The sequence below is a fragment of the Nuphar pumila genome, chromosome 11 (assembly GCF_984573655.1).
Source record: "Nuphar pumila chromosome 11, dmNupPumi1.hap1.1, whole genome shotgun sequence".
Lineage (NCBI taxonomy): Eukaryota > Viridiplantae > Streptophyta > Magnoliopsida > Nymphaeales > Nymphaeaceae > Nuphar > Nuphar pumila.
Window position 1 is genome coordinate 33,240,462 of NC_143259.1, and position 72,089 is coordinate 33,312,550.

General features: G+C 37.7%; 1 protein-coding gene across 1 annotated transcript; it reads right to left on the reverse strand.

Annotated features, from left to right (window-relative positions):
- Positions 1 to 32,402: 32,402 nt before the first annotated feature.
- Positions 32,403 to 48,684, reverse strand: LOC149822233 (spermidine synthase-like). Its single transcript, XM_089980799.1, has 9 exons — positions 48,509 to 48,684; positions 35,907 to 35,983; positions 35,681 to 35,803; positions 35,027 to 35,131; positions 34,271 to 34,343; positions 33,780 to 33,851; positions 33,217 to 33,412; positions 32,998 to 33,130; positions 32,403 to 32,762 (listed from the first exon to the last, which is right to left on the reverse strand). Exons 1-9 carry the CDS (start codon positions 48,612 to 48,614, stop codon positions 32,697 to 32,699), a joined length of 951 nt encoding a protein of 316 aa, XP_089836925.1. The 5' UTR covers positions 48,615 to 48,684; the 3' UTR covers positions 32,403 to 32,696.
- Between the last annotated feature and the right edge of the window lie 23,405 nt (positions 48,685 to 72,089).

Sequence of the window (72,089 nt, forward strand, 5' to 3'; positions counted from 1 at the left end):
CATTGAAATCATGCATATTTATTGTTCAACATTAGTTCATGCATTCTTACTTGTTATGGTTCATGTGAGATATTGTTATTGCATGATAATTGCTTTTAAAATGCATGAATGGTAATTGAATTTTGAGATTGTTGTAGTTATGTTCCTCTGAAAACTTGCATGAATTTGATTTATGTTTTATCTTGCCTATTTGGATTTTTAGAGGAATTCGTATAAAAAATCTTTGATTCTTACCCAGTACTCCCTATATTTTTCACAGGATTTGAAGCTTAGTGATGAGGATGACTATCATAGGGAGCCTACGAGACTACGTGACTTCTATTATTCTGTGACAGTGTGGCTCTTTGATTTTATACTTTAATTTAATTATGTTCTCAGACTTTGATTATTGATTAATAAAGTTAGTTATTTTGTTTGGATGGTTCAATGTAGAGACCCTTGTAGTTTGGAAGTTGTTAAGTATGTGATGCCCTAGATCCTTGGGTTTCGGTTTCTGCAATTGTTAAAAAAAAACATTCACTTTTGAACGGGGATGAGTTGGGGTCGTTACAGCTTCAACACTACCAGTTGATCTTTGGCATCGTCGTCTCGCCCATTGTGGGCAACCTTTTTAGCAATCTTTAGTTAGTGTTGGTCTAGTGTCTGGCTCATTTTGTAATAAAGAGTTGATGAGAAAGTCTTTGTCTTAGTTGTCAAGTGTATAAAAGTCATCAACTCCATTTTCAAGTTATCAATAAAAGGGCTTCTTTTCCTTTCGAAATCATTTACTCTAATGTTTGGGGTCCAACTCTCGTTTCCTCTTATTCATCAACTAAGTATTATGTGAAATTCATAGATGGTTATAGTCGATATATGTGGATCTTTTGCAAGAAGCAAAAATTTAAAGTGTTTGGCTTGTTTTGTCATTTTCATGCCTCTGTGAAAAACTAATTTAAGCGAAATATCATTTGTCTTCACAGTGATGGTGATGGTATACCAAAAATCATGCCCTCATACACCCGAATAGAATGGTATAGCTGAAAGGAAGAATCGACATATAGTTGAGAGTGTTATGACCATGATTCACGTGAGCAATGCTTGTTTAGGGTTATGGACTGAAGCTTTCAATATAGTTGTCCATATCATAAATAGGATGCCAATGAAAATTTTGAATAACATGACACCATATTCAGTTCTTTTTTAGTGAGATCCTTGTTTCCAAGATTTGAAAGTATAGGGCTAGCAAACAGATGATTCTCAGTGTAATAAATTTCTCCCAAAGGCATCGATATGCAGATTTGTTGGGAATGATGATGTATACAGGGGGTAGTGCTATTGGAACCCTGCAAAATGATGCATGACTATGTCCAGACATGTCATTTTTTATGAAAACAAATTTGTTTTTATAGAAAAGGCTCTGATATAGATAAACCTCCTCTATCTTCCATATATAATTATGATCTGCAAGATTGAATGAATTTTTCTAAACAACAGTACACTTCATGTGCAAATCTGCCAAAAGAAAGTGCAGTTGATTCTGCATCCCAGCATGCTCCCTCCAATGATAAACATAATATTGCAACGTCAAACTCTCTTTCTGCAACTCCATCTGATCTGAATGCTAAACGATATGGATAGGTTTATCATAGAAGGGCACAACAAATGGCAGACACTTTTATTTAACCAAAAACCATACAACATGCCCTTGTTGACGTTGAATTAAATGTTGACATGGGGCCAGTAAAATCCAGAGGCTGAAATGCGTAGATCTACATGAGAGTGCCATCCCATTGATAGGTGGGTGAGTTATGATGCTTTTAGTGTTGATTATCAGGTATATTTTCATACAATGACAAAGATCCGAGAACCTAATCACTACTTAGAGGCAGTAAAAAATTATCGTTGGATCGAGGCAATGAATGAAGAAATGTGTGCAATCCATGCAGAATAAACATGAGGGATAGTTGATAGACCCATTGGCAAGAACATGTTTGGCTGTAAATGGGTGTATAACGTGAAGTAGAAAGCTGATGGAAGTATAAAAAGATACAAAACTTGGCTTGTGGCAAAATGATACACATAGGAATATGGTCTGGACTATCATAAAACCTTTAGCCCCGTGATTAAAATGAGAACCATACGATTGGTGGTTTGCCTTGCTGTGATATATAACTGGAGAATGCATCAGATGGATATAAAGAAGACTTTCCTTCATGGTGAACTTAAAGAAGAGGTTTCATATGGAGCAACCTCCAGGATTTGCAGAAGGCGATCCAATGAGAAAAGTATGCCTCCTACAATGATTACTTTATGGACTGAAATAGGCCTCAAGAGCTTAGTTCCAAAGGTTTTCATATGAAATTCAAAGGTATGGATTCCAAAGAAACCAAGTAGACTATTCTCTCTTTATTTGCATTGGAAAGTATGGAATTACTATACTGCTGATATATATGGATGATATTGTGATCACTGGAAGTTCTGATCAGCATGTGGCAGAGTTAAAGGAATACTTACAAAGAAGCTTTCATATAAAGGATTTGGAGGACCTAAAGTACTTTCTAGGAGTAGAGATTGATCGGAGTACAGACCGGATATTCCTATCACTGCAAAAATGTGCCATAGATTTGCTTACCAAGACTAGAATGAAGGGTTGTAAACCAATCTCCACGCCTGTACCTGTTAATGAAAAGTTGAAAATTGATGAGGGGCAGCCTATTCAAGAAGTGAAGTCCTATAGAAGCATAGTGGAAAAGCTACAATATCTGAGTTTCACTCATCCAGATATAGCCTATGCAGTCAACCAAGTATCACAATTTATGCATGATCTGAGAGGACATATGAAGGCTTTGAAGCATATTCTGAGATATATTAAAGGCAACTCAGTGATGGTTGGCAATATCACCCAGACAAATGTGATCCTCTAATTGTTTTTGGCTTCACGGATGCCAATTGGGCAGGAGATCTGGATATAAGGAGGTATGTGTCAAGATATGGTGTCTTCTTGGGAAGTAATCTAATATCTTAGAGTAACAAGAAGCAACACACTATAGCCAGATAAAGTGTGGAAGCATAATATCATTTTGTGGCATCTCTCTTAAAGGAAATTACTTGGATTCATCATAGTCTCACTATTTTAAATCAGAAAGTTGGATGATCTGTTATATATTGTGACAATCAAACTACATGTACAACTTGAGAGACGCTAGAAGAAAGTTATTGTATACAGATTTTGGATCGGGTCTGGGCAGATCTGATCCATACTATAAAATATGTCATGTAAGCTTGTAAGTTGTAATATTATTAAGGGTATTTCAGTAAAATACCAAACCCTAACCTGTAACATAAAATCAAGTGAATAGATAGCAACAATACACGAAAAAATTAACATGAACTGTTGCTCCTTGTTTCAACTTTTGTCTTCTTTCTCCTCTTATCACATTTTCTTGCCGGTATTCAGCAGGGATTGAAATCTAACACAAACCTTCATCTAACCACCCTTCCCTCTCTTGCAACCGACTTCCTCTCAAATTTTCCCATTTCCCTCCAAAATCTCTTTCATTTATATTAAAAAATCCCTAAAAAAGTAGAGATACCTAGATTTTGGTTTCATGTTTTTGGCTCCATTTATGTACTTTCTGAACAAAGGTTTGTTCTGCCATGAGATTTGACCCTAAACCCAAAATTTCAACATCCAAGCAAATTGCATCTATGCTTTATAGAAAATTTATTCACCAACTACATGACCAATAGTCGTTTATGCCTTGTTAGTATCCATGAGGATGTGGTCATGATTTGTCTCTTTTGTTTTACAGTGCTACTATGATGGTGAACTAAGCAAAACGAATATAAACAAGAGATAATATAATCCATTATAGACCTAGAAACATGAACTGAAGGCTCAAAAGACTTTATCACTCCTCTGTCACCAAACACTGAGACTAAGATTCACCACAACTCTACACTTAGAGATAGTTGGTCTTCACTCTTAAAAGGGTCATTCTTGGCTAGAATGAGGGATCCACTTACTTTTATGTAGTATGAGGGATTCAATTATTTTTACATTGTTTTATACAATGAAATAAAGATTTCCACATTGAGAGTTCTAGGAAGTGATTTGAGCAAAGAATAAGCATGAAGCATAAAAGGTGAGCACCCTCCACTACACATCATAAAACAACTTAAATTCTCAATGGTTAGCAGACAATCTCTAGCAACCTTAAAAATGACAAAAGGTGCAAAAAAACAAAGCAACACTCGATCAACAGACCAAGAAAATTTCAAATAGACTAAAAATTCCGATCTCCAAATGCAATCTTCTTTATTCCATTATCAAGTAAAAAGTTTCTCAATGCACAAAAACATAAGTTTCCAATTAGCTCTTTTATCTCTCAAACTGTGATTTGAGTTAAAGCACCAAGCTATCATTCAATTTCAATAATTGATTATCTCAAGAGCAGAGTGGCATGAACATGCACATTTCATAATACGAAGTAGCTAAACCTCAACATACGTAACTCCTATGTAGTTTAAGTTATGCACAAAGGATTCAAGTCATATATGCATTGTTTCACCATATGAATCAATATGCAAAACAAGCATTTCATGCATAATGTGTTTCACACATAGTGTATATATATATATATATAACATTCACACAAATCATGATTCGTTCATGAGAGCATGGGACGTATCAGTCCGCGCATAACGGTTTTTGCATAATCCTATCATGAACATGATTCTATCGCTCATGTTTCCGTGCATGATTACACAATTATTATTTCATACTAGCATTCAATATGGTCATGTCCAACACATCAATTTATGCAATATTCATTCACACAAATGCATGCTTAAATATGTACCTACAACAACCACTCCATATTCTGCTATCTAAAATCATGATGAACATGATCTCTGAACTACGACAAGAAAATCACTTCTATTCCCATACATTCAAATCATGCTCAGCATGATCTCCGAAATACAATAACAACAATTTTTAGAGCTTTTGGCATTTTCGACCTCATACCAAGTGTTCAGTACATCGTTGCTTGAGCGGTCTTTGTAGATTTCGAAACTCCTCGATCTTTTGGGTTTTGATTTGTTGTTCTTCACATTATTAAAGTAAGTTTCCTTAACTGAACTTGTAGAGAGCAAGTTTAGGCACTAATTTTGTAAGCATTATATTATTATACTAAATACTTCACTGAATTGCAAATACAAGTTATGCGCACACACCGCACGTAGTTGTGGATATCTAGGAGTGCTATAATTGCCTATATATTTAATTGATTTGAGTGCAGGATATACTAAAAATTTGATACTTACGCTAAGTATCAAAACAGTTATAAGCCAATGTGCATTGAATGAAATGCAATGTGAAATGCAAATCAGGTAAATGCATGTGGTAAGTACGTGGTGCAAATGCATCACCCAACAAATTTATTTTTATTATATGCAACACAACTCTCTTCTTGAACAAAATTAAGAGATTTCAATGAGCCAACTTGCTTAGTCTCGTCGATACGAAGAAAATGGTGTATTCATATTTTTTTGCAAAAAATATCGATGAAACCTTAAAAATAAGCGGGACACACAAAAATATCCGATGGGTCCCACAAAAATATCTCACCAAAAATATCTTGTGGGCCCCACATAAATATCTCATGGAATGATGGTGGCCCCCACAGGGACATAGAAGTTTTTATATTACTTTATCACCAAGTTTGGATCTTAGATCAAATGGGCATCTGGATCGAATCCAGACGCTATGCGATCCATGACCCAAAATGTTGCCTATAAATAAGAGGTGACTCCCTCTTAGAAAATCTCTCCCCCTCTCTCTCCTCTTTCTCTCTCTCTTCTTGCTCTCTCTAACCTCTCTCCTCTCTCCTCTCTCCCCTCTCTCCTCTTTCTTGGTTCTAGCCTAGACCAAGCCCACTTGCAGTGAGCTTGGACTTGCCTAGCCTAGGCTAAGCCCAGTTTAGTCAAGACCACTTGACCTACTAGGCTAGATTTTCTCTCTCCTCCCTTGTCTTGGTCTTAGCCTAGGTCAAACCCACTTGACCTAGACTTAGCCTACTTGAGGTAAGCTTGGACCCACCTGACCTAGACCGAACCTAGTTGGGACATAACCCCTTAGCCCTGATTGCTTAACCTCCTCTACCATTCTCTTGACTAGGTCCAACCCATCTAACCTAGCCCACCTGAGGTAGGTTCGAAACCAGTTGGACCTAAACTAGGTCCAATCCAGTTTTGGTCTAAACATCGTGGTATCTTCACACTGTTGAGTTATACAGGAGACACTCTTGGTTGTAATTGTACCAGACATAAAGAACGTGTCAATGTAAACACCCCAAATTTTTCAAAATCTTTTAAATATTCCCTTTTTGCCCCTGATATCATTTTCTGAGCAATTGAATCACTTTTAAATCTAAATTCCAGTTCATTTCTCAAGTTTTACTGAAATTAAATTCATTTTATATGTTTAAATTGATTTCGGATCTGGATCCATTGTCCAGATCCAAATCTGAGTCTCATTGTCCAACTTTTAAATTAAAATTACAGAAAATACCAAAAATAGTTTTTTATAGCTCGGACAGTCCCTCCGACATCCGTTTGGATCCATCACATTGTATTTCTCGATTCGAGTTTCAAAACTCGAAACATTTTCTCAAAACGTGGGTCCAAACCCATTCTTCTGAAGAATTTTCCCCAAAATGGCCTGAAATTCTCGGAAAAACATTTTTTGTAAATATTTCTCAGAAAAAATACAAAAATTTAGTGTTTAATCTTTGTTTTCTCGTAAAATCTTAGATCTTTATTCCAAATATACAAAAAAATGAAAAAAAATCTCATTTCCTTTTCACTCATCCTCCAATCATTCTTTTTCAAATTCAAAACCTTATTTTCCCAACTCTAAATTACTTCAAAAGACTTAGAATTCTTCTGATCTATCTAAGTTAGATTCAACCATTTCTTCACTCCATTATCAAGATCATCTCAAAAACACTTGAGAATTTTTCAAAACATCTTTCAGAAAGAGCATACATCCTTGCATTGCACAAGCATGATTCTTTGTGCATTTAGATCTTTAGGATAAATTTTTAGATGATATTTAGGCAAAGCAAAAGGCATAAATTCGATCCTTGGTTCGATTACCCCTGGTAAAGGCACCAGGAACGGTCGAACCTCGTACCGACGAGCGAATCCCGTCTCTCTATTTTTCCCACAAATTTTCAAAACGGAGGCGAGTTAAATTTTTAAATATTTTCAAACTAAGGTCAAGTGAAACTCCGCAAAAGAGTTCCTCTTCTCTCTTCTTTCTTTTCTTTTCTCTTCTCTCTTTCTTTTCTTTCTTTTATTTTTCTCAGTTCAAAAAGAAGGAATATAGAGGTCAGAAAAGGAAAAGAGAAGGAAGAGAGAGAAACCACAAGAGAGAAAAAAATTTGCGATGATCACAGTCAACCATGACCTAGGAGTGCTTCAACTACCTTGTTGAAGCACTGTCGCCTAGCTTTGGTAGGTTTGTGCACCAAATAGTGTGAAAGTTCTACTTTTTCTAGATATACATGTATTTGAGATTGTTGTTGTGTCGAACGGTGCCAAGGCTCCTACTTTCTGTAATATATATGTATTTGCTTATGCATTTAAGATTGTCGTCATGCCAAACGGTACCAAGGCTTCTGCTTTCCACAATATATATGTATTTGCTTATGCATTTGATATTGTCATTGCATCGAACGGTGCCAAAGCTTCTGCTTTCTATAATATATATGTATTTGCTTATGCATTTGAGATTGCTATTGTGTCGAATGGTGCCAAGGCTCTTTCTTTCTGCAGTATATATGTATTTGCTTATGCATTTGAGATTGTCATCACACTAAATAGTGCCAAGGCTCTTGCTTTCTGCAATATATATGTATTTTTTTTCTGCAAGTTATTTAGTTTGGTTTCACCCGTCGGGCGTTACATATGCTTTTACATTGCCATTATGCTATATTGTGTACAGGCTCCTGCTTTTACTACATATAATTGTGCATAAGTAAGCATACAAATGGAGATCCACTCTATATCACCAAATGTGATTCCAAATACCCATCCTCGTTCAAGACATTGCTTGGAAAAAAAAACTATTGGAAAGGTTTTGTTATGTCCATCCACCTCATAGAATTTGTCATATCTCTGCCTAGACATATCTGAATCTGGCGTTTCTGGGTTCGTTGGAAAGGCGTGCATGTCACACAACTTTCTCATGTTGGCCACCTCTGTCGAAACAGAGTGCTTAGGCCTCGAATCATAGCTTATTTGAGTCTTGTTCGGACTCACCTGCTTACTTAGCTTCTGTGCATAGAGATCCATTTGGATCTCGGATCATGGATTGGATCCAGTGTCGATTCTACCATCATTTAGAGTAATAACTATAGTCTTGTGTACCAAACCCCTTCAGTGATTGCTCTGTATATATGAGCACTTTGCCTGTAAGGCGAATTCCAATTTTAGGTATGTATAGGCATGTTTCACTATTATACAGTGACTTTCGCTTCAAAGGTTCAAGTTATCCCAAGATCATATACAAACCAAACCCAATACAGAGATATTCCCTACACACTACTGCATGCTTATGCCACCAAAAAAGTTTTTCAAACCTTGGCCTCTTTTGGGCCTCAAGTGTTTTATTTTATGCATATCATTATTTTATGGAAGAATATCTCATCGCATGCTTATCATTGCATGCTTCATTATTGGGCTAAGCCATTATCATTGCATGCTTATCATACACAAGTACATTCATACTCTTACGAGTGCCTACATAGGTCGTTTCACAAAATAACATATGTGAAGTCCTCATGTGCACGCAAAGTAGTGCATGTGAGTGTGCAAACAATATGATAAAAACATATGAATCACGTACGTGAAATGAGACATGTAGCAAAACATATGTGAAATTAGGGTTTGCACATAAAACTATGCATGTGAATAAACTATTATTTTCATGCATAGCAAAACTATAAGAAATTAGGATTGCACATAAAATGATGAATGTGAATAAACTATTATTTTTATGTGCAACAAAACCATGTGACATTAGGGTTTGTACATAAAATGACATAAATATTGTTTTCACGTAATACGATGCATGCGAACTAAATATAACATGATGCATGTGAAATAATATTAGTTTATGCATAACAAAAAACACGTGAGATTATCAAAATATGAGCTAATCGTACATGAGTACATGTGCAACAAGAATATGTTTTTAACATCGAAATTATGAGTGTTTGGTATAGGAACCTACCTCAGAAAGCATATTAAATCAAAGAGACAAAATTCCCAAAAATATCTTCAAAAAAATTCATCCAAAATAATACAAGAAGTGTGATGTGGTGAGTGAGTGAGATCGATCTGTGGAGTTAATGATCGAAGCGAACCTGAGGCAGAGTTGACTCATGCAAATCGGGTCGGCACGAGAAAAAAATGGGTCAGCTAGGAAACTGGGTCAAGGAAACTGAGCCACTTGGAGGACTAGGTCTCTAGGGAGAACCAAGCCTCTAGGTGAACCGAGTAAGGCAGCCGAGTTTCAAGGAGAACCAAAGAATCGGGTCTCTAAGGGACCAAGCTAAGGGGCTGGATCCAACCAGGATAAGTGGTTGGACCAAACCAGGCTAAGAGGGAGGTGAAGCACCAAAAATGGTGATGAGAAGGGGGAGCTTAAGGGAGAGAGGAGAGGAGGAAAGAAGAGGGTTGGAATGAGGCTAAGGGGAGGGAAGGAGGACCAAAGGGCTTGCTAAGTGGTTGCATTGGCAAGCCCCATGCAAACCATGAGCTAAAAAGAGGGTGTGGGCATGGATCTAGGTCTTAGGATGAGACCCAGATCTGATCCACAAAAAGAATCCAACCAAACCAAATTCTAGTTTGGTTGGATTCCAATTCCAAGTTGGGATTTAAGTTTCATATTACCTTTTTTAACTAGGTTCCTATAAAGTTTTAATATTTTTTTTAACATCAAAAGCAATGTTGTTTACAAAAAATATTTTATAAGAGTATATCCTAATATATAGTTGACTAAGCCTGGTCAATGAGGGCATGGACAATCATGACCCTAAGGTTGCTACAGACCTTGAAATCTACTAAAAATTACCATTTTACTCCTTGAACTTGTTGAGTGAGTTTTGAACTTGCATGAACTTCAATTTTACCGAAATCACTTTCGTTTTCTTTGAAATTTTGATGTGGATGCAACTGTGTACTCAAACAATATAAAAATACTAAAAATTCATTAGTTATTACATCAGGCCTTCTGCAACTAATCCCAGAACTTGGATATGAACCTTGGATCTTTGTCTGATATGATTGATAGTAGCACACCATGAAACCACACTATCTCCTTTACGTACAAATCAGTCAGGCTCTCTAAGGACTAGCTGAACATGATAGGAAAAAAAATAGCTAACTTGGTGAATCGATCCCTATTACCCAAATTGTGTCCTTACCTCTACAAGTCCTGGGTAAGCGAACCACAAAATATCGTGATTCATTTCCACTTTTATTTAGAAATCTCAATTTGCTACACTAACCTGCCAAGTCTTTGTATTCTATCTTGATCTGCTGGCAGGTCAAGCATTTAGACACGTACTCGGCCACTTCTCTCTTTACACCCATCCACCAGTAACCGAAAAGTTAAATAAGTACAGGTAAAGACTCAACTTTCACTATAGAGGTATAAATTTAACTAAAGTTGTTTGAAATATTTACCTCATTTGCATATCCTTGTATATCTTGGAACTACCAGGGTGGATGGTGTACCTGCTCCTGTGGGCCTCGTTCAAAAGCTCCTATTGAATCTATGGGTCATTGGGCACTCATAGCTTGAATAATTTGTTTTGGTTGTATTTTCCTAACTGAATATCCTTTTGAGGTAATTTTTGATATGTTGAAAAATTAATATGTTCTACTTTAATTTATATTTTGGGTATAAAACCAAATTCGATCGTTTATGTAGTCAAAATCGTACTTAAAATAAGGCTTAATTGAAAATAGGTTTTTCAACACTTTGGTATCAAGATGACATGATGTTTATCATGTTTGAAAAACTAAGACTCCCTAGTTTAATTCAACTTTTAGATAAAAAATTTGAGAATTTTATTTTATAGGCTAAAATACAATAGAACTGAATAGTGCATCATAAAAGACTCAGGGCAACTAGCTTTTGACATGACTTTTGGTAAAGAACAACCTGGTCAAAATTGCGGTATCCTTTTGGTGTCTAGTATGTAAAAAGAAGTAGACACACTAATTTTTAAGAAAGAAAGTTTGACTCTAAGATCAAATCCATTTTCAAAATTCTTTTTTGATGAAAACAAAGATGAAAATGCAAATATGTAGCTTAAGGCGTGTGCATAGCTTCATGCAAGGGTCTCTCTAAGGTGCTCTTTCATGTGAGCAACGATGTCTCTGTCAGACGATATTAAACCAAAAAACTAAGTTAGCATCTTGTTTCACGTGAGGATCACCCTTGAACTCTATAGATGAGCGAGATATCCATCAAGCCTGATCTACAAGAGACGAAACACGAACCTTGTCGAGTAAGATTGCTGACAAATTTTGAACATCGACTCATTGTTGGAAAAGATATGACATGGAAGGCAATCTAAAAAGGCACTTTTGACAGGAACTGGGAGAGTCGACCTGATCCGCTCACGCGGTTTGGTGAGAGAAGTGAAAGGAGTAGGGTTAGTTTGGAGAGAGGACAATGAGCTTGTGGGTCACTTTTTTTTGCTTGGATTTTTCTTTTTGTACCTTTTGTCACGTTTATGCGTGCGGAATGCCAAACTTTTACTGTTGGACCAGGTGCAATCAGATTGCACGGAACGCTTGTGCCGCTGCACCTGACCACCATCACTTTGCGGTTGGGTCCCACAGCTGACAGGCCGTGTCAAAAAAATTACCGGTGGTGGTCAGGTGCAGCGGCACAAGCATTTTGTGCAATGTGACTGTACCTGATCCATCCTTGTGAGTACTAGATAGGTACGGGCCCCACTTAACCACTTGTGCAAGTGGGGTAACACATTGTCATTTTTAACAAGATGTCCAAACTGTAGTCAGAAACCAACCGTAGTCATGTCAATGTTGATTTAACCAAGCCAAAACAAAGGAACGTCATTTTACTACAGTAGAAACCATCAAGCCAGTTCAACTGCATTGAATTGCTGAAAATGGGCCTGTGCAATTTAATGTCTTGACAGTCAGACCTATAACTCAAGGAAGAATTTGTGATGTTTTTTGCTTTGCAATAAATATGCCAATTGAATAATAATATATGTATTGAGGGATTCGAATATGTGGTGGTCAGGTCGACCAAATGTACTATCCACAAAAAAACCTGCATTTCTTTTTATATATTTCGAGATTTTTGGTGAGTCAGACATTTACGATTTAAATTGTTTGTTCATGGGAAAGTAGTGCGTGTAGTTTTTTTCAAGAGCTTTAAAAATTAAAAAAAACAATATGTCACAAAGACACTGGTACGACCCGATACGGGACTCGAGTCTCACAAGTGCATTGAAAATTTTGTTGATTTTTTAATCAATAAAAGATTGTTTTTTAATACCCCCAGGGGCTAGCGTAGTCCTACTCTCCTAGCCAGTGTGTTTTAGGTTCTCGAGGACGGCAACCAAGTCTTCGTAGCCTGAGTTGTAGTTTCTTGTATAAAAGTATGAAAAAAATATGTTTTTTATATTTTAATATATAAAATGAAATTTTTATTAAGATATTATTAATAAGTTTTGAAAAACTATTACAAATATTAAAAAAAAGTATATACGTTGAGCAGGTCCACCTCATGCCCAAAAGGGTTTGGCATAGTGGGATGGGACCTAAGCCACTAGGCAGGTCAGTGGTCTAGGTTCACATCTGATAGGTGTCACCCCCTTGTGCAAGCCGAAGCGTGTCGGGCGGGGGGTAAGCTCATAGAATTTTAGGCAGTCAGGACAGCGATCGTAAATACAGCAAGCAAAGCCAACGCAGCTGGGTCTGATCCTGAAAGTTTGTGTAAATATTAAAAAAAAAAAGAAAGTCCACCTCGTGTTACCATGATATTCCCTGTAAATCGCCTGTCAAGTACATCGTTATACCAAAACTTTGTTCAAAAAATCGCTTGCTATTCCTAACAAACGTACCATGGTACACACATATAAACGAGGACAATTTTTTACATTTCATATAGCCCACAAGCCTCCGCTCCATTTAGATAGACAGTTAAGTTGACCTGACCAAATATACCCTCTTATATGGTGGCAACAAGGGCTGGGAAACAAACCAAGCAGCTCATGGCTTGGCTCGGTTCGGCTTGTCCCAAGTTCTCTGGTTTTCTGTTCGTTTGGATGGCGAGACGAGCTGGAGCTCATTCGTTATAGGTAGCCGAGTCTAGCACAAGTTCATCTCAGCTTAGCTCGTATAGGCTTAGTTTTGATCATGTATAGAATTTATGTATTATGCATATTTAGAAAAAACATGATATCTCAATTGGTTGGCTGGTCGTACTTGCATCTATCAGATTAGGGGTTCTATTCTCACTATGGAACCTTTAATAAAAGGTTGTCCTTTTAATTTAGGAAAGCCAGCTTGGGTTCAGCTCATTAATTTGGCTCAGTCTCATTCGAGCTGAGCTCGGGTCGGCTAGCATGAGTCATATGAGCTAAGCCCAAACAGTACATGGCTATAAACCCGTGGAGCCCGAACAGCCCCTGATAGGTTTGTTTGGTTCCTTTACCCGCCCTAGTGGCAATCATGTTTAGTTTTGTAAGGGTGAGTAGCTCTTGGGCTCAGCTCATTTACACTCAAAGACTGTTCAAACATGCATGGCTTGTCTAACTCAGGCAAGATGAGCAGAGATCAATGCCTTTCAAAAGAAAAAAAGATGAGCAGAGATCAACCTTGTATGAACCTAATCAAGAGAACCGAAACCGAGCTAGGTCATTAAAATAAATAAATTATATATATATTGCATAATAAGAATGGATTGCATGGCCTCAAGGTTACAGGCATAGTCTAAGCAATTGAACTATCTTGTTATTTTTCATACGAGTTATGCATATATTAATTATATAGAAAAATGATCGTATTGTACAATAAAAAAATATGTTTTCTTATAAACTTTACAATTTGCCAAAATTCGCTTGATGACCAAAACCGCAAATAGCTAACTTCATTAGAACCTTTTTATCCTTTGCATGCACGAAACTTATGAAGTTTGCCAGGTATATTGCTCTCCTTGTCTGGTATCACAAACTCTCACTTAAAAGTAGGCCGCATGTTTTTTTTTTTACGGACATCACGAAGTTTACATAATAATACTTATGAACATCCTTTAAACTCAAATCTCGAAACTTAGCAAATAACTAAGTTCGCATATATATCTTTCCAAATATGTGAAGTTCCACCCAAATATATAAATTTTCTCCCAAAAGATCTATAAATACATATCGATTTGCGTAAATTTTTGTCATGCGAACATGCATAACTTCACATGCTTTGCTGAATCATATGTAAAGTTGTTTTTGTTCAATTTGTTTATCATTTTTCCTTGCGGTGAGTCCCATGAGTTTTTTTGCTGCATTCCAATGAGGTTGCAGTATCATCCTTCTTATCGACTTTCTTCGTTATGATGAAAGTTGAGTTTCATACAAACAAGTTAGACTTTTATAAGATTCAAAAATCAATTGTCTATAATTTTAAAAAATATTCAATGCTTAAAATTTTATTTCTCTCAAAAAACATTATTCAAGTGTGATTTTCTAGCAAATTGATCATGCAGAACGCATTTGTAGGGTTAAATTTTTTAAAAACAACTTAAAAAGCCCTATCCAAGCTCGGTAGTCACAAAAAGCATCGACCACCTACCCATATACCACACATATATATATATATATATATATATATATATATATATATATATATATATATATATATATATATTGTTATTATATTTTATTTCAAACTTTTTTTTTGTAGATATAAGCATTTAATAGCCCTATGTATGTTTGTTTTTTGTTGTTGTTGTAGATGTTTTTTGTATGTTTTGTTGTAATTTATTTGATATTGTTTAAGGTCTGTTATGTTTATGGATTTTTTTATTATATATATATATATATATATATATATATATATATATATATTTGTTTGTGTTGTAGTTGATTTATGTTTGTTTGTTTGTCCTTTAGTTAATATTTGATATTTTTGTGTTAGTATATTGGGGTTAGGGTTTACTGTGCGCAACCATTGAATAGGGGTTAGGGGGTTATCGTGAGTAGTCAGTTTTCAAAGTGGTTGTTGTAGGTAGTTATCTTAATTAAATGTATAAAGTATATATAAATGGTCTTTTCTTACATGCTATTTTTATTAGCTGAATTATATGTTGTGTGGTTGGTTTAGGCAGTTAATGATGGAATCTGAAATGATTAGAGTACACTACCATAGCGTTGATTTCCCTACTTAGATATCTATAATCTTCTCTAAAAATAATAGCTATAAGAAATTTATGGATTTGATGTCTCATAAAATTGGATATGTGAAAGAGTTAATGATTATTCAATACAATTTTTCTCTGAACCTAAATAGCCAACATATATGAATGGATGTGTTGGACGATGATGATATGAAATTGATGTTATTTCATGGTGACTTTTACTTACTTACTCGCAGAGCTAAAAAAGAAATGAAGAATATGCATCTATTTGAGGCACCATCTATCGAGCCCAATCTCATGGCGATCATCCAACTACCCCAAACAATAAACAATATTGATGTCCCAAATATTTAACTCAGGCATGCACAAGGCATGTAGTTGCTCAAACTCATTAAGGATATAGATGTTCAATGTGCAAGCAATAAAGAATGGACAATTTATGTTGTACATGATTAAAAGATCACTGCGGAAGATGTAGAACCACGTGAGCAAACTAGTGCTAGTGATCTTCATTGCAGTAATTTGAATGACATCCAGCCTTTTCAGACAGATGACTAAGCTAGGTACAAGTTGTTAGACTTTTAAATTTATGCTTATAATTTATGATAGATGTGAAGTTTTTATGGTTAATCTTGAATGTTGGAAATGTAATGGATGGTCAACAATTGCAGTTGATCAGTTAGTAGTTGCAATTGCTTGCAAGAAAGTCCAATGATGTGGATCTTGGTCTATGGATTCACACAATATATCTATGAAGTCAGAGTTATATAAAAACAATAGACTGTCAACAATTGTAGTCGATCAGTTAGTAGTTGCAATTGCTTGCAAAAAAGTCTAGCGATGTGGATCTCGTTTATGGATTCACACAAGACGTGCGAAGTCAGAGACCAATCATGTGGTATGGGTGTGATAGAAAAGCAACGGATGGTCAGCAGGTTCATATGGATGAGCAAACTTTTTTTCTTGAATGAATGGAATGAATGCAATGTATGAGTGGTTCAATTTTGAATAAATGATTGTATGAGCAGGTTCATTCTTTTAAATGAATAAAATGTATGAGCAGGTTTAGTTTGAATGAATGAATATAATGTATGAAAATTATGTAAATTATGAGTTTAAATTTTGGATGTTCTTTAAATGTTCTTTGATATATAAATTATGTTTTGTAAGTGAAGGATATTTCTTAAATAGTTAACGGAGATTTGTATGTGTAAATGTTATCAACTTGAATTATGTAATTGTAAATAGATAAAATTGTAAATAAGTAAATTATGTAAATGTTGTAAATAAGTGAATTGTGTAATTGTAAACTGGTGAATTGTGTAAATGTTGTAAACTGAGCAGGTAAGATTGTAAACTTGTGAGGATAAGGAAGTCCATATAAAATATTGGTGAATAATAATAAATATTTGTAAGGATGAGAAAGTCTGCATAAAATATAAGTGAACAATGATAAATATTTGAAAGGATGAGGAAGTTCGCATAAAATATAAGTAAACAATGACAAATATTTGTGAGGATGAGAAAGTTCACATAAAATATAGTCAAATAATGGCCAATATTTACAAAGATAGGAAGTTTGTGCGGTATATGCAAACTTAGTCCAATATTTACACAAAATATGCACAAACTTCGTGAGGTATATACGAACTTCATCCAGTATTTGCAAAGTTACATGGTTTAGTTTAACTTCACATATATTTTCACAAAATTCGCATATATAGAACGAAGTTTGCACAAATGTATCTGCAAACTTGTTGTAAACGTGTCGAAACTTTCTAAATATTGCACAGAAGATTCACAAATTTACTAAAGATATAAATGTGAACCTCTCCACAATTTTGTGAAAGACCTTACAAGCATTCATTGTGTTGTTTCGATAGTAAAAAAGTGATGGTTCACATTTTATGTTTTGTTTTTGCCTTTAAAAAATGATGGTAGAGAAGATTTTGGAATAGCAAGAGGTGGATGCCACAACTGAGGTGGAGAAGATTTTGGAGAAGAAAGGAGGTGGAGATGTTGAGGTAGTGAATGATGTTGTTGGTCCTCAGCAAAAGGAGTAGGCTCCAGTTGTGGAGAGTGTCTAGAGAAGGCATTTTCACCTTAATAATTTGTTCGAGAGAAGAGAGGGTCTGCGGACAAAAACAAAAATATAATTGCCATTAAAAAGTCAAATATCATACCTAAAATGCTATATGGAGCTATGTCTAACTGGAAATGAACCCTTGAAGGAACAAGTGCATGCTCTAGGGTCAGATTGCAGGATTTGTAGGCTCAAAAGTCGAATTGCAGAAGAGGTGGTTTCACCTCAATCATTTGCTCAAGAAAAGAGAGGGTCTGTGGACAAAAACAATACCCAACTGACATTAAAAAGCCAAAGATTGAACCCTCTAATGTTGAGCTATGTACTGTGAATGTTTGTAACATATTCATTTTTTAATAAATAAAATAAAGATATGTATGAGCATGTTCATTTTTGAATGACTAGAATGAATACATATCTATGAGCAGGTCTATTTTTTAATGAATTAAATGAATATATATATATATAACCATATTTAATTTGAATAAATAGAATGAAGTTGTATGAATAGGTTATTTTCATGCGAATCACGTAAGTTTCAAGAGGTTTCTATTTCAGAATGTTCGCTACATATATGCGACTTTAGTCCATTATTTGCAAAGTTACATGGTTCAACTTAACTTCGCATATATTTTTATGCGAACTTCATGAGGTATATGTGGATTAAGTAGGATATTTGTGACGTTACGAGGTTCTGTTTAACAAGAAGTTCACACATTTTTTATACAAATTTCATATTATATATGTGAACTTAGTTAGGTATTTGTGAAGTTTTGAGGTTTGGGTTTGAAAAGATGCTCGCAAATATTATTATACGAACTTTGTGATATCCACAAAAAAGATGTGCAAACCTCTTTTTAAGTGGGAGTTTGAGATACCTGACGAGCAAAGTGATATATCATGCAAACTTCATGAGTTTCTTACATGTAAAGGGTAAAAAGGTCCTAACAAAGTTGACTATTTACAGTTTTGGTCATCGGGGTTTTTTACAAAAAATACGTCATTTTTACATTACAATAGTCATTTTTTATTAATTATATCATTTTAAATGAGATCTTGGAAGCAAAACTGAACCAAATATCAATTGTTCATAATTTGTCTTGCTTATGCGACATGAGTTGCTTGTAGCTTGGCTTTCCGAGCTCACTTGATGAGCCAGAATGTGCTTCATGTGAGCTGAACCGTGAATAGCTTAGTTAATTTACCAGCCTTACAAAACCAAGAATTAATCCGTTGAAGAATTGTACACCTGTCGCTGTTAGTTGCAGCGGTTTAGCTCCAATCAATATGTTGAAGGTGCAGTCACTATATATGGTTGAACTTTAGTGCTAAGGAAGCCTCTCTACCTAACTTGACCTTTAAGCTGAAACGACACCAAAAACTTGATGAACGATAATTTTGTGATACAACAAAGTCCATACTTGTTCTGTAAGTATCCAATAAGATCAACCTTCTAGAATTAACTAGGGTTAGCAAAAGTTTTACTTGCATGTGAGAAACCCATTTCAGAAACGTGAAACCCAACATTTTAGAAACATATGGGAAACATGTTTCCCATGGAGCGAGAAACTTGTTTTCCATCACATGAAAAACTTGTTTACTTTGTATGAGAAACATAATTCGTACGTGTTTTTTTATGTATTTCACTTAAATAAGTGATGTTTTGTCTACAAAAAAAAGTTGGCACTTGAGACGGGTGTCATTTAAAAAATTTAATTACTTGTTTTAAAAATATTATGTTTTGACGTATTTTTAATGTTAAGAAATATGTAATATGACAGTTGACATGGGAAAATCTTATAATTAAATGAAATTTTAATATTTTTACATTATTTCATGAATCTATTCTATCTAAAACTTAGAATTCTAAGTTGTGATTAACTACTTTATATTTGACATTTGTTATTTGATTAAAAGTAACTGTGTTGTACACTTATTTATAAAAATGTATGAACAATATGTCTAATTGTTTTATAATTCTAATCAATGTATTTCACACACTTTTAAATTAATAAATGTTGGTAAACAAGTTTGTCTAAAACTATAATATTTTTTATATGTTTTTTGCTTCACATGTCTAAAAAGTCTTGTTTTTGCTTGCCAAGACATTCCGCTTTTCGTTTCCCTTCCTTGCGACTTTGGAGCTAACCAATACTCTTAAAACACACACACACACACACACACACACACACACACACACACACACATATATATATATATATATATATATATATATATATATATATATATGGCATTTGTTATTTGATTAAAAGTGATTGTGTTGTACACTCATTTATAAAAATGTATAAACAATATGTAGAATTGTTTTATAATTTTAATCAATGTATTTCACACACTTTTAAATTAATAAATGCTGGTAAACAAGTTTGTCTAAAGCTATAATATTTTTTATATGTTTTCTGTTTCACATGTCTAAAAAGTCTTGTTTTTGCTTGCCAAGGAATCCCTCTTTCAGTTTCCCTTCCTTGCGACTTTGGAGCTAACAAATACTCTTAAAACACACACACACACACACACACACACACACACATATATATATATATATATATATATGTGTGTGTGTGTGTGTGTGTGTGTGTGTGTGCGCGCGCGCGCGCTGCCCTCATGGGTAAGGAACCCTCAAATAAAAATTGTTAACTTTTTTATTCGAAAAATGATTGTATTGTATGACAAATATGATGTATTTTTCCAAATGCCCTAAAATTTTTTAAATCTGCCAATTGTCTAAAACCGTAAATAAAAAGCTTTTTAAGATCTTTTTACCCTTCTCACAAGCGAACCTCATGAAGTTTGCGATATATCATTCTACCCATCGGTTAAGGTAAAATCTCACTTAAATGTATATTCGCACATATTTTTTGTAGTCTTCAAGAAGGGCATAAAAAATTATGTTATTTATGCAGTCTTTTCTATTAATCGTAAAATCACAAATACCTTAGTAAAATCGTATATTTTATACTTAAGTCAAGGAAAACCATGTGAACCTTCTTTCTCTTTTCTTTAACCGTCACTTAAATGTATGTTCACACCTATATTTTTACAGTTTTTATAAAGTCCGCAAAAATAAGTTTTGTAAACCTCCTTGTGATCATAACTTCACAAATACCTTATTAAGATCACATATTTATACCAAAATCATTGGATACAGTGTAAACCTTATTTCTATAACCCTCACTCAAATTTATATTTGCACCTTGTTTTTTGTGGTTCTCAGAAAATGCACAAATATAATTTATGTAAACCTCTTTTAATCGTAACTTCATAAATAACGGAGTAAAATTGCATATTTTTTGTGAACAATGATAATGACAATTATATGCAATTTTAACAAATATATGTGAATTTTAACAATGATGAATGGTGATTATACAAAACTCTGCAAAAAAAATGAGAATAATGATGATTATATGTGATTTTAATATAATTATGCTAATTTTTTATGTTTTGCGCGTCCTTTTTAAACATACAAAATTTGCAGAACATTAAACCTGAAATATTTAAAGAACAATGACAAAACTCGTAATTTGCATCCTTAAAGTTTGACAAATTTAAACTCATTAAACATGAAAAATTTAATCAACTATAAGTTTAGGCCTAGTTAAACATGAAATATTTAAAGAACAAATTTAAACTCATAATTTACATCCTTAAAGTTTGACAATTCATAAGTTACAATATTAATCAACACATAATCCCCAAAATTTCTCATAGTTTTGGATCATCCGTCTTTGTAGCCTCCGTATTCGCAACATCCGTCTCTACAGCCTCTGTCTCCGCAGCATCCATCTTCACAGCCTCCACCCTTTTTGGTCTTTGTTGTTTTCTGTTGTGATATTTTTGGTTTTTTGCCTCCCTGTCAGTAGCCTTCCTTATTTTTCCTATAGAATGAGATCATGTGATTTCTATAGTTTATGGCATCATTCTAAAAAAAGGAAAATTAACAAACAACTAATATAACTTACCTTTCATAAATATCACAAACAAAGACATACAAACATGTACCTAGGTGAAGGTCAATTTCTCATTTCTGCCCAAGTATTGTATGTACAAAATAACAAATATAGCACAGCCATACCTGCAATAATTATATTTTAAGTCAACATGTACACAACATTAATTGAATTAACAAACATATAAGCAAAATAATTATTTTTTTTCTTATTAAGAATATCATCCACAAGTGAGACTATCCACTTGGAGTAACAGTTGTAGCCAATTCACATTGTAAAAAAATCAACCAGTAACAAAACATTAAACTTATCGAATATGAGAGAGCAATAAGATCATATTTAAATAAGTAATCTTAGCTTACTATACTACAGACGTTCTTGAGCAATTTATGCTACGAATTGAATTGTACGTCTGGAACTCCTTTGCCTTTAGGTCCATTTCCCAAAGAACCTAGTGTTTGTTGCACCAATTGATAGGAAATAAGATCTACAACATAAATCGAGTTTAATACACAACATTGTCTAACAGATACCTTGTCGGCTTCAAACCAAAGATAATACATGTCGTCAACATCCAAACATCCACAAGGCCCCCCTTGCTACCCTTTAGTTGTGAGCATTTGTTGTGATCAATCAATGTTTACAAGTTAGTTTTTTTTAGTCGGTAGTTAAACAACAGAAACATCAGTTTTCAAACTCATAAATAAATAAGTGATAAGGTAAACGATCCTTGATAGATTTTCTTTTTTATGTCTCAGTTGTGAGATTCTTCGAGTATTTCTATGAATCTTGCAAAATGCTACATATGTGGTACATTTATGTTATATTCATTTGAGTATATATATAAACATAACAAAAGAATAAACAAACAAATGACGAATCCTAACACTTATGTCACTTGCCGTCAAAGTATCATCATAAAATTCTACTTTTCAAGATGTTTCATCTTTCTGTTTTCCTTCTTAGCAACTTTGGAGCTAACCAATCATCTTAATATATATATAGAGAGAGTGATTGGTAGCTGCTCACACGTTAGGTGTGAAATGAATGTGCTAAATGGGTTTTTTAGCCTTTTTTATTTTATTTTTAAATTCTTATTGTACATATGTGATCTATGTAATTGAGTTTATAGGGATCAACTCTTGAAGCATTCGATTTCGACATATGGGTGGGTTTTTATAAGGTTCAAAAAAATAACAGTCCAAAATCTTTATAAAATTTTTAGGCTCCAAATATCATTTTTTTCATCGAAAACACATGATCAAGGTGTGGATTTTTCATAAATCGACTATTCCCGACACATTTATGGGTTAGAACTGAAAAAAAAATACTAAAAGGGTAAAAAAACCCATTTAGCACGTATCATTTCGCACCTAATGTGTGAGCAGCTACCAATTTCTCTCTCTCTCTCTCTCTCTCTCTCTCTCTCTCTCTCTCTCTCTATATATATATATATATATATATATATATATATATATATATATATATATATATATATATATATATATATATATATATAGGGGTGGCAATTTCTGACACGACCCGCCAACCCGCCTCTTAGGCGGGTTCGGGTTGGGCTTAAGCCAACCCATTTAATAAACGGGTCGACCCGCGTAACCCATTTATTAAACAGGTCGGGTTCGGGTTGGGGGTATGCCAACCCGCCAACCCGGCTGACCCGTTTAATAAACGAGTTAGGCGGGTGGGTCAACCCGCCAACCCGACCCGCCAACCCGTCAACCCGTCAACCCGACCCGCCAACCTACCTACCTGCCAACCCGATCCGTCAACCCGCCAACCCGACCCGCGAACCTGAAAACCCGTTTACCCGACCCAACCCATTTATTAAATGGGTTGGCGGGTCGTGTTGGGTTACCCGTTTATTAAACGGGTCGGGTTCGTGTTTGCCACAGCCGACCCGTTTAATAAATGGGTTGGGTTCGGGTTGAGGTATGCTGACACGCCAACCCGCCAACCCGACCCGCCAACCCGCCAACCCGACCCGATTGCCACCCCTATATATATATATATATATACACGGATGTTGCAGAGATATGGGCAATTCTGGAGACTACATGTTGATTAATATTATAATTTATGAATTGTTAAACTTAAAAATGTAAATTATGAGTTTAAATTTGTTCTTTAAATATTTCATATTGGCCAAAACATATAGTTGATTAAATCATGTTTAATGATTTTAAATTTATCAAACTTTAAGGATATAAATTATGAGTTTTTTTATTTTTTAAATATTTTAGGTTTAATGTTCTGCAAATTTTGTATGTTTAAAAAGGACATTTGCAAAATATAAGAAGTTAGCATAATTAGGTTAAAATTGCATATATTTGTCATTGTTTGCAATAATTTTTTACAGAGTTTCACATGAACGCAACTCTTTATTCGCAAAATTGCTTTATGAAAGTCCCAAAATTCTTTATGTTCATAAAACTTTTTTGCAGAGTTCCGTATCCGCACAACTCTTTATTGTGAAACATTTCAGCTAAAATCGCATATGAGAAAAAATGTTTGTTTTGTATTGCGAATATCTCGAATTTCTTTTAAATCACATATATTTACCATTGTTCACAATAATTTTTTACAGAGTTCTGCATGAATGCAACTCTTTGTTCACAAAACTGTTTTGTGAAAGTCTTAAATTTCCTTATGTTCACACAATATTTTTTTAAAGTTTCACATCGTCACAACTCTTTGTTGTGAAATATTTAGGTTAAAATCACATATCTTTTGTTGAGGGGGTAATTGATGTTTGCTTATTATTTATAGCAGATTTCAAAAATTGTAACTCTTAATTATTATTCGCAATAATTATTTATGAAGTTTCCTAAAATCGCAAATCCATCATTTTTTGTTATAATTCATCTGTTATAATTCAAAAGACATTTTATAATTTAGTGGACATTTTTTGTTATAATTCAGCAAACATTTCTTGTTATAATTCAATAGATATTTATAATTTAGCAGACATTTTACAATTCATCTCCAGTTATAATTCAACATACATTTCCTATTATAATTCAACAAACATTTACATTCAAATTTAAAACTATATAATCTACTTGTAATGTTTAAAACTACATATATTTATTCTCAACATACATTTAAACTGTTATAGGTATTCAAAGTTAAACTGTGAAATAGAAATTCAATTATAATTGCATTTATAGATATTTACAAAACATTGTTTACTTAATTACAATGATTTATAATTAAAAAACATCGTTCAGTTTATAATTACATTGATTTACAATAAACCAGTGTTACATTCAAATGTTTACAATTACATTGATTTACAATAAATCATTGTTACATTCAAATGTTTATAATTATATTGATTTATAATGAATCGATGTTATATATATAATCAAAGATAGAAGTCACTGTTGTGGATGTGTCAGACACGCTCATAGGTCCTCGATGACCTGATCTTTGTTAACAATAAGGTCAACTTGAGTCTATATAATAGACTCCTTTATTTGAAGCAGCTATTTCAGCATGCAGATTTTAGCTAGTGCAAGAGCCAATTGGTTATCCACTGCACTTGTAGTCCTTACGTGCTTCAGACTTCTCACCCTAAGTCCCTCCACCTTAATGATTCTCTTTGAGAAGGGAGTGCTTGCAAATTGGAGGTTAGCATAAGCTACATCCTCGTCATTGCCGGCAAGTACCATGGAGGACAAGCCGATGTGATTTTACTGTGCTATTTGTGAAGTTAAGTTTAAATGAAATTCGCATAAGTTATATTTGCATGCTTTGTGAGGACTGCAAAAAATACAGTGTAAAGAGAAAGGAGGTTTGCACAATCTCCAATGACTTTGGTATAAAAAGGTATTTGCAAAGTTACAATCATAAGGAGGTTTGCAAAACTTAATTTAGTAGGCTTCGTGAAGAGCCCTTAAAAATAGGTGCGAACATACATTTAAGTGGAGGTTAAAGAAAAGAGAAAGGATGTTTGCATGGTTTTTTGCAACTTTGATATAAAATATATGATTTTACTAAGGCATTTATGATTTTATGATTAACAGACACTACAAAAAAGCAGTAGATTAGCGACGACCACATTCCGTTGCTACGCCTGTTAGCGACGGATTAGCGACGACGAGGCGACGGTATGCTTACGTTGCGAATTTTTCGACGCTAACTGAGGACAGAATAAATCTGTCGCCAGGTCCGTCGCTAAGTGCGACGGACTAACGAGCGTTGTATTCCGTCGCCAATCCTCCGGTACTAAACGACGACCATGGCTTGGCGACGGATTTACGTCCGTCGCTAGGCCATCGCTAGATTTATATGAATAGCGACGGATGGTTCCGTCGCTAATCCGTCGCAAACACGAAAAAAAATTAAAAAAAAATTTATTTAAAAATTAAATACCGAGAACGATACAATTTATATTTCTTGTACAATTTATATTTCCTGTAAATAAAAAACAAACCACACAAAAAATTCCATATAAAAAGAATCTACAACAATTAATCGTTCCACCTTAAAATTAACAAGTTTAATTATTTACAATTCAACAATTACAATTAGGAAACATAAAAAAATAGAACTTCTTCAACACAGTTCTCTAATCATCGCCAAGATTTTGTGCCTCTTCTTGTTCATTGCCTTTATCTGTCCCTTCAGCTTCGCTACGTTGATTATCGCTAGCAGCCTACACAAGAAAAGAACAGTCAGTATTGATAAACAAAATATAATGAAATAAATTACACACTATGTGTGATTCTATCATGTGCTCATGTGTGTTCTAAGGCAATAAAAAAACTCTATATGTGATTCTATCATGCTCATATATGCTCTAAGGCAGGCAAAAAGTTATATATGTGATTCTATCATGCTCATATGTGTGCTAAGGCAGTCAAAAAATTGAATATGTGATTATAGCATGTTCATATGTGTTCTAAGGCAGCTAGAAAAACTCTATATGTGATTCTACCATGCTCAGATGTGCTTTAAGGCAGGCAAAAAGCTATATATGTGATTTGATCATGCTCGTATGTGTGCTAAGGCAGTCAAAAAATTAAATATGTGATTATGGCATGCTCATATGTGCTCTAAGGCAGGCAAAGCAAAAAAAATTATATGTGATTCTATCATAAATGATATATGTTCTAAGGCAGTAAAAAAACTCTATATGTGATTCTATTATGCTCATATGTGTGCTAAGGCAGTCAAAAAACTGAATATGTGATTATAACATGCTCATATGTGTTCTTAGGCAGTCAAAAAACTGAATATGTGATTATAGCATGCTCATATGTGTTCTAAGGCAGTAAAAAAAACTTTATGTGATTCTATCATGCTCATATGTGTTCTTAGGCAGTCAAAAAACTGAATATGTGATTATAGCATGCTCATATGTGCTCAAAGGCTGGCAAAAAAATTTATATGTGCTTATAGCATGTTCATATGTGCTCTAAGGCAATAAAAAAACTCTATATGTTATTATAGCATGCTCATATGTGCTCTAAGGCCATAAAAAAACTCTATATGTGATTCTATCATGCTCATATGTGCTCTAAGGAAGGCAAAAAGTTATATATGTGATTCTATCATGCTCATATGTGTGCTAAGGCAGTCAAAAAACTGAATATGTGATTATAACATGCTCATATGTGTTCTTAGTCAGTCAAAAAACTGAATATGTGATTATAGCATGCTCATATATGTTCTAAGGCAGTAAAAAAAACTTTATATGTGATTCTATCATGCTCATATGTGTTCTTAGGCAGTCAAAAAATTGAATATGTGATTATAGCATGCTCATATGTGCTCTAAGGCAGGCAAAAAAATTTATATGCGCTTATAGCATGCTCATATGTGCTCTAAGGCAATAAAAAAACTCTATATGTTATTATAGCATGCTCATATGTGCTCCAAGGCAATAAAAAAACTCTATATGTGCTTCTATCATGCTCATATGTGCTCTAAGGCAAGCAAAAAGTTATATATGTGATTCTATCATGCTCATATGTGTGCTAAGCTAGTCAAAAAACTGAATATGTGATTATACCTGAGAGGGACCTGCAATCGAAGATCCCCTGTTCAACACAAGATTGTTGATCTCATCTCGGAGAAAGGGGGCGACAGTGTCATGGAAGTAGTCATCCAATGTGTCCTTAATGATCTGGCGTACATCATCACCAGAAAGAATAGGCTGCTGCTTGGAGCTTATGTCGGCGAAACTAGCCTTTATGCCGTAACTGGAAGAAGCAATAACTGGTGAAGTGTTCAGATTACTCCCAAACCCGAACACGCGGCCTTTTTTAGGTTCACTTGCTGCAGTCACCCATGCTGCAGGATCAAATGATGGATGCTGAGTAGCATCATCGCCATATCGATCTACCATCTGTTGCTCATATGCCTCCTACAAAATAATGTTTAAAGTATGCATTAATATTTAATGATAGCATTATGATAACTTGTATATTGTAATGATTATTAATAGAATAAATACATATCGTCATTGTTCTCGCCTTCTCTGATACGAAGACTCCTGTGGTCTTCCGTTTATGTGTTTCAACAAACACATCCTTTTATGGTACACTGCCTCCTTTTTCTGCTTCCTGCGAAGTTAAATGATAAAAGATTTAGTACACAAGTTTGCAACAATACTTATAAATTTAATATTATATATTGATGAGTTACCATTTTCTTCAGGTGGCTCCCAAATGTCTTAGATCCACCTGTGTGTAGATGGGCTTCGGGCATCTTCGATCGATTTTGTGAAGCCTTTGCAGAGCGATTTTCAAATGCATCTCCCGCCCACATATCGCACATTTCATCCCAGTAATCTCTCCTGATAGTAATAGGGCCATGGCCCTTTCACAGTAGTGGATCATCTACTATGCCAGATGCTTTTTTTGCTGCAGTCTTCATAGTGTGCAGCGTGTCTGCAAATCGATTGGCAGTCACCTTCTGCCACACCTTCCTTGCATCATTTTCTTCTATCGTAGTTGCGAAGCGATTCGAAGCCTACAAATATTTTCAGAAAGTTAGTAGACATTACTTAAATAAATTAAATATGAAACACATTAACTATGAGGAACAACTGTATATCGTGAATGAGGACCACAATCTGTCTAACACCTCCTTTGGGTACTCTTTCCATTGAGCAACCGGTCCTGGTAGATGTTGAAGAAGTGAATTCCTAATCTCCCGTACTACTTCTTGTGGCTCAAACCTCGTGCTGCACATGAATTGTTACACAGTAAATATCAATATAAAATATTTATAAGATATGCAATAATTGAAAATAAAATACTTACGGTCGATTATCGATATACACTATTCGAATGAGTCTTATTGTGCCAGACTGAGAAGACCCTGCTTCCTGTGTTGGCTCCTGACTTGTGTGATCAACTGGTGTAGGTGGGTCGTCTATAGGCGAAACATCATCTGTAAAAAAATACGTTAGAAGTTCTCAGAAGGCGCATTTGAACTAATCAAGCATCAAATTAGTTAATCAATATACCTATTACATGAGCCCGTGAAGATGAAGGTTGGGCTTGGCTACTACTGGATGAGCGACCACTGTAACCTCCACGAACCATATTCTAACAAATAACATATGTCATACAATACATTCAAATAATTCACATCAAGTATTACAATACATTCAAGTCATTCGCATCAAGTATTACAATAATTCAAATCATTCATATCAGGTACTGCAATGCATTCAAGTCATTCACATCAAGCATTGCAATGCATTCAAATCATTCACATCAAGTATTACAATGCATTCAAATAATTCAAATTTATTTACAATCAGAATGCTACGATGAAGAACATATCAAATTTATCATGCAATATATGATGTCATACAATAACAAGAATTTTGATGCATGTATTGATAACTTAATATTTTCATGTGCAAACTATCAATGACACGATACAATCATTTGAAGCATGCTTTCATTATATAAGTTCACATGGAAGTCATAATAAAATTGAAAGTAACTACATGCAAGCATGGATACAATTACATCAAACATTGCAATCATTCATATCAAACAAATGACAAACATGTACCTGCAGCAAACACACTTCAATATCTCACTAACTACTACCATGCCTAGCATGGACTCCGTACTCCAAAAATAAGAACACTTCAATATTCATACATTAAAATCATGCTCAGCATGATCTCTGAACTCCAACAAAGCAACCCTAAATATTAACAACTAAGTGAGTGTGTGAACAATAAAGTATTACATCTAATAAATTAAATAACATGTAATACGCTTGCATCACTTACTCACCATGGGTATTTACCCGATTTGCATGGTTTTTGTCTCTTACTTACCACAAGTGGCTGAGCACGAGCTGGTTCCGTTGAAAAATCTGCACAAAAAAAATGTTGTTTTAAAATAAAGTCACCACGAAAAAAAATTGAAGCAAAATAAAAACATATTGCATAGGGCTTGAGAAGCCTAGGACCTAATGACCTACCGAAACCGCAGGGGGTCGACCCCCTGTAGGAACACAGGGGGTCGACCCTCTGCTGGAACATAGGGGTTAACCCCCTGCCAGAAACCCCAGGGGGTCGACCCGCTGCCGGAAACCGTTTTCGGCAGCGGGTCGACCCCCTACAGGACACGACAGGGGGTCCACCCTCTGCCGAGGTCGACCCCCTACCGTACACGGCAGGTGGTCGACCCCCTGTCGGACATGGCAGAAAGTCGACCCGCTGCCGGAAACGAAAGGGGGTCAACCCTCTGCCGGGGTCGACCCCCTACCAGACACGGCAAGGGGTCGACCCCCTGCCAGACATGATAAGGAGTTGACCCCCTGTCGGGGTTGACCCCTGGTCGGACACGACAAGGGGTTGACCCCCGGCCGGACACGGCAAGGGGTCGACCCCCGGCCGGACACGGCAAGGGGTCGACCCCCGGCCGGACACGACAAGGGGTCGACCCCCTGCCGGAACTGCAGGGGGTTGACCCGTTGCCGGGGTCGACCCCCTGCCGGAACCGTAGGGGGTCGACCCCTTGCTGGGGTCGACCCCCTGACGGGGTCGAGCGCCTGTCGGGGTTGACCCCCTGCCGGACAAGATAAGGGGTTGACCCCCTACCGGGGTTGACCCCCGGCCGGACACGGCAGGGGGTCGACCCCCTGCCGGGGTCGAGCGCCTGGCGGAGTCGACCCCCTGCCGAAAAATGCAGGGGGTCGACCCCAATCCATTTAACGGTGGGGCCCGGAAATACCTGCGCTTCCTCCAAGCGGCGGCGGCGGAAGGTTGACGAAGATCGACTTCCAGCGAACGGTGGGGGCCGGCAGAGAGGTCGACGGGAAGGAAGAGGGCGGCAGGAGGGAGAGGGCGGCGGGAGCAGCGAAAGAAGAAAGAAAAAAGAGGGCTGAGATTAGGGGTTATGCGACATTTAGCGACGGATTACTTCCGTCGCTAAGCCATCGTAATTCAAAACACGAAAAAGGCGACAGAAAATATTTCGTCGCCCAGGCCGTCACGAAATAACGACGGAATATAATCTGTCGCAATTCCGCCGCTAAATGCCGTATTTATTACGACAAAATATTCTCTCGCAAAATCCGTCGCTGCTTAGCGACGGATTTTGCGAGGGAAAATAATCTCTCGCTATTTTCGTAAAATTCTTTAATTATAGCGACGGATGCATTTCTCTCGTTAATCCGTCGCTAAGTCGCGACGGAATAATGTCGTCGCTAAATTCCATCGCTAATCAACTGTTTTTTTGTAGTGAGAAAACTACATAAATAACATAATTTTTTGCATGCTTCTCAAGGAACTTTTAAGTGGGGGTTTGTGATATTTGACAAGTAGAGTGATATATCGCGTGAACTTCGTGAGTTTCACATATGTGAAGGGTAAAAAAGTCCTAACAAAATTGGCTATTTGCAGTTTTCTTCATCGGACTAATTTTGCCAAATTGTTGAGGTTTTTAAGAAAATGTCTTATTTTTTTTTACCGTGCAGGTCATTTTCCGTATAGAGAAGCTGCGGTCAGTGAAACTATAGACGTTGTGTGACAGCTTGGCCTTTTACATTACATGCTTTTGCAAAAAAATGCGTCATTGCAAATTGTGCTGAACTGCCAAAGTACACGCCATGAGATACAAGTGGGCGTTTGGGTTCTCTTGAGATCTTTTTGGCCACTTTGCACCAGGTTTTACTTTTCCAAACTATGGACGGACCTTCATGCGGGAATACTAAATCTTTTTGAGGAAGATGATATGCATAACGTAGGTGTTTCGTATCGATTGAACTCGGTAACATGTACTTAAATCGATCTTCACCTACTAAGGTAGTAAATTTTTCCATGTCAATCATAACCCAAAACCTATATCAATCAATCAATTCTGGTTGCGACACGATACTGGGGTGACCGCATGATATCCTGATAAAAAACCATGATATCGACTAATCCAACTACTAGAAGAATGAATCATGGCTCTGAGGGAGCACACTAGGATGATTTTGCCGCAATACACAATTTGCAGGAAGGGATTTAGTGGGATGTCTAAAGAACTCCTTGGAATCAGATCCATCCAAGCGCCAGGGAAGGAGAACTTGAGCTGAAAAAAACATGGTCTACGATCTTTGCAAATGAATTATGCCAGAGAAACCATTTTCCTTGTACGCTAGACCGGAAGTCAAGATTCGATTCTCATGGGTGTCACCCCTCTGCGCAAGCCAATGCGTAGCATAGGCCCTGGGGGCAGGGGTCCGAGCCTAGGAGTTTTACGCTGCCGGCACGATGACCTTAGGTATGGCAGGCTGGGGCAACCAGGTCTTTGTGCCGGGTGCAGTTTCTTCAGGTTATAAATTCAAAAAAACCAATGATATTAAACGAGTGTAGCCAAATAAAGCTGTCTTATCCACAGCTTCAGCACCAAAATTGCCATAATCAAGATAAATAATATAAAGCACCAAAAGATTGCCATAATCAAGATAAATAAATCTTATTGTGTCAATCTTTATTGTTGCATATTTTATGCACTAAAAATTCCAATGGAAATACAGTAACGCTAATACGATGATACACCCGCAATATTCTCATGCCAAAATTCCACGACACTTGTGCAGAGGTCATTCTGTTGGCAGCCAAATTGCCTCACCAATCAAACAAATTGCATCAAACAGGTTTCCATGGAAAGCACCTTTGATTCCTTGCATGAGTCTGTAGAAAGTATTACTTAGCTTTGGAATTGATAATCTTCTTCGCAAAGGATGGCAAGCAGAAAGCAGCCGAATGTATCTGCACTCAGATTTTATCTTATGATGAGAAATACAAAACCAAGTGGCTACGGCATATGTCAAAACAAATTAATGACAGGTGAACTGATCTAAATCTGATCAAGTTAATTGACTAGATTACATTAGGCGCAATCACTGGAAAACTTGTATTAGTTATCCAAGCCATTCAGTTCAACTCCAATAACCTGAGAACCCTGTATTAAAGTAACAAAATAAATTAATGGATAAGGAATCACCTCAGAGTTGTAAAATTTCAAAGGACCTCTTGCATTGCTTTGTTTCCCACTCTCAACATCAATGGGATTCACTGGGTGGATAAAATCAACAGCTGGACCCTCGGTTGAACAGAGCATGAACCCGATAACACCACTGGAGATATAGAACTTATGTAATTCATCAAACAAAAATAGGCCAGATCAAAAGTCTGTCAATTTAGCACATTGCCCAAAGACTACCTTGGATAAGTTGGGACTGTTGTCCATGCATAGTCCACGGATCCTTTGAATATCTGGTGGCAGTTAGAGACGATATCTTCTATTATGTGCATATGCAACCAGATACTTTCTGCCTGTGTGCACACCACTCCTCCTGGACGAAGTGCTCTAGATACCAATTGAAAGAAAGGCTTCTTGAAAAGTTCTTCAGCAGGTCCTATAGAATACAGAAGCATTCGTTAATGCAAGTAGGCAATGCAGTTTCTTTGCATGAGAAAGAAAAGCTGATCTATATCAAAAGGCCAACTGGAGCAATTCAAAACTCCAGCAGCTCAAGCAGACAAATTCCCAGGAGGGCTATCAGGCTCAGTTCACCTCAGTTGGTTTAGATTTGCTTAACCCGTTCTGATGTAAGATGATCTCAATATAGGCCACCTTAACTCATAGCTGCTAGCTGAGTCAAAGGAATCTCAACAGAGCCAGACGAGACGGTGATTCTGGCCAACTCACAAGAATCAACTTGAAGGATCATGTAAGTCCTGACTTGGACTCCTGATATTTGAGCTGATCAAGTGTGTCCGTACCTATTGGATCAGAAGAATCCACTATAACTGCATCATAAAGGCCTTCAGGAACAGCTTCCAGGAAAGCAACCCCTGCGGAAAAAGAACCAACAATAATGAGCAGATTATGCCAAATACTGGTTCAAAGTATGAAACAAATGATTCCAAGAAATGGTTCCTAAGTTTGTCCCAGATCACTAGTTAGCAGTCCAAAAGAATTCTAATAAATGATTATCAAACCTGTCCTTGCAGCCCAGAGGCCGTGCTTGTAGTTCTACATAGCCCCCACAAGCTCAGATAACCCACCATGCTCCTGCAACTTGGCCTATGCCTCCTCTCGTGGCCAAAGTTGCATGAGCTGGCATTCCACCACATCATTAATGCAGACACAAATCCAATAAATACATATTATCAAGTCCCAAGCATAAGATTTTTTGACTTTCTGCTAACACTTAAAGGCTCCAAACTGATAACACGTACAGACTTTAAAAATAAAAGGAAAAAGCTCATACCATCACCAATATGAAGGTTCACACGAGGATCTTCAAATCCTACAGCTAAGTCAGGGAAAAAGCGTTTAGAAACCTGCAAAAGAAAAAAGCACATGATTTTAGAACTATTGGGATCACACAAACATAAAACATGATATGTCCCAGAGAAATGATTTCATGAAGTTTGAGAAATACAAATTAAAAGAAAAAGAATGTTTAGAGCACATCCTTCAGATATCTTTCTGAGCTTAATTTCTCATACACAGATAATGGCCATTCACATTGAACATTACACATCCGTAACACCAGAAAGCAAAGATTCAGTTCAAAGATTCAAATCACTTCTTTTAATTTTAAGGAAACAAAAAAGATAGAGTTGACAAGCTGCTAGTTCCTTAGGAATTCCTATGAGAATCCCTTGAAAGTAGGACTACTGCATTTTAAAAATTTCATGGTTGATAGGCAATCCTTTTGCAGTCATAACATCAAAGAATTCATAAGGAAAAAAAGAAAAGAAAAGAAGCAACTTGTTGGCAGTTACAAAAATCATTTGGAGAAACTCTATCTAGCCGCATAGTGAAAATACATAAGCTCAGAAAGGAAACAAAGGATGGACTCTACTCTTCAACATATAATAATTTGGCATAATCAGTTTGGGTTTCTATTTACTAGCTAACATAAGAAAAAGCTAAAGAGCACTCTTCCACAAAGAACATGGCCATCAAAGATGCAATCAAAATATGCAATTGAACATTTTCAGCAAATAATTTAACTTACTTCCACAACCATTGCATCAATTTCACATATATCAATTTGATCCACAGAAGTATGGCGTGCCACTTCCCTCAGAACACCACCATCACCTCCTCCAATGACCAACACCTGAGAAAAGATTGTTGAGTTAAAGAAAACAAAAAATATTCCAATCTGTTATAATTTCAATTATTCATTGGTCTTTGTGAAAAAAACAGTTAATTTGAAAATTCAAGTAATGTTTCAGGCAATTCAGCAAATATGCCTAACTTAAATGCATGATACATGAAAGATTATCAAATTAGGTCACACAAATTATATTGGACAGTGCAATGTTAAGAACAATTAAATGCAGATGGTAAACTTACCAAATTGGGTCACAAAAATATAAAAAAACAGTGCAATGTTAAGAATAATTAAATGTAAACCAAAAACTATGGTGCAAACTGACTTGATACCATTAAGTAGAAGACATTGTCAGGAAAATGGAAGGAACAAGAAAAGTACTAAGCTTCCTGGGAAAATAGAACTTTCAAGCCAACAAGTTGGACATTGACCATTTGGAATGTTCAGCTATGTCATACTCCTAATGTGACAATAAACTTCAGGGTTTTGGCTTAATGCAGAAAGAATTTTAAAAATATGCAGTGTTATCCATAAGTAAGAGGGAAGAAATACCTTCTTAGGACTTGGAATGGAGCAAAGTGGAAGGTGAGATATCATTTCCTGGTAGGCGCACTCATCCCTCTCTGTAACTTGAATCACACCATCCAAAACAAGGACCTTTCCATATGTCAATGACTGAGAAAGAAAACAATCTTACCCAATTATTGCTGAAGCTATGTAAATGTAAATGGTTAATAAATAACAAAACAAAGTGGGAAAAACTGTGAAGCACAGATACCTTGAACACAATGACATCCTGGTATTCAGACTTCTCCTGGAACAAGATTTCTTCGATTTTTAGGGAGTGTGCTTCTCCTGTACAGTCATATGGCACACCTAAATGAGCACACACAGTTTTTTCATGGCATAAAGGCAACATTACTAGGAGAGTGTTAGCATTCCAGTTGGATCAGATTAACTATATTGAAAAGGTTAGGAGTTAAGAATACTAGAATGTGAATAGTTCACCTCATCCCCAGCAATACAAATATGGCATCATGTGTTCATAAAAAAAAAAAAGAGGGGGGAGGGAAAAGGAAACAACCATCTGATTCTGCAGAGAAAAACTCCAACTGCCACAAGGTATAGAAAGTAAGGCCTCAAGAATAAGAGAGAGAGAGAGAGAGAGAGAGAGAGAGAGAGAGATGTACTCCAACTGAAGCAAGAGACTAGAGATCAAGAGATGGACAGCTCTACTTTACACATTCCTTGACATCCTCATCTATTTAATTTACAACATAATTGTGTCATTTTATGAGTTGTAAAGAAGGCCTTCTGCTGTATTGGAGACTCATTCTTCCACTAGAGTTTTCAGTGTGCTGACTTTGGCAATAGTGCCAACTATGATGATCATGTCGTAATACATGTTTAACATCTACCGACTTCTGAAGAACAAATGTCAATGCTGAGGACAAATTTGATGACCTTGTATACAACCTGGTGTCTCTATCATGAATACAAGAAGTTCCAACCAAAAAGTACCAAATTGAGCTAACTCATATAACCACAAGCCCAGCCAGGTCAGGTCAAACCATAAAGTACATGACTCATTGCAGACGTATTAATTTTGAACTACAGCAAGTTAGCAATCTAATAATGTATGCATATGCTCACTAAGACTAAAAATAAATTTTGCTCACCTCATCTTGAATAAAAAACAAACCCCAGATAAGGGACATGGGAAAGAAAGGCCCTGCAGACCTTGAGATGACTGTCCTCACCTCAAAATATGCACTTACCATCAATAAAACTGACACCAAGATGAAAGTCGTGGGTTTTTAGTTAGACAGCCTGATATTTAGCCAATCAACATAAAGCACAATAATAATGCACCACCGTTCATGCAATCAATTCTTCCTATTTCAAGTGAGAAATCTCAAACAACTAACGACTAAAGCATCAGGTACATAAACAACAGTAATACTCTGCTATATATATCTAAGTCTGGATATTAGTTTGAAAAAAAAATTATGGGCCATAGACTCATCTTATTCCAATGATATCAACATAAAATTAAGTACTGAAGCAGAAGACCTATAACCTTTTAGTTGTATGTAGAGACGTGTCTGTTTGTGTTTGTCCTATTCTAAACAGGCTCCGCTAACCACATTTTTTCCACATATCTAGAAGTTTTATTTCTTTCTCAATAGATGCCAATGTCTCCTTTGAGGTTACAAATAAGCATTACCAACCAACATAACCAACCCCACTCAACTGCACCCCCCTCATTTATTATGTTTCCTGGATCATAGCAGGCTAACTCCAATCTGAAAGAAACCAATCACTCACATGGAGCCATTTGATCTATTCAAGTTCAATAGCTAATTAATAGTAGTAGAATGAAATTATAGTAGTGTCATTCACATGATGTTACCGATTCAATTTTACTACCATATGTCCAGATAACAGATTAGCTTATGGCATTTGATCTTCAAAATCCTTTCATCACCCCATTGACTCAGTTCAAACAAATGGGAACTTGCATTGTCTTTTAAAGAAAAACTTAGTGACATATGCCTCATGCATAGCTGTTCTATCAGATAAATCTTGACAGCCTCATACTCTCAAGTACGAGTCATTTGGGAGAGGCATCTGTTCTATCCCATGGGCTACATATGAATAATAAGAGTTGATAGCAGATACATTGGATGTTAGAATTGCAACTTGACAGAATTCTGCACTTAAAGAAAACCTTACCAACCTCATTTCTTCAATGGCAACCCCCATGAAAAGGACATGTCATGTGCCAAAGTGCATTTTACAGAAACAATTATGAACTCTATATGACATGCGAGTAAAGTAACCATTCATATCCTAATTGGTAATAATGCCATCAATCAAGTTAGCCTACTCAAGATTCAAAATACCTTGCGTCGCCTGATTTAGCTAGAGCGTAGCAGTGGATGAGACATCAGAATTCTGAAGTTTAACAATCTTGGATAAATTTCTAACTATGCCACATGGACAAGGCTGTTTCTCGTGTGCCACAATTATCACCTTTTGCAGCTCTATGTGCAGTTCAATAATGTAGGAGGCAAATAGTGGTTTCATGTAATGCTCCCCCCACCGTGGGGGGGTTACGGAAGGAGGGGGGAACGACGCCCCTTCTTCTCCCACGAATCAGATCGTGGGAGAGGAAGAGGGGTGCCCCCATTTAATACAGAAGGGAGGGGGTAACCGACCCCATGGCTATAAAAGCCATGGAGGGGCTCCTCCCCTTTCCTTACTCGACCATCGAAGGAGTAAAGAGGGAGCGTGAAGAGAGAAAGCGGGAGAAGAGGAGCTCCGTTGGTCGTCGGCCACCAGGTAAGTTTTTCTCTCTCTTTTGATGTTCAGAGCAGAGGTCGCCGACAACCGAGAGGTTGCCGACGAGTTGCAGAGATGCAGGGACAGAGAGAACCCTGTTCCTGTCTGGCTCTATAAAGGGGGGTAGCAGAGGGGGTTTTCCCTCTGCTACTGTCACCCGCCGGTGACAAAAAACGGAGGGGGCAGACCGCCTGCTGCAAGGAGGCAGGAGGTCCGGCCAATGCCCTCGTTGGTTGCAGACGCAGTAAAAAAAATAAGGGGGTTTTCCCCTGCTACCACCATTGGATCGGCAGCCACCGGCGAGCGCCAACGGTGTCGCCCTGCTTACAATAAGCTGCAACAATCCGGCAACAGTAGGAGTTGCCAGAACTATTGCACGCCGAGATGACAGGCTCGGTCTGCATTTTATGCAGGCCGAGTCGGTCATCAGGTTGGACGTGACCCAGACTGAGCGCAGACTGGAGGAACTCAGTTTGGGTGTGTCCAGACCAAGCCAAACGAAAAAAAAAAGAGTGAGGATATGCGTGTTGTAACAGACCGTCTCGGTCTATTCGGATCGAGTCGGGTCCGAATTAGTTAGCAGACCAAGTCGGGTTTATAATTGTGGACCAATTTGGCCCAGACCAAAGGCGGACCCAATATGTGTCAGACCGACTCAGTCTAGACCGAGACAAATCAGACGCGTAGGGTATATAAAGATATGCGTGCGATTGATTGATCGGGTGAGGTGGAAAAATCGAAGTAGCGAAGACTCGATTTTTCCATTACAAATTGGATTCGGGTTTGGATCCCAGTTTGGACCCAAAACTCAAGTCAGACCTTATAAAATGACCCGATTTAGATCCAGACAAACCATTTCAAGTGGGTTTGGATCGAGAATACCGAATCCAATATCCAAATCAGAGTTGAGTTGAGGACTTAAGTGGTCCAATTTTTATTATGGATGTGAGTCTTAAAGTAACATGAGGTAAAGATGACATAGAGGTCATTGTTAATTGTTGAAAAAGTAAAAAGATCATTTTACCCTTGGTATGCCTACAAAGTATACAAGACATAACTAAGTGCCCCGAAGTCAGATTCATGTGATTCTTGAATCCATGGATTCTACTGCTTGAGTAGAATCTATTAGTAGGGGATGTGAGGACAAACTCTGAAAGAATGAAGTCAGAATTTGACAGTTAAGTCTATGAGTGTTTTAGTAATTTTGACAATGATACGAGGTATTTATTGATTTCAGATCAAAGGTTGCGTTAAACTAAGAATTTGAAATTTAAGCATTCCAGGTAAGTGAACATTTGCAAGTTTCCCCTTAGTTAATTAAAACACATGCTAGCTAGTTTAGGCATTCGTTATTATGATTCCAATGCTTCAAGTATGCTAGTTCTGTTATTGTGAATAGACATTGTTTTGCATGCTTAGAAATCTATAAAATTCAAGTGTGATGCTTAAACCTGTTCATGCATATTTTCTAAGTTATGAAATAAATGTAGCATGACATGATTGCATGTATGAGATTGATGTGTTACGTGAAAATTGAGGGTAGAGTTTCAGAGTCTCAGGGTAGGCATTACCTTGAGAAATGTCACGCTTATTATGCCTTGGGAGGGGCATTGTAAGTGTCGTGAATTAATTTATTGTGGGTTACCATCCTTAACAGTTCAGAGATGTGAACATGTGTTAAAGAGTGGTTAGTAGGCATACATTGATGATTGTATAACGCACTGACTTCAAGATGTAGATATTGAAAGAAAGTTGTGTATAGGATGACCACACAGAATACGATGAAGAACTCTATTAGAAGGCATGGTCTGGGGCAATGTTGAGGTGTACCTCTTGAGCAACTTGGGAATACCTCAGATGTTCTTAGGTGACCCTTAGGAGTTAAAACGTTGCCCACTAGACACATGTAGGATGTAGCATGAACCACAAAAACTTGGGGGCAGGTATAGCTCCTTGAGACACCTTGGGGGCAGGTATAGCCACCCTGGCTCTTCGGCTAGCTACCGTTTGAGTCCCTTCGCCCCCGGCTTGCAACCGGCGAGCTGCTACAGCACCTGTGTCCGTAGTCTGGGCCGATTTGGACTACGTTGTTGTGAGTGGTTCATATGTCTGGCCAATATCGTAGACTCTAAGTTGTCTACATGGGTTGCTACGCCCTAGAAGGTTGTATCCGAAATAGCTGAATAGAATAGAAGTGTCTGATAATGATGTTAGAAATGCGGTAAAAATGAGGGGTAAAACTCATAAATAACATGTGTATAAAGTAGCAAACTAAAATAATACTAGGAGCTTATAGCCCACTACAATTGCAACGGTTGTGTCACTTTGTAAATGGAATCTTACTGGGTTGTAGACTCACCCCCCTTCTTTTGGTTGCAACTGTAGGTTCAGGGACTACTGTCGTCACTCACAGGACTTAGTACGACTCTGCCACATCATCCACATCAAAGTATGGTTTGCCTCTACTCTTTTATTCTGTTTATGCATTTGGATGGTTATTGGAAAAAATAGATGTACAGACCTTTAATTATTAAATGAAAAAAAAAATCTGGCATGATTTGGAGTTGCTTTTGAGATTATTAAGTAATTTCCCTCTGGGAACTAACGTCCACGAACCCGGGCTCGAGAGGCCCGAATCAGGTCGTTACAAGTGGTATTAGAGCCAGGTTTCGATAAGAAAGGTTGGATTATGAAAGAAGAATTTGTTTGGATCGAAATAATTTAAAGGTCCTAAAAGAACGATTATTGCAATCATCCAAATGATTATGTGGCAAAAAGAGTCATAGGAAGGTTCACGTAGGTCCTGAATTTATTATTGTCGCTTGTTAGTAGGAATGGACGCTAACAACGATAGTGGCAATGAGAGCGACCGTAGAGGCAGTAGGAGCTTTGGGAGGCACAGGCATCCTGAAGTGATCCAGACGGATCAGATGGTTGTTGTCCTTTCGCTCTTCGTGACGGTCATGTTGGACGTCACTAGGGCAATGGGGAGTATGATACCTCTTGTTCCTTCTCCAGCCCCAGTTTCAGTCACAATCAACAACCAGAAGCTAAGAAACCTCGATACCGAGGAGCGCCTTCCAAGGGCAACAGCAATTGTAGGACTTGCGGCTTCAAGCATAAAGGTCGTTGCGATGAAAAGAATATTAAATGCTACAATTGTAGTCAAATAGGACACATTGCAAGGAAATGTCCCCAGCCAGTACAGAGAGAATGAGCAAAACCCAGGGAGAAACCAGTTGCTCCAGGCCGAGTTTATGCAGCAACTCTGCAGGAAGCCTTAACTAGCCCTGACGTGGTAGAAGGTACACTCCAAATTTTTGGTGTTAGTGCACATGTTCTCTTTGATTCGGGTGCTACACATAGTTTTACCACTCGGTATTATTACCTGTTTCACCTGTACCTCTAGAGATAAAATACCAAGTAGAGACACCAGTAGGAAAGTCGATGTATATAAATGAAGTCATCCAAGGATGTATGGTACAAGTCGAAGAACGTCTATTGTCGGTAGACCTTCTAATATTGGACTTTATGAGAGTGGACGTTATCTTGGGCATAAATTGGTTATCTAACCATCATGAAACGATTAATTGTTGAGGAAAAAGTGTCAGTTTTCAACACCCTGAAACCTCAACTATCACCTTTCAAGGCGTTAGAAAACTTGTGAAACCGGCTATTATTTCATATCTTCAAGTCAATCGGTATCTACAGAAGGGTTGTATTGGATACTTGGCTTATATGAAGACCGAAGTTGACGATAAACTCTCGATCACAGAGGTTGAGATTGCACGGGAATTCGTGGATGTTTTTCCCGAAGAACTTCCAGGACTTCCACCGGATAAGGAAGTCGAATTCCAGATAGATCTAGCTTCAGGTACAACGCCCATTTCCATTCCTCCATATAGGATGGGACCTGCTGAGCTCAAAGAACTCAAGGATCAACTCCAGGAGTTTCTGGATATCGGATTTATCCGACCATCGGTATCGCCTTGGGGCGCACCGATCTTGTTCGTGAAAAAGAAAGATGGGTCATTGCGTATGTGCATCGATTATAGGAAATTAAATGCAGTGACAATAAAGAACAAGTATCCTTTGCCAAGGATAGATGATTTATTTGATCAACTTTTAGGTGCAGCCTGCTTTTCTAAGTTGGATTTATGTTCTGGGTATCATCAACTAAAGATTCGAGAAGAGGATGTTGCCAAGACCGCGTTTCGTTCAAGATATGGTCATTGTGAGTTCCTGGTCATACCCTTTGGGCTGACAAATGCCCCAGCTGCATTCATGGATTTAATGAACAAAGTGTTCAAACCATTCTTGGATAAGTTCGAAGTGGTGTTCGTAGACGACATTCTCATTTATTCGGCCAGTAAGGAACAACACACAGAACATTTGATAATTATTTTGCAAAAACTTATAGATCATAAGGTATATGCTAAGTTCTCTAAGTGTGTGTTATGGCTTGATCATGTATCATTTTTGGGACATATTATCAGTAAAGAAGGAGTGATGGTGGACCCAGCAAAATTCGAAGCGGTAACCAACTGGCCCACACCCAAGAATGCCATAGAAATTCGAAGTTTCTTAGGGTTAGCTGGTTACTACAGATACTTTGTGGAAAGTTTTTTATATTGGCAGCTCCCATGACTAAGCTGACAAAGAAAGAGGTAAGGTTCAAATGGAATGAAAAGTGCGAGAAAAACTTACAAGAGATCAAGAAGCGATTAACCATTGTTCCAGTGTTAGTTTTGCCCTCTGGCATTGGAAGTTTTACCGTTTATAGCGATGCATCAAATAAAGGATTGGGTTGCGTCTTGATGCAACATGACAGGGTTATCACATATGCCTCAAGACAACTAAAGGTGCATGAGATAAATTATCCAACTCATGACCTAAAATTGGTTGCAGTAGTGTTCGCACTCAAAATATGGCGGCATTACTTATATGGAGAACAATTTGAGGTATTCATTGATCATCAAAGTTTAAAATATTTGTTCTCTCAAAAGGAATTGAATATGAAACAGCAGCGATGGTTAGAATTATTAAAAGATTATGATTTTGAGTTGAAGTATCACCCAGAGAAAGCTAATAAAGTAGCTGACGCACTCAGTGAAAAACAAGAATCAGTCACGAGACTATCCATATTAAGTCTGTTGGTGAGCATTGTAGAACAAAAAGCAGAAGTGCAATGTCTTTCGGGTCGACTGATGTTTGTCCAGACGACCTTAGGGTCAGAAATTTGGGACAAAATCAAAGAAAAGCAACTCTTAGATCAAGAGTTAGAAAGAATCAGGTCAACAACAAATGATGGTGAAGATCCAAATTTCAAAGTAGACGATCAAGGTATGTTGAGATTTCGGGATCGGGTATATATTCCTAAGGATGAGGAACTTAGAAAACAATTGCTTGCCGAGGCACATCATTCCAAGTATTCCATTCACCCTGGAAATACAAAGATGTATAGAGATTTGAAGAATAATTTCTAGTGGAATGGAATGAAGAGGGATGTTGTTGAGTATCTAATATGTCAGCAAGTAAAGATTGAACATCAGAGGTCGGGAGGACTATTGCAACCACTACCTATTCCGGTATGGAAGTGGGCAAATATAACGATGGATTTTGTTACAGAATTTCCTAAGACTAGAGAAGGATTGAATGCGATTTGGGTAATTGTTGATAGACTGACCAAGTATGCGCATTTTCTCGCATCCAAGACAATGTGTTCCTTTGAACAGTTAGCTCGTCTTTTCATAAAAGAGATAGTAAGATTGCACGAAGTGCCGGATTCCATTGTTTCTGATAGAGATTCGAAATTTACCTCTAAGTTTTGACAAAGCTTTCAAGAAGCAATGGGAACTCAGTTGAAAATGAGCACAGCTTTCCACCCACCGACGGATGGGCAGTCCAAAAGAACCATCCAGACATTGGAGGATATGTTGCGAGCCTGTACACTGGAGTATCACAACTCATGGTACGAAATTTTGCCGCTAATTAAATTTGCCTATAACAACAGCTTTCAATCCAGTATTGGGATGACTCCCTATGAAGCCTTATATGGGAGACATTGTACGACGCCTCTATGCTGGGACCAAGTTGGTGAAAGAAAAACCTTAGGACCTGAATTGGTTCAACAAATGGAGGAGCAAATCAGATTCGTCCATGAAAGACTCCATGCAGCCCAAAGTCGTCAGAAAGGTTATGCAGATAAGAGGCGACGTGAGTTGGAGTTCGAGTTAGGTGATCACGTCTTCTTAAAGATATCACCGTTTAAAGGAGTAATGTGGTTCGGAAAGAAGGGCAAACTAAGTCCAAGATATATCGGCCCATTCGAGATTTTGAAAAGAATAGGTTCTACAGCCTATCAGTTGACATTACCTCCATCACTTTCCAGGATATATAACGTATTTTATGTATCCATGTTAAGAAAGTACGTGTCAGATCATTCATATATACTGGATACAGTGGAATCGGTGTTAGACATCCAAAAAGATTTAGGCATTCGGGAAGAACCAATTGAAGTAATTAAATTTAAGAAGCACAAGTTCAAAAACAAGGTTATCCCAATGGTCCTAGTGAGATGGAAGCATCACAGTAAGGATGAAGCTACATGGGAGAACGAGGCAGATATGAGCGCACAATTTCTTCAATTATTTTCGAGAAAGATTCGAGAAGAATCTTTTTATAAGGAGGGTGGAATTGTAACGCTCCCCCCCATCGTGGGGGGTTACGAAAGGAGGGGGGAACGATGCCCCTTCCTCTCTCACGAATCAGATCGTGGGAGAGGAAGAGGGGTGCCCCCATTTAATATAGAAGGGAGGGGGTAACCGACCCCATGGCTATAAAAGCCATGGAGGGGCTCCTCCCCTTTTCTTACTCGACCATCAAATGAGTAAAGAGGGAGCGTGAAGAGAGAAAGCGGGAGAAGAGGAGCTCCGCTGGTCGTCGGCCAGCAGGTAAGTTTTTCTCTCTCTTTTGATGTTCAAAGCAAAGGTCGTCGGCAACCGAGAGGTTGCCGACGAGTTGCAGAGATGCAGGGACAGGGAGAACCATGTCCCTGTCTGGCTCTATAAGGGGGGTTAGCAGAGGGGTTTTTCCCTCTGCTATTGTCACCGTCGGTGACGAAAAACAGAGGGGGCGGACCGCCTACTGCGAAGAGGCAGGAGGTCCGGCCAAGGCCCTCGTCGGTTGCAAATACAGTAAAAAAACGAAGGGGATTTTCCCCTGCTACCACCATTGGATCGGCAGCCACCGGCGAGCGCCAACGGTGTCGCCCTGCTTGCAGGAAGCTGCAACAATTCGGTAACAGTAGGAGTTGCCGGAACTATTGCACGCCGAGATGACAGGCTCGGTCTGCATTTTATGCAGGCCGAGTCGGTCATCAGGCTAGACGTGACCCAGACTGAGCGCAGACCGGAGGGACTCAGTTTGGGTGTGTCCAGACCAAGGCAAACGAAAAAAAAAAAAAACGAGTGAGGATATGCATGTTGTGACAGACCGTCTCGATCTATTCGGATAGAGTTGGGTCTGAATTAGTTAGCAGACCGAGTCGGGTTTGTAATGGTGGACCAATTTGGCCCAGACCAAAGGCGGACCCAATATGGGTCAAACCGACTCAGTCTAGACCAAGAAAAATCGGACGCGTAGGGTATATAAAGATATGCGTGTGATTGATTGATCGGGTGCGGTGGAAAAATCGAAGTAGCGAAGACTCGATTTTTCCATTATAAATTAGATTCGGGTTTGGATCCCTGTTTGGACCCAAAACTCAAGTCGGACCTGATAAGACGACCCGATTTAGATCCAAACAAACCATTTCAAGCGGGTTTGGATCAAGAATACCAAATCTAGGATCCAAATCAGAGTTGAGTTGAGGACTTAAGTGGTCAAATTTTTATTATGGATGTAAATCTTAAAGTAATATGAAGTAAAGATGACATAGAGGTCATTGTTAATGGTTGAAAAAGTAAAAAGACCATTTTGCCCTTGGTATGCCTACAAAGTATACAAGGCATAACTAAGTGCCCCGAAGTCAAATTCTTGAATCCGTGGATTTTACTGCTTGAGTAGAAGTTATTAGTAGGAGATGTGAGGACAAACTCTGAAAGAATGAAGTTAGAGTTTGACAACTAAGTTTAAGGGTGTTTTAGTAATTTTGACAATGATACAAGGTATTTATTGATTTCAAATCAAAGGTTGCGTACAACTAAGAATTTGGAATTTAAGCATTCCAGGTAAGTGAACATTTGCAAATTCCTCTTTAGTTAATTAAAACACATGCTAGCTAGTTTAGGCATTCGTTATTATAATTTCAATGTTTAAAGTATGCTAGTTTTGTTATTGTGAATAAACACTTTTTTGCATGCTTAGGAATCTATAAAATTCAAATGTGATGCTTAAACATGATCATGCATATTTTCTAAGTTATGAAATAAATGTAGCATGACATGATTGCATGTATGAGATTAATGTCTTACGTGAAAATTGAGGGTAGAGTTTCAGAGTCTCAGGATAGGTATTACCTTGAAAAATGTCATGTTTATGCCTTGGGAGGAGTATTGTAAGTGTCGTGAATTAATCTGTTGTGGGTTGCCATCCTTAACAGTTCAGAGATGTGAACATGTGTTAAAGAGTGGTTAGTGAACATACATTGATGATTGTATAATGCACTAACTTCAAGATGTGGACATTGAAATAAAGTTGTGTATAGGATGACCACACAGAATACGATGAAGAACTCTACTAGGAGGTATGGTCTGAGGCAATGTTGAGGTGTACCTCTTGAGCAACTTGGGAATACCTCAGATGTTCTTAGGTGACCCTTAGGAGTTAAAACGTTGCCCACTAGACACATGTAGGATGTAGCATGGACCACAAAACCTTGGGGGCAGGTATAGCTCCTTGAGACACCTTGGGGGTAGGTATAGCTCCTTGAGACACTTTGGGGGCAGGTATAGCCACCCTGGCTCTTCGGCTAGCTACCGTTTGAATTCATTCGCTCTCGGCTTGCAACCGGCGAGCTGCTACAGCACATGTGTCCGTACTCTAGATCAGTTTGGACTACGTTGTTGTGAGTGGTTCATATGTCTGGCCAACATCGTAGACTCTGAGTTGTCTACATGGGTTGCTACGCTCTAGAAGGCTATATCCGAAATATCCGAATAGAATAGAAATGTCTGATAATGATGTTAGAAATGCGGTAAAAAAGAGGGGTAAAACTCATAAATAACATGTGTGTAAAGTAACAAACTAAAATAAGACTAGGAGCTTAGAGCTCACTACAATTGCAACGGTCGCGTCATTTTGTAAATGAAATCTTATTGGGTTGTAGACTCACCCTCCTTCTTTTGGTTGCAATTGTAGGTTTAGGGACGATTGTCGTCACTCACAGGACTTAGTACGACCCTGCCACATCATCCACATCAAAGTATGGTTTACCTCTACTCTTTTATTATGTTTATGCATTTGGATGGTTATTGAAAAAAATGAATATACGGACCTTTAATTATTAAATTAAAAAAAAAATCTGGCATGACCTTTTGAGATTATTGAGTAATTTCCCTCTAGAAACTAACGTCCACGAACCCGGGCTCGAGAGGCCCCGGATCGGGTAGTTACATTTCCTGACAAATAAAACTATCACATTTTGGCTCAGACCAGAATGGAAAACTCAACCACCGTCCTGGATATGGTTGAGTTTTCAATGGCTTAAAATAAGAGAGAGAGAGAGTTCTGAACTGAAACTATGCTTAAAGCTAAACATCAATAAAGAGGGAAAAAAATTACATCATGCCAAGAAAAGGAAACCAATGAAAAAAAAGGGAGGGAAAACAAGCATAATGGATCACAGACCAACAAAAAAGAAAACAAGAAGCATATAAAAGGAGAGGGGGAATGAGCCCATAAGTTAACCGACACCGATGAAGGAACCATCTCACAACAGAGGAGAAGGTGGGCAACAAAAGGAGGGAAAAAAACAATTACCAGGATCAGCAAAAGGGAAGAAGATGGGGGAGAGTTGAGTGATGAGAGGCAGACCTGGCCACATGGGGCTGATCTCAGAGAACCAGCCGGGAAGGATAGAGTCGATGCCGTTGTTGGCAGCAGAAGATGCATCGCCGGATGTTGGTGCTGCTGCCATCATTGATTCAGTTGGCGCTCTCTTCCTCCCCCCTGCTGAACCTTTGAGAGAGAGAGGGCAAAGGCAAGGCAAATGATTCACAAAATCATGCGGGAAACCCTGAATCAAAGCCTCTGCTTTTAAAGGGGTTCCGACCCCGAAAACTCCAAAGAAAACAAAATAGCGAAGTCAAACACATGACCAACTTTTTTCCTATTGGTCTTGTTGACACATCATCCATTGGCATCAAGATTTAGGAACGTGGCAATCCCTTGGGACCCGCGTGCACAATTTGAAGTAGGCGCCGCCTGTGGGCCCCACAGATAGGGCGTGCACGTCTACCGTTGGTGCAGGAATCAATTGGGGTGGGTGTAGGGGTGGCAATTTCTGACATGACCCGCCAACCGGCCTCTTAGGCGGGTTCGGGTTGGGCTTAAGCCAACCCGTTTAATAAACGGGTCGACCCGCGTAACCCATTTATTAAACAGGTCGGGTTCGGGTTGGGGGTATGCCAACCCGCCAACCCGGTTGACCCGTTTAATAAACGGGTTAGGCGGGTGGGTCAACCCGCCAACCCGACCCACCAACCCGTCAACCCGACCCGCCAACCTGCCTACCTGCCAACCCGATCCGTCAACCCGCCAACCCGACCCGCCAACCTGACCCGCGAACATGAAAACCCGTTTACCCGACCCAACCCATTTATTAAATGGGTTGGCGGGTCGTGTCGGGTTACCCGTTTATTAAACGGGTCGGGTTCGTGTTTGCCACAGCCGACCCGTTTAATAAATGGGTCGGGTTCGGGTTGAGGTATGCTGACACGCCAACACGCCAACCCGCCAACCCGACCCGATTGCCACCCTTAGGTGGGTGAGATTTCAACCTGAGTTCCTAATGCTACCTAACACACGTCTTAACTTAACAGGTGATTGGGTTTTTTTTTTGTTTCTTCTTTTTTGTTTTGTTTTTTCTACAGTTTGTTGGATAATTATTAGCCGGGGTGGGCAACGAGACGGGCAGTCAGTCAGATATGCCAATCTGATCCGAGTCCACCATGGGCCGGGTTTGGGCCATGATTTTAAGTTCGAACCTATTATGGATTGGGCTGAACAGGGCCGGGTTTTGGACAGGCTCAATAGACTTAAGTTATTTATTTATTTTTTTAAGAATATAAAAATTTTAAAATTTAACTATTACATAGTAACTTGGATAACTATTACTATTTACCTAATCAGTTGCATCAAAACTTGCTATTTATTAATTATACTAATTAGTTACACTAATTAAGAATTTAGGTTTTCATATCGTATCATAGAAATAAAGGAAAGTAAATGGGTTTGGGCTAGACCCAGCCCACCTCACATTGGCTTGTTGGGCAAAGGGGCCAGGCCATATGCTTCTCTTCAAATTCAAGCCCGTTAAGAATTAGGCCAAAACCCGACTCGTCAGTAATCAGGTCGAGCCGGCCCAATGCCCACCCCTAACCATTAGCAATCTCATATTGTAAAGAGGACTTTGGTGTGGAATCCCTTATACTGCTAATTCTCCTCTAAGGACTAAAATAGACCATGTCATACCACATTTCCAACCATGCAAAACTTTGTGCCCTGCCATAGTGATTTAATTAGGCCATCACCATTATTCTTCACCCTAATAGTCTTACATCTTCGAGAGCTGGGGACATTTTGCTTTACTTGTAAGGATTAAAGAAGGTCCAAAACTCTTTGTCATTGCTTAGCTACACCTAGGGGTGTCAATGAGTTGGGTTTGACCCAAACCCAAACTGTACCAAACCCTATAAAGTTGGGGGGTGTTTGGTGATAAATAAGGTCCAATTAGAATCCAAGTTTGTTACATGTCCCACGGGGTAGGTCTGGGTTCAAGGGTTGATTTAGGTAGGTTGGCTAAGTTAGAAACAATGTTAGGTTCAGTTTGGATTCTAACAGGTTTTGGGAAAAATTCACATGAAAGTAAGGCTGGTTAAAATATCAGGGCGAAAATCCATTTGGTTTGGGATTTATTTGCTCGAGAACATGTTACAGGGAACTAGGTTCAAACTGGGTCTGGATTGTGTTTTGGATTCGGTAAGGTTCGGTAGAAAATTCAGTTTTCTCTACCGGGTTAGGATCTAAAGTTGATTTTTTTAGAGTTAGTTGGGGACATGTAGAAGCACTTATAGTTAAAATCTCAAGTATAGATTAGGTAGAGTTAGGAAGATATGACTCAGGAAAGTCAAGTCAGATTCTACAGTTTACAGCAATCTGAATATATTGGGTTTCTTGGAATCAATTTGGGTCAAGTGGGTGAAGACATTGGTTTAGTTAAGATAAGGGCTGGCTTGACTTACATGTACCTAACAGACACTCTTGGAGAGTTCTACTATAGAGTTGTAGGTCAGGAGTCGTTTGGATGCAGGTTGGTGTAGCAAGGGTTTGGCCATCATCAAGCTTGAGTCCACTACACCTGGATTGGGCCAAGTTTACATGTTTCTGACCTACTTGAGGTCTGATCTTGGTGCAACAAGAGAGAAATGTAAGAGAGGGCCTAAAGGCCAAGGAGAGAGAGAGAGAGAGAGAGAGATAGACGATTTTGAATGAGGGAGATTCAAACTTTAATTTGTTTCATTTCATGATTCTCAACATATTATAAGGGGGGTTTATATAGAGTATACAGGAGATATTTACATATTTACGCAAGTTACAAACTCATAATAAAAAAGATTCTAAAATAAGGTAATGACTACTTGACTAGAAATAAATTAGGTAAGCCCTCTAAGACCTAGTCTATTCTTAGATAACCCTCCTTTGACTTCGCCAAAATTAGCTAAGCTAATTCTAGCTTGTTTTCCCCTTGCTTAACAACCTTGTCACGTCCACCCAAGCTCTTGAAATAGAGGAGGTTGACCTCTAAGTGGGCCCCACAAGGGCTAGTTGGTCCTTGATATCTCCTTTGGATTTGGGTCCCTTCAATGTTGATCCAACTGCTCCTTGCCTTGATCCGTCCAATGTCGAGTTAGGTTGGATTTCTTCTTGCTCCACTCCATCTAATGCCAATTTGGAATCGGGTGCCACTGAATCCATATCATGTGATTAGATCATTGAACTTGGATTTGGGTCTTCCACAACCTATACAAGGTCTTTAATATCTGCACATGTTGTATGAAGTGAATCCATCCAAGTCCCTGGGTGTAAGGCCTATAGATTTGAATTGGAGTAGGCCATTCTTAGATCTATTTGGGCCAATGAATGTGATAACATCCCAACCTAAATAGAATAAGTAGTTGGATATGGATATCTCTTTTAGATAAATGGATCTCTAATCTATATGAGTGTAAGTAGAAATTGGGGTTAGGATAGTGGTTAATTCAGACTTTTGTAAATAAAAAAATAAATGAGGCAATTAAGAGAATTAGTAAGAGCATAATGAGTACAAATTTGTGCTTATCGAGTTCACAGTGGCAAATGGGTCATCTTTCTGGGATGGTGCCAATTGAGGGAAAAAATAAAAAGAAAAAGGAAAGAGAAACTCTCCTAGATATGGATGTCCAGCTTGGATCCCCTATTTGTGCTTTCTTTTCTATTTAAGTTCTTGTAATTTGTTATTTCATTTTTATTTGATATAGATTTTTTGAGAGGTTTTCTTTACCTTTCTTGACTTACCTTCTTGGTAAGAATAAGTCTCCTTCCTTGTAATAAGAAGGCTCTTTATCCCTCAATAAAATCCCACTCCATCGTCCAACCTCCGGCAACAACCTCCACCTCTCTCATATCTCTGTTAGTTTATCTCCCTCTCACATTTTCCCCTAGTTGATCTCCCATCACACGCCCTACCTCTCAATCTTCACGCCATCATCTCCTCTTGCAAACCCGTCTGGTTTGGGTGAGCACTCCATATCATTTGGTACCAAAGCAAGTCCATCTCAGGACCCAGATACATCTCTCAAATTTTGCAACAAGGGCCCAAGCCCTTCACGTATCCATTTGTCTGATTCAACCACAATCAAAGGTGATCTGCACCAACCACGACTACCTGCATCCGAACCTTTTCTCTGAGCATTTTAAGGCGATCCCATTGATATATGTGCTTTGATATCAGATTCTTTAATTTTAAGACTTCTAAATTATAATTTGAGTTGTTAAAATCTGTTACCTGGTTAATATGATTCGTCTTTTGAAAGTTAAGCCATATTCTGCCTGTTCTTAGGAAGGATCGGTACAAGTATGCATTCATATCCAGATTTCAAAAATTCATCTCTGTATTTTGATAGACCTAAAAATCCCTAAAAAATCACCATGGTTAGCCTTACATATCATAAACCAAATCCAAAATATAGTTTAAAAAAATATCTTGATCTATATATATATCGTCATTTTACTTAAATATATCACATCTAGCATTTGGATCCTGACGGCCTAACATTTTTAAACTTAAAAAAAAATCATAGGCAAGATCCTAAATCATAAAATCCTGAAAGTTTTACCATAGGTAACCACATCCGTTGGATTTCAAACTCAACTTACAGATCTAAAAAATTCATTCGGATCGCTGAGATCTCATCCGGTCTTTGAACTATGTTTGAACCTAGAAAACTGAACAGAACATATAATGCCCTGACCTATCCCAAAAATAAATTAATTCCAACCCTTTAAAAACTTGAAAAATCTAAAAATAAAATCAAATTTACATACCTGATACCTTTGGCTAGAAGACCAGAACCAAAGCCTAGTTTAAAACCTAGCCTAAACCTCCACCAACCCAAAATCCGAACCGACAGAATTTTGTCTAGCAGGCAGAGAACATATTGCTTAAAGTCATGGTGACTCGTGGAGCCCAAGAGCTTGTAGACACATTACGGGTTCAAACCCAGCTCCAGCTAAGTGAGGTGAATAATAAGACCGACAACTTAGCAACCATGATGTAGAAGTTTATGATCAACCAAGGAGTTGGTACATCTAGGGGTCCAACTAACACGGACCCGAATTTTTTAACCATCAATTTGATCAAGCCAATGGGGGAAACCATATGAAGCAACCCCGTATCAAGTTTCTCACTTTCATCGGCAAGGATCGAACCAATTGTATCTTCAAGGTCAAGCATTATTTCTAGGTGATGTAGACCTTGAAAGTGGAAAATTTTTCCATTGCATCCATCTATTTAGAGGAAGATGGGATACACTGGTATCATTAGTTCAAAAGGAACCTTGGCATACCAGCTTGGGAAGCCTTCTTACGTGCATTGGTGCTGCAATTCAATCTGTCATTGTATGTGAATCACGATGTAATGTTGTCCAAACTCTGACAAATCGATAGCATGATGGAGTACCAGGCTGAGTTTGAAAGGCTCAACAATCTGGTGGTTGATTGATCTCAAGAAGATTTCATTGGGACTTTTATCGCGAGCCTTCATTACGAGCTCCAGATCGAAGTGTAGATCAGCTATCCCACCAATGTTCTTGAGTGTTTTCAACAAGCCCAACTAGTAGAAGAGAAGTTGCAGAAACAAGGATCCAAAATCATCCGAACAAGATTCAAACCCAGATCCAAGAATGGCCAAAATAGTCTTTTCTTTATTATAAGCGAATCAGGCAGATTTGGTGCAACAGCTGATTCGAGTAAATCCAAACATGCTTTTAGGTCTCTTTTTAGTTCTTTCAATATAAAAGTAAATGTAAAAAGGTTCTCTAATGATGCAATAATCGAATGGTGAAAGAAGGGGCTATGTTATCACTATGATGAAATTGGTGCACTAACCACAAATATAAGACTTTGTACATGTATTACGTGTCAGATAGTGAAAATGAAAGTGATGATGAGGTAGAGGAGGAGGAAGAAGAAGAGAAGAATAACACTCACACAAGGAAGTCATGAAAACTTCATTCTATGTACTTGCTAGAGTGAATGTGCCATAAATTATGAGAGTTCTTGAATCTCTCAAAGGCACTCATATAGCGATCCTTATTTACATGGTCAGCACACAATTTCTTATGTGCCCAAACTTGTAAGAAAATTAAATATGCCACCACTTGATAGGCCCCATTCGATGTGATAGTGGAAAATGAGAATAAACTTTGGTGTCAAGCCAAGTGCTCAGAGTTCCTCACGAAAGGAGCAAGGGTCAATGGTGGCAACAACGGTCAACAGTGGCAAGGAGGCAAGGCAGCGATAGTCGATAGTGGTGACGGGGGTGGGCACAATGACGGTGGCAGGTGCAGCAACATGCGACTGAGAGAGAAGAGGGATGGGTGTCTAAGAGAGAAAGAGAGAGAGAGAGAGAGAGAGAGAGAGAGAGAGAGAGAGTAGGTGCTTAATGAACATTAATGATACATGCTTAATGGGTTTTTAATTTTTCTTTTCACTACAACAAAGCAGTAGATTAGCGACGACCACATTCCGTCGCTAACACTGTTAGCGACGGATCAGGGACGACGATGCGACGGTATGCTTACATCACGAATTTTTCGACGCTAACTGGCGACGAAATAAATCCGTCGCCAGGTCCGTCGCTAAGTGCGATGGACTAACGAGCGTTGTATTCCGTCGCCAATCCGCCGATACTAAACGGCGACCACTGCTTGGTGACAGATTTACGTCCGTCGCTAGGCCGTCGCTAAATTTATATGAATAGCGACGGATGGTTCTGTCGCTAATCCGTCGCAAACACGAAAAAAAATAAAAATAAAATTATTTGAAAATTAAATACCGAGAACGGTACAATTTATATTTCCTATACAATTTATATTTCCTGTAAATAAAAAACAAACCACACAAAAAATTCCATATAAAAAAGAATCTACAACAATTAATTGTTCCACCTTAAAATTAACAAGTTTAATTATTTACAATTCAACAATTACAATTAAGAAACATAAAAAAATAGAACTTCTTCAACACAGTTCTCTAATCATCGCCAAGATTTTGTGTGTCTTCTTGTTCATTGCCTTTATCTGTCCCTTCAGCTCCGCTACGTTGATTATCGCTAGCAACCTACACAAGAAAAGAACAGTCAGTATTGATAAATAAAATATAATGAAATAAATTACACACTATATGTGATTCTATCATGTGCTCATGTGTGCTCTAAGGCAATAAAAAAACTCTATATGTGCTTCTATCATACTCATATGTGTTCTAAGGCAGGCAAAAAGTTATATATGTGATTCTATCATGCTCATATGTGTGCTAAGGCAGTCAAAAAATTGAATATGTGATTATAGCATGTTCATATGTGTTCTAACGCAGCTAGAAAAACTCTATATGTGATTCTACCATGCTCAGATGTGCTTTAAGGTAGACAAAAAGCTATATATGTGATTCGATCATGCTCGTATGTGTGCTAAGGCAGTCAAAAAACTGAATATGTGATTATAGCATGCTCATATGTGCTCTAAGGCAGGCAAAGCAAAAAAAATTATATGTGATTCTATCATAAATGATATATGTTCTAAGGTAGTAAAAAAACTCTATATGTGATTCTATCATACTCATATGTGTTCTTAGGCAGTCAAAAAATTGAATATGTGATTATTGCATGCTCATATGTGCTCTAAGGCAGACAACAAATTTTATATCTGCTTATAGCAGGCTCATATGTGCTCTAAGGCAATAAAAAAACTCTATATGTTATTATAGCATGCTCATATGTGCTCTAAGGCAATAAAAAAACTTTATATGTGATTCTATCATGCTTATATGTGCTCTAAGACAGGCAAAAAATTATATATGTGATTCTATCATGCTCATATGTGTGCTAAGGCAGTTAAAAAACTGAATATGTGATTATAACATGCTCATATTTGTTCTTAGGCAGTCAAAAAACTGAATATGTGATTATAGCATGCTCATATGTGTTCTAAGGCAGTCAAAAAAACTTTATATGTGATTCTATCATGCTCATATGTGTTCTTAGGCAGTCAAAAAACTGAATATGTGATTATAGCATGCTCATATGTGCTATAAGGCAGGCAAAAAAATTTATATGTGCTTATAGCATGCTCATATATGCTCTAAGGCAATAAAAAAACTCTATATGTTATTATAGCATGCTCATATGTGCTCCAAGGCAATAAAAAAACTCTATATGTGCTTCTATCATGCTCATATGTGCTCTAAGGCAAGCAAAAAGTTATATATGTGATTCTATCATGCTCATATGTGTGCTAAGCTAGTCAAAAAACTGAATATGTGATTATACCTGAGAGGGACCTGCAATCGAAGATCCCCTGTTCAACACAAGATTGTTGATCTCATCTCGGAGAAAGGGGGCGACAGTGTCATGGAAGTAGTCATCCAATGTGTCCTTAATGATCTGGCGTACATCATCACCAGAAAGAATAGGCTGCTGCTTGGAGCTTATGTCGGCGAAACTAGCCTTTATGCCGTAACTGGAAGAAGCAATAACTGGTGAAGTGTTCAGATTACTCCCAAACCCGAACACGCGGCCTTTTTTAGGTTCACTTGCTGCAGTCACCCATGCTGCAGGATCAAATGATGGATGCTGAGTAGCATCATCGCCATATCGATCTACCATCTGTTGCTCATATGCCTCCTATAAAATAATGTTTAAAGTATGCATTAATAATTAATGATAACATTATGATAACTTGCATATTGCAATGATTATTAATAGAATAAATACATATTGTCGTTGTTCTCGCCTTCTCTGATACGAAGACTCCTGTGGTCTTCCGTTTATGTGTTTTAACAAACACATTCTTATATGGTACACTGCCTCCTTTTTCTGCTTCCTGCGAAGTTAAATGACAAAAGATTTAGTACACAAGTTTGCAACAATACTTATAAAATTAATATTATGTATTGATGAGTTACCATTTTCTTCAGGTGGCTCCCAAATGTCTTAGATCCGCCTGTGTGTAGATGGACTTCGGGCATCTTCGCTCGATTTTGTGCAGCCTTCGCAGAGCGAGTTCTAAATGCATCTTCTGCCCACTTATCACACATTTCATCCCAGTAATCTCTCCTGATAGTAATAGGGTCATGGCCCTTCCACAGTAGTGGATCATCTACTACGCCAGATACTTTTTTTGCTGCAGTCTTCATAGTGTGCAGCATGTCTGCAAATCGATTGGCAGCCACCTTCTGCCACACCTTCCTTGCATCATTTTCTTCTACCGTAGTTGCGAAGCGATTCGAAGCCTACAAATATTTTCAGAAAGTTAGTAGACATTACTTAAATAAATTAAATATGAAACACATTAACTATGAGGAACGACTGTATACCGTGAATGAGGACCACAATCTATCTAACACCTCCTTTGGGTACTCTTTTCATTGGGCAACCGGTCCTGGTAGATGTTGAAGAAGTGAATTCCTAATCTCTCGTACTACTTCTTGTGGCTCAAACCTCGTGCTGCACATGAATTGTTACACAGTAAATATCAATATAAAATATTTATAAGATATGCAATAATTAAAAACAAAATACTTACGGTTGATTATCGATATACACTATTCGAATGAGTCTTCTTGTGCCAGACTGAGAAGACCCTGCTTCCTGTGTTGGCTCCTGACTTGTGTGATCAACTGGTGTAGGTGGGTCATCTATAGGCGAAACATCATCTGTAAAAAAATACGTTAGAATTTCTCAGAATGCGCATTTGAACTAATCAAGCATCCAATTAGTTAATCAATATACCTATCACAGGAGCCCATGAAGATAAAGGTTGGGCTTGGCTACTACTGGATGAGTGACCACTGCAACCTCCATGAACCATATTCTAACAAATAACATATGTCATACAATACATTTAAATAATTCACATCAAGTATTACAATACATTCAAGTCATTCGCATCAAGTATTACAATAATTCAAATCATTCGCATCAAGTATTGCAATACATTCAAATGATTCGCAACAAGTATTACAATACATTCAAATCATTCATATCAGGTACTGCAATGCATTTAAATAATTCAAATCATTCACATTAAGTATTGCAATAATTCAAATCATTCGTTGCATAAATTATAATACATTCAAATAAATGAAATCATTCACATGAAGTATTGCAATGCATTCGAATCATTCATATCAAGTATTACAATACATTCAAATAATTTAAATCATTCACATCAAGTATTACAATTCATTCAAATAATTCGTATCAAGTATCACAATACATTCAAATAAAATTTTTAATCATTCACATCAAGTGTTGCAATACAACTCATGCATTCACATCAAGTATTACAATACATTCAAATAATTCAAATCATTCACATCAAGTATTGCAATGCATTCGAATCATTCGTATCAAGTATTACAATATATTCAAATAAAATTTTTAATCATTCACACCAAGTATTGCAATACAACTCACATCAAGTACTGCAATGCATTTAAATAGAGGTTTGTAGAATAAGATTTTGCTCACTAGCTTGAGAATTTTTCCTCATCACTAGTTTGACTTTCTTCTTCTTCTTCTTCATTGTTTGTCTAACCACTTGGTACATCATTTGGATCACATTCCTCTATGAATGTTTCATCGGCCAATGGAGATATGACATGCATATCATGCGCAACATCGTGACCATAAGTAAAGTCATAGACATCATCTGATTGATAGTAATCGCTGTCTTCAGCTAACTCATCTTCCTGTTACTGATCATACTAGGGGTATAGTTTGGACTTCACCTTGCAAACTGCCCACCATTCATTTCTATCTGACTTTTTTATACTTGGATATGAAGTATAATAAACTTGTTGAGCTTGCGAGGCTAATATGAATGGTTCATATGTTCCAAACCTGGATTTATGATTCACCTCCACAATGCCTGAAGCTTTGTCGAGTCTTGTTGCAGTTGGATCAAACCAATGACACTTGAATAAAGTTACCCTGTTATTCATGCCTAAGTAAGTCAACTCCATTATTTTCTCTATAACACCGTAGTAATCATGTTCATTTTCACTATAGCTGCTACCCTTGACACACACGCCACTATTTATCGTTGATTTGTTTATACCGTAATCTTTTGTATGGAATCGATAACCATTTACGATATACCCGTTGTAGCATTGCACAACTTTGGTCGGACCATTTTCTAAATCACATTCCTTGATCTTTAACATCACCATGGCAAACCTACGCACAGACATAAACAATGATTGTGATCACGATCAATTAAGTAACTTAGTGTTGTTTATAAGTACAAAATTTATGTTAGCTTCTTTACCAACTGTTTCAACCACTCCACAAACTTAGTTTCACGTTCTTTTTGTACTTCTGCATCAGTGAGATGTGAAACTTCGCTTTGCAACTCCAGATCAAATCGTCTGCAAACCACAAATACTTATATTACCGAGTCATGTATCCACATATAGAACATAAAAGGATTTATAATTGAGTTGCATATACATATACTTACTCGATGTATGGGTCGATCGCTGAGCAATTAAAAAGAATATAGATGTGTGCTGCATCTTGCTCTCGATCTGTCAATAGCCTTGATCGGCAACTACCAAATGCATGCCCAAGTGGTTGAAATATCGACAGCTTGTCAGCTACAGTTACTTGTTCTCCATCAACGTTACGGGGCGGACATGTGTAACGTGTTGGAATATGAGGTTCGAAGTACATAGATGAGAAATTTGAAATCTCTTCTAAAGTGTACGCCTCACAAATAGAGCCTTCTACTCTTGCTTTATTACGAACCTTTTTTTTTAGGTCGAACATGCATCTGACAAGAATATACATTTCAAATTTTAAATATCTGTCATTAAAGTGACAAATATAAAAAAACATATACCTTTCAAATGGGTACATCCATCGATATTGCACAGGGCCACCAACCCTTAGTTCATATGGCAGATGTATGATCAAATGTTCCATAACATCGAAAAATGTTGGCGGAAATATCTTTTCTAGCAGACAAACAGTGGTGATGACAGAGTCCTCGAGATTCTTTACATCTGATACTACGACCTCCGATGCGCACAATATTCTGAAAAATCCGCTCAACTCAGACAATACCCCCCATATAGGTTTGTCTAACATATCATGGAATGCTAGGGGTATCAATCGTTGCATAAAGATATGACAATCATGGCTCTTCAACCCATATAACTGTCCATCGTCAATCTTCACAGCCCGAGCAATGTTAGAGACATATTTATCTGGAAATCTCAGTTGTCTCAACCATTGACATACATGTTTAATTTGATCAGGTCCGAGCACGTACTTTGCCTTTGGTTTCAGTACTTTGCCATTATACTCTTTGATTTCCAATTCTGGTCTTTTACATATTAATTTTAAATCCATACGGGCCTTCGGATTATCCTTCATTTTTCCTTTAATATTCATTACTGTATTGAACACATTATCAAACACATTTTTCTCTACATGCATCACATCTAAATTATGTCGTATCAATAGGGTCGGGCAATACGGTAGTTTCCAAAAAATAGATTTTTTCGTCCAATTGTGATCCTTCCCAAATCCACGAAAGGGTGTAGGACTGCGGGCATCTATTAATACATCTGGAAAATATCGCAATCTTCTTAGAATCTCTATGCCAGACAATCTTGAGGATGGACCTTCCGTTTCAGTTGTGCCTGCTTTAAACGCATTCTTTTGTCGTCGGAACGGATGATCGCTGGGTAGAAATCGACGATGGCACTCAAACCAGCAAGGCTTCCTTTCATGCCTCAATCTAAAAGCTTTGGAATCCTCCATGCAGTACGGACAAGTCAACCTCCTATATGTGCTCCAACCAGATAGCATACCATATACAGGGAAGTCACTGATTGTCCATAGAACAACGGCCTTCATGTTGAAATTTTGTTTTTTTTGGGCATCATACGTGGTAACACCGTCATCCCACAGTACTTTTAGTTCATCAATCAATGGCCTTAAATATACATCAAGATTTTGGCCAGGTGAGGTCGGACCAGGAATCAACAGAGACAAGAAAAGATTTGAACGTTTCATACACAAGCTTGGTGGAAGGTTGTATGGAGTTACAAATACTGGCCAACATGAGTATGGAGTTGATCTACCCCCAAATGGATTAAATCCATCTGTACATAGATCGAGTCTAACATTTCGCACTTCCATTGCGAAGTTCTGATGAGTACGATCAAAGTGCTTTCAAGTTTCAGCGTCAACAGGATGTGTGATCTTGTTTTCATCGTGTCGAACTTTATTTGCATGTCATCTCATGTGTTTAGCTGTCCTTGAAAACATATACAATCGCTGCAATCTAGGAGTGATAGGAAAGTAGCAGAGCAACTTGTATGAAACTTCCTTTGATCTCGTGCTACCATTGCCTCTTGTCTTTGGCTTGAACCGAGGATGCCCACATGACGGACATGATATGTTGTTTTCCTGCTCCTTGAAATACAACATGCAGTGATTTGGACAAGCATCAATCTTTTTGTAACCCATACCTAGAGCGTTGATGATAACTTTCGCACGATAGAAATTTTGTTCTTTGGGCAACATACTCTTCACAATCATGCACAAACGGTCAAAATATGATTGACTCAAATTATACTCGGACTTCAAATTCATTAGTTGAAGAACTGCAGACAAGATAGTGTGACTCTCGCAACCGTTCCAAAGTGGCTCATCAACATCTCTAAGTAAACCATAAAATCTACTAGCTGCATCGTTTGGTGATTCTTCATCTACGGCAGTTCTTACATTACTAGAACTCATAGCAGAACCCAGTTCTGTTCATGCGGCATCAAATATCAAATCCGTATATAGATTATCATGCACCACATTCACCCGTGCATCAAAATCGTTTCTAAATTCTTCTCCATGAAACATCCAGTTCTGATAATCACTCACAAAACCCTTCCTGTATAGGTGATGTCTAACGCTATGAGGTTCTACAAATCGATTATTCATACAAATCTTGCAGGGACACCTAATCTGACCTGTGGGATCCACTGTACTGACACTTGCCGTTGCAAATTCAATAAAATTGTCAACATCATCCATATATTCATGCGATAACTCATTGTCCACTATCCTACGGTACATCCATTCACGGTTTGCAGTCATTTTCTTATGATGTTACGAATAATAGCCTAACGAATTAAAAGAAAACAATCAGAATGCTACGATGAAGAACATATCAAATTTATCATGCAATATATGATGTCATACAATAACAAGAATTTTGATGCATGCATTGATAACTTAATATTTTCATGTGCAAATTATCAATGACACGATACAATCATTTGAAGCATGCTTTCATTATACAATTTCACATGAAAGTCATAATCAAATTGAAAGTAACTACATGCAATCATGGATACAATTACATCAAACATTGCAATACATTGTAATCATTCATATTAAACAAATGGCAAACATGTACCTGCAACAAACACACTTCAATATCTCACTAACTACTACCATGCCTAGCATGGACTCCGTACTCCAAAAATAAGAATACTTCAATATTCATACATTAAAATCATGCTCAGCATGATCTCCGAACTCCAACAAAGCAACCCTAAATATTAACAACTAAGTGAGTGTGTGAACAATAAAGTGTTATATCTAATAAATTAAATAACATGTGATACACTTGCATCACTTACTCACCACGGGTATTTACCCGATTTGCATTATTTTTTACACTTACTTACCATAGGTGGCTGAGTACGAGCTGATTCCGTTGAAAAATCTGCACAAAAAAACATTGTTTCAAAATGAAGTCACTACGAAATAAAAAAAAATTTGTTCTGGCAAGGGGTCGACTCCCCTGCTGTTCCGGCAGGGGGTCGACCCCCTTACGAAACATAGGGGGTTAACCCCCTTACAGAACGTAGGGGGTTAACTGACCCCCTGTTCGGGAAGGGGGTCGACCCCCAGCCTTTCCGCCAGTGAGTCGACCCCCTGCCGGAACAGTAGGGGGTCGCCCCCCTGCCTGAGCAGGCAGAGGGTTGACCCCCTGCCTGTTCAGGCAAGGAGTTAACCCTCTGCTATTCCGGCAGGGGGTTTAACCCCTGCTGTTCCGGCAGGGGGTTTAACCCCTGCCGGAAAGACAGGGCCCCCCTGCCAGAACAGAAGGGGGTTAACCCCCTGCAGGAAAGGTAGGGGGCAGGGAGGCCCTGCCGGAAAGGCAGGGGGTTTAACCCCTGCCGGAAAGACAGGGGGTTTAACCCCTGCCAGAAAGACAGGCCCCCCCTATCGAAAACGGCAGGGGGTTAACTCTCTGCCGGAAACGGCAGGGGGTTAACTCTCTGCCGGAAACGGCAGGGGGTTAACCCTCTGCCGAAAAACGCATTGGGTTAACCCTCTGCCAGAACAGAAGGGGGTTAACCCCCTGCCGAAAAACGCAGAGGGTTAACCCCCTGCGTGAAAACGCAGAGGGTTAACCCCCTGCCAGAACAGCAGGAGGTTAACCTCTGCATTTTCCGGCAGGGGGTCGACCCCCTACCAGAAACGGCAGGAGGTTAACCCCCTGTCAGGAACGCAGGGGGTTAACCCCCGCATTTTCCGGCAGGGGGTTAACCCCCTGTGTTTCCAGCAGGAGGTCGACCCCCTGCCGGAAAACGCGGAGAGGGGGGGGGGGGGGGGGGGCGTCCTTTACCTTCCTTCGGGCGGCAGGGCCTGCGGACGGTGGGACCGGCGGGAGTGGGATCGGCGAACGACGGCAGTGGCGAACGGCGGGAGTAGCGAAAGAAGAAAAGGAAAATCTGTCTGGGATTAGGGTTATTCGAAACTTAGCGATGGCTTGAGCGACGAAGATATTTACGTCGCTAATTTTGCAAATATTTCAAACGTTAGCGACAAATAGTTTTCGCTCGCTAATCCGTCACAAATTGGCGATGGAAAAAATCCGTCGCCAATTTCCGTCGCTACGTTGCATTTTTCTTGTAGTGTTTGTTTTTAAATTTCAATGTGATCTATGTACTTGATTTTATAGGGATCAACTCTTGAAGGGTTTGATTCCAAGACATGGGTGGGTTTTTATAAGGTTCTAAAAATCAATAGTCCCAAATCTTTGTAAATTTTTTAGGCTCTAAATATCATTTTTTTCATTGAAAACACACAATCCAAGTGTGTTTCATTTATGGGGTCCAAACTATATGAAAAAAACTCCATAAAAGCATAAAAATCCTTTAAGCATGTTTCATTAAGCATATTTCAAGCAACTCTACTATATATATATATATATATATATATATATATATATATATATATATATATATATATATATTCAGCTTGACCCGACCCAGCCCGTTTAGGCCCATGAGCCTAATGGGCAGGCCGTGGGCCGGGGTTTTTCCAATAAGCCAGCCCAAACTGGGGCTTTGGCCCAACACATCAATTGATGGGTTGGGCTTTGAATGGGCCTCGCTAGCTCGGTCCATTAGCGGGCTGGCCTCATCCAAACAATACCTACAAGCATAGTGACAAAAGTTAAAAACAACAAAATATTACTTGGGAGATTTTTTTTTAAAGATTGCATTTTTGGTGAAATATCGATAATAAAAGATCAATTAAAAATATAAAAAGATTTATAAAAAATATAAATAAAAAATATTTTAAATAAAAACTACATAGTTTTTTTATGATAAATAGTTGGTAAAAACATAAATATCACATTTAAAACATGATATTTATGTTTTTGACAAAAACTCTCATGAAATTGAAAATATCACGACATCTGAGATTTAGATAACCAATATTAACATGCTTTTTTAATTTACAAGTAATTTCTTACGATAGTTTGGCCAGATTTGTCACTATGCCTACAAGGATATTTATAATATATGATAGTTTATTGATTGCTTTCTTTTAGTCAAGATTGTGGGCTCATTCTTTGTCTTTTTTAAAAGTAATCGATGTGAAACTAGACCCAAGGGGTTGGTGTAGTGGGGTGGAGCCTTGGCTGTTACAAGGGCGGTCAAGGTTCCATTCTCATGGGTGTCACCCCTCTCTGCAAGCCAATGCTTAGCATAGGCCCCGAGGGCAGGGCTCCTAGCCTTGGAGTTTTAAGCTGCGGTTCGACGATCATAAGTATGACAGACTAAGCCAGCACGCTCAGGTTATCGTGTCGTGTGCAGTTTATTAGGGTTATAAATAAAAAGAAAAAATGGATGTAAATCTTTCACTAAGGTTAGTCACCCAATTTCATCCCAAAGCTCATAAGGGTTTGGTTGGGTTGAACCGATCCAATGTCCACACCTACATAGCCAGGACTAGGTCACATTTTCTCCAGGCAGTTACCAATCATTTTGGAAAACCAGGACGCATCCTGCTCCAACAAGAAGGTATTTGAATATCAGAAAGTTGGATCCAGATTAGGAAGAAACCTATCCTTTCTGTTTCATAAATTAAATGTGTGACAGATCCACCCAGATCCAAATCGAACCAATTCAAGAAAATGGTTGTTTCAGCTTCATGGGTTAAATATGGATGCGACCCACATGGTTTCCGATCTGGACCAAAAGCACCAAATCCAAATCAAAATGGATTTGACCCGTATCAGATTCAATCCCATTGGGTCCAAATTTGTCCAATCTAGATGTTTGAAGTATAACCACCAGAAAGTAAAATGTAATTGGGAAGCGTTGCATGAAGCAGCAGCCAAGCGGGAAGCGGTATTAGTTTTGAAAGCAATTGTGAAAGCGTGTGAAGCCAAAAAAGGAAACTCTAAAGAAACAAAGCAGACATGAGTGGAAAGTGAGAGAGAAGCGAAAATATGAAATATTAACATGAAAAACGCAAAAAAATAAGGACGAAGATTAAAGGCGAAACAAAAGAAAAGGGCAAAGAGAAGCGTTTTGAAAAGTGAGCAGGAAGGGCATTTCTCGCAAATGAAAAGTGTGCTTCTCATAAATTTAAATCAAAAGGAGTCCGGATCGGGTGCAATATGATTGCACAAAAATTTGTGCATTAATCACCCCTCCATCAGGTCTTGGGTCCCACACCTGACAGCCCTTGTCCTCAAGATGGAGGGTGATCAGGTGCTTAATGCACAAATATTTGTGCAATCATATTGCACCTGATCTTTTCACAATGAAAAAGAGTCTGGATCTTCCCGACCTTCCCCCCAAAGGGCAAAACATGGCACTTTCTCCATGGGCAGCGTGTTTCTGGGCCCAGAAGAAGCTATATGGGTCGGTTGTTGGAGCTGAATCCTGTTCTCACCCATGTTACTCTCTCTCTCTCTCTCTGCATGTGTAGTTTTGTTCAACATGCGTTTTGCTTCACAAGAAATTTCTAAAACGACATAATTAAAAAATATCTTTTTGCTCAAGATTTGTGCAACATGGGGTTTTGCTTCACAAAAAAATTCAAAACCGACACAAAACAAATCTTTTTTAGTAGAGAAGATTATTAAATGACCGAGTTCTGACCAGGTAATGTACAATGAAATCAATACAGAGAGATGTTTTTAAAATTAAACCACAAAATGCAACTAATTTTTATAATGAACTTGGTAACAATATCTTATTAGTGATGCATTGTTAAGTAAATTTAATTATATAAATCTACTTGCTATGGTTCATTTACTTTAAAGACACCTTTAACCAATAAAATGTGATTATAAAAATAAAACCATCTGCATGAAAATTATTCGTTGAACCGTTTTAGACTGTGAATAGTCTTGCGCATCAAAAATTTTCTAAGAAATCAAAAAATCATCGAATTCCTCGAAAGCGGGAATCAGCCCTCATGTTCCTCAAAATCACCGAGGTGGTATCCCATGTGGTAGGCGGGGTCCTGTGTCAAGTTGAAGGCCGAGGTTCGAATCCCTCTGCCACATGTTGGTTGTTGGCTGAATACAGCTTAAGCTCATTTGCTTACTGGTTCAGGCTTGGACGGTACTAGGGCTGAGAAAACAACACAAGCTGCTCATGGTTTGGCACTTGGCTCATAAAGAGCTTGTTTGAACCCCTAACATAGTCTCCACAAGCCAAACACAAACAATGACCATCACTACAAGAAAAATATGTATTAGCGACGGACTTTATCCGTCGTTAACATGTTTAGCTATGGATTAGCGATAGCTTAGCGACAGATAGCGTCCGTTGCATAACCCTAGTCTCTAAACTGCGGCAGAATTTATCTGTCGTCAATCCGTCACTACTTAGTGACGGATTAATGGTGGATCATGTTCGTCGCAAATCCGTCACTAAATAGAGACTGATTTGGTTATACGACGAAATTTAATTCATCGCTAATCCGTCGCTAATCTGTAACAAGGGATACGTATCTATCGCTAATATCCATCACCAATTTAGCGACAGACATTAGCGACGACTTAAATTCCATCGCAAACTATTGACTGATTTAAATTGGCGAAGGAGTAGCAACGGATAATATCCACCATTAATTTAAAAAAAAATTAAATATTCTGAAACTCGAGAAAAAAATCTCGTTATACAATTCATATAACCTACTTATAAAAAGCAAAGTACACATAAAAAATATATATACAGGTAAATTTAACACAAGTTCTAAGTTAAATAATTTTAACAACCAAATACAGTCCTTGCCAAGTTATAATTAGTGACAAGTACGTTAAACAAATTAAATACATGAATCTAATCCTGGCCAAGATTTTGGGCATCATCCTCTTCATTTTCTCGATCTGCCCCTCCCTTCATGCCTCCATCAGCTCCTCTACATTGATCATCTCCAGCATCCTACAAGAGAACCAAAATATTAGTATTTATAAACAAAATATAATGAAATAAATTACATGCAATGCACCTAATCTAATGCAACAAAGTAAATGACTGAATGACACATAGACTAGCAATAAACTGAAGGACATTAACAGAATTCAGATATGTGTTCTAAGACTGAAAAAAAAATTATAGTGATTCAATCATGCAGATAGGTGTTCTAAGGTTGTCAAAGAATGTCACAATGATTCACGCATGCATATATGGTTTATAAGGCCGTCGAATAAATGTGTTATGTATCACAATCATGCATATATGTGTTACAAGGCAGTAAAAAAACTTTCATAGTGATGAAATCATGCTTATATGTATTTTAATGTTGTCAAAAAACTTTCATAGTGTTTCGATCATGCTCATATGTGTTCTAAGGCAGTAAAAAAACTTTCATATTAATTCAATCATGCATATATGTGTTCTAAGAAATTTTTTATAGTAATTCAATAATGAATATGTGTGTTCTAAGGCAGTAAAACAATTTCATAGTGATGAAAGCATGCTTGTATGTGTTCTAAGATTGTCAAAAAACTTTTATAGTGATTCAATCATGCATATATGTGTTCTAAGGTTGTCAATATTGATTCAATCATGCATATATGTGTTTTAAAGTTGTCAAAAAACTTTTATATTGATTCAATCATGCATATATGTGTTATAAGGCAGTCAAAAAACTTTCATATATGCTAATATCATGCTCATATGTGTTATAAGGCAGTAAAAAAACTTTAGATGTGATTCAATCATGTGTATCATGTTCTAAGGCAGTAAAAAAATGTTATAGTGATTCAATCATGCATATATGTGTTATAAGGCATTAAAAAACTTTCATATATGCTAATATCAGGCTCATATGTGTTCTATGGTTGTCATAGTGATGAAATCATGCTTGTATGTGTTCTAAGGTTGTCAAAAAACTTTCATAGTGATTCAATCATACATATATGTGTTATAAGGCACTAAGAAAATTTTATAGTGATGAAATCATGCATATATGTGTTGTAAGGTTATAAAAAAACTTTCATAGTGATTCAATCATGCGTATATGTGCTATAAGGGTGTTATAAAAATTGTATAGTGAATCAATCATGCATATATGTGTTATAAAGGTGTCAAAAAAATTCATAGTGAGGCAATCATGCATATATGTATTCAATCATGCATATACTAGCTTAAAATCTAATGACATGAAACAAATGACATGAATATTTATATCTGACAGGCACCATAGCCCATGTTGAATGCAGACGAAGTTTTTTTGTCATGACAAAAGTTGCACAACTCATTATGGACAATGTTGGGAATGACTACATTTAAAAAGTACTGCATTTTGTCATCAAGACGCTGACAGACACCATCCCAAGACATAGCAGGGTCAATCAGACATTGGGAGTTGATGCTGGCGAGAGAACTCTGAGAGCCATGGCTGCAGAAAGCAATGAGTGCTATGGTGTTCATGTTACTCCCAAATTTGAACACACGACCCTTTTTGGGTTCACCGGTTGCAGTCACCCATGTTGCAGGATCAAATGGCGGATGCTGAGTGAAGTCATCGCCATATCGCTCTACCATTTGTTGCTCGTATGACTCCTACAAAGCAATGATTAAAATATGAATTAATAATTAAGAATTACAATGTTTATGATAACGTAATTCATAGTAACTTATATATTACAATGTTTATTAATACAATAAATACATACTGATGTCGCTATCACCTTCTCTGATACAAAATCGCCTATGCTCTTACATTTATGTGTTCCAACAAACACATTTTTCTAAGGCACAATGTCTCCTTTTTCTGCTCCTTGCAATGTTAAATGATAAAAAAATCAATTAATAAGTATGCATAAATACTAATATACATATATTGATGAGTTACCATTTTCTTGTGGTGGCTCCCAAAAGTTCTAGATCCATCTGTATTTAGATGAGCATCGAGCATCTTCGTTCGGTTTTGTACAGCCTTTGCTGAGCGGTTTCAAAATTCATTGCTCGCACACTTATCGCACATGCCCTCCCAATAATATCTCCTGATAGTAGAAGGCCAATGGCCCTTCCACTGCAGTGGATCATCTATCCCACCAGCTGTTTTTTTTGCTACAGTCTTCATATTGTGCAGAATGCCGACAAATTGATTGGCAACCACCCTCTGCCACACTACCCTCGCATATTTCTCGTCGTTCGCAGTCGCGAAGCGATGGGAAACCTACATACAAATACTTTCAAAAAGTTAGCACACATGAGTATAACAAAAAATTAAATGTGAAACACATTAGTTATGATAAATGATTGCATACCATGAATAAGGACATTAATCTGTCCAACACCTCTATTGAGTAGTCTTTCCATTGTGCGACCGGTCCTGAAAGATGCTGCAGTAGTGACTTCTTAATTTTTCATATTACTTCTTGTTGCTCGAACCTCGCACTGCACATTAATTGATACACATTAACAATGGACTGTCGATATACACTATTTATAAGATAAATATTGGACAAGTGACAATGAAATACTTACGATCGACTATCGATATACACTATTTGAATGAGTCATCATGTGTCACACTAAGAAGACCCTATATCCGACGTTGTCTCATGATGTGTATGAGTAGCTGGTGTAGGTGTGTCATGTGTAGGCGAAACATCGCCTACAAAACAATGAGTTAGAAATTCACACAATGCACATTTAAACTAATCAAGTATACAATTATTTAAATGATATACCTATCAAAGCATTGCATGAAGACGAAGGCTGAGTCTGCCTATTACTGAGCTGGGATCCTATAAAGACGATTAACAAGTAACAATGTTTATAACAACATATAAGTAAAAATATAATGAATGCCTATATTTAAATATAATACAAAGACATTTACCTAATGATGTCCCACGACCTCCACTTGGTCCTCGACCACTGTGACCTCCATGAACCATAATCTAACGAATAAAAATGTTATTTAGATCAGTTACATGATATGCAATTTCATGGATACATATTTAAATAAAAAATAACTTCATGCAAGTATGGATACAATCACATCAAACATGACAATACATTCAAATCATTCATAGCATATCAATGTCAATCACGTACCTGCAACAAACACACTCTAATATTCTGCTAACTACTACCTCATCAAACATGGTAATACATTTATAACACTCAAACATGTATTTCACTAGATCGAGTATGCTTCCTCATCACTTGTTTGACTTTCATATTCTTCTTCTTCCTCCTCCTCATCTTTGTCATCTTTGTCTTCTACATTGAGTGCTCATCCACTTAGTATATCATTTTGATCACATTCTTTCATACATGTGTCATCGAATAATGGAGATGTGACATGCAGACCATATGTAACATCGTGACCATAAGAGAAGTTATACATATCATTTGATTGATAGTAATCACTCTCTTTAGTTAATTTGTCTTCCTGTAACTGATCATACTTGGGGTATAGTTTAGACTTCAACTTACAAATTGCCCACCATTCATTTCTATCTGACTTCCTTGTACTCGGATATGAAGTATAGTAAACTTTTTGAGCTTGTGAGGCTAATATGAATGATTCATATGTTCCAAACCTTGATTTATGATTCACCTGCATAATTCCTGAGGCTTTGTCGACTCTTGTTGCTATGAGATCAAACCAATGACACTTGAATAAAGTTACACTATTATTTGTGCATAAGTCAACTTCATTGTTTCTTCTATAACACCGTAGTAGTCATGTTCATTTTCACCGTAGCTGCTACCCTTGACGCACACACCACTATTCATCATTGACTTATTGACACCATAGTCTTTTGTATGGAATCGATAA

Coding starts and splice junctions, on each gene's coding strand:
- LOC149822233 (XM_089980799.1), bottom strand. CDS start 48,614: ATGATGGCAGCAGCACCAACATCCGGCGATGCATCTTCTGCTGCCAAC. Junction 35,132..35,680: donor CCATTCCAAGTCCTAAGAAG/GTATTTCTTCCC, acceptor ATCTTTTCTCAG/GTGTTGGTCATTGGAGGAGG. Junction 33,131..33,216: donor ACAGTCCCAACTTATCCAAG/GTAGTCTTTGGG, acceptor CTATATCTCCAG/TGGTGTTATCGGGTTCATGC.